We start from the raw sequence: 72,089 nt of genomic DNA, 5'->3' as shown, positions 1-72,089 counted from the left end.
CCTCTCACCAACTGACCTAGGTGAGGGTTGATAAAATACCTTAAATTAAGGAGCAATTGCATCAATAGGCGCATGGATAAGAACAGGAAACAGAGATGAAGCATGGGTCAAGGCGAAATCAGAGAGTTGGTGAGTAAATTTCGGATTTTCAAAACCTTAATTTCAAAATTAGGGTTCACAAAAATTGGGTATTTTGTATGCTATAAATAGAGAGTGTGTAGAGCAATTTCGGGGTGTTCTTGGGTTAGCCGAGATACCCCCTAATTGGGTTAATTTTAATTTCATGTTTAATTTCAATTTCAATTATACTGTCAGTACTTGTTCTTCACTGTTAAACTCTGTTCTGATGTTATGTTCATGTTCTTGTGTATGTTAATGTTCATGTAAATCACCATGTTTGTTATGTTCTAATTCACCACTAGGATGAGATGACAACTGAACTTTGATGGTTAGCCATTAGGATAGTTTTTGTTGAACTCAAAATAGCTTAGGTTAGTTAGATTCCTAAAAGCCCAACTGACTTGTGATTAGTGGTGCTGTAAGAAGACCACTAATGCTAGGGGTCAGTGGTGGCTCTAAGGGGTTAATTAGCTACATTAGTTAGTAATCCACTGCCTAGTTGACCTGTGATTGCCTGTGCCTTAAACAGACAGCCAATACTAGGGGTTAGCTAAGGCTGTAAGGTTAGTTAACTAGCCATATGACAAAAACCTGACCTAGGAAAACTAGCTAGGTGAAGGGAATTCTCATCCATCTCCATACACTTCATTCCCATCCACAATTTCTCTCCCATGTTCTGTTTTGGTTAAGTTTTTCTTTGTTCCTTTGGTTCTATACTTCACTGCCTTAGGCTCATTGCCTTTGTCTCTTAACTTCACTGCCTGTCACTAGCTCAGACTATCTAGGAAACTTCAACTCACTCACACCTTGTCTCTGTGGATCGACCCTGCTTGCCCTGTTCTATACACTAGACCCTGTGCACTTGCAGGTATAATGTTTGTGACTCTTTTAGAGAGCCACCAAGTTTTTGGCGCCGCTGCCGGGGACTTGGTTGTGTTGTGTTGAATTTTTCTTGGCTGTTTTTGCATGTTAGTTCATTTGCATCATTGCATCCTCTTTTGCATATTGTTTCATTCTAGCATACTCATCATGCATTGCATTCTTGCATTTTAGTGTAACTTGCTGTTTTAGTAGTTGCTGTGTAGTGCAGCTGAACTTCTTAGCTTCTAGCAAGAAACTAATCTTCTCCTTGAGCTATCCAGGTACCTTGCTGTGCTGTTGTTCAAAGGCTGCTGTGCTGTGCAACTCGCCTTGAGCTGTTGAGCTGTTGTGGCCCATGTTGCTGCCTGTTGCTGCTAACTGCTGCTGCCTTCTGCACCTGTTGCTCTGCTGTGGCCCTGTGAACCTGCAAAGCCTGCTGTTGTGCTGTTGCCGCTACTGCTGATCTGCTCCTGCTGCTAGGCCTGAAGTGGTGCTGCTGCTGTGGAGCTGGTGCTGCACTATTGTTGCTAGAACTTGTGCTGCTGTGGTGCTCCTGCTGGTGCCAGGCCAAGTCTGCTGCAACCCCTGCTGCCTGGTGCTAAACTGAGCCATTAAAGCCCAACTGGGCTGTAAGCTGCAGAGGATGATCCAAAGCCCAACTGGGCTTTTGCAACCAAACTGAGCAGCTGGGCTGTGCTTAAGCAAGTAAGCCTAAACCCATTAAGAGAACCCAACCTGTGGGCTTCCATTTTTAATTTGTGGGCTTGTAATAATTTTTTCCATTTTTCTGTTGGGTTTGTAATTAATTTCTTGTGGGCTTGTTTGTTTAATTTCTTGTGGGCTTGTGGTTTTAGATTGATTTGGGCCTGTTGTTTGAATTAAAGAAAACTAAACTTTTGGAAGCCCAGTTGGGCCTCATATTTTAGTTAGTAGCTAGCCAAAGCCCAACTAAATTTCTGGGACTGTGGGCTTAACATCCATTTGAAAACAAAACATTTACACTGTGGGCTTGACCCAAAAACAGAAAACGTTTTCAAAAGCCCAGTTGGGCCTCGACCTTTGGCTATTTAAGAGCCCAAATTTCAAATTGTTACCTGGGCTTGTTTCTGAACTGTGGGCCTGAACCAAAGTTCAAGTGGGCCAAAATTTCAAAATTCCAAAAACCAACAGTGAGCTTTACTCGCCAGCAGTGGGCCTGTTTTTCAAAAACGTAGCTGGGCTTCGCAAAACCCAACAGTGGGCTTGGTCTCCTTATCCCATTAAAAACCAAATGTTTTTTTCCCATAAAAACCAAAGTTTTCCAAATGTTTCCCTAAAAACCAAAATTTTTCTTTTTCCCATCAAAACCAAATGTCTCCCGACAAAACCAAATTTTTCCAAAAGTCCAATCCCATTAAAAACCAAATTTTCTTGTAGATAGTTTCTTAGTTAAATCTTTTGTTTCTTTTGTATATATAGTGCTAATCCAATATGATCTCGGCTAAAAAAATGTTGGATTTTTGCCTTGAATAATGGAGTTCTAATTTTGCTTTCGCCGAAATCGGGTATTCTCTTTCCTTTTTCTCTACTCAACATGATCCTCTTCATATGTTGTATTATAATTTTGTTCATATTTTGAAACATTGAGGACAATGTTTAGTTTAGGTTTGGGGGTGAAAAGTAGATACTTCTATAATATGCTATAATTGAAAACGAACTCCTTCTTTTGAAAAAAATCGAAAAAATTCAAAAAAATTAAAAAAATGAAAAATCATAAAAATGGAGCTCATTTACCTTGAAATGTTGACTCTTGTGCAAATTTGTATTTTTATTAGGAGTCTTAGTCTAGATATTTAGGCACCCTGATTCTAGCACAATTCACATTGTGATAAGAAATTTGCACGCGCACGATCTACCAATACATGTATGGCCTCGATCTTCAAGGTGTTTGATAGGAAGTTACGATTGACAATCACTTTAGAATACTGAACGAAACTTGACTAGCTTGTTCTTTGGTTGGTTGGGATAGAAGGTGGAGGTTACATTAAGAAAAACAACCATCGAATTTAACTGGGTGCATCAAAAAGGGCTACCTCTTGCAAAGTGTCATGTAATCTTTTGTTTCCTTTTGTATATGTATCAAAAGTGTTTCCTTGTTCTAAAAAAAAAAAAAAAAAAATCAAGTATTTATCAATTCCATTCTCTCTTGTTCCAGAAATAAAAGAGAGTAGTCAATGTAAATAAGAGTCATGTAAAGAGTCATTTTGTTGTTTCATTGTAATAAGCAAGGAAGGGTGTATGCCATTGATGTACAACGCGAGTAATTGTGAAATACCTCCAACTCATTCACAATTCTCGTAAAGTCCGGACAGCTAGCTAGATTTCGACCTTGGTTCTTAGCCTGAGAAACTATCTCTTGGTGATTAGTAGTCATAACATCCGATCTTTCTTTACACATGTGTAGATACACTTTACACTCTTATCACATGTCTTTAGTTGTTATCAGTGCTAGGATTGTGCCTTTGACAGCTAGATTGACATATTCCTTTGCTGTGAGCTTAAACTGTCTTGCACATGTCACGTTTCATGGAATCTGAGCTCATATTTTGACCTAGAACTTTGTAGGTACGTTCTAAGCAAACCTTCACGAGACTTCACTCGTCCACTAGGGACACTTAGTGGTTTAAAAGGCTTAGTGCATACGCTAAATGCATTCGAGAGACCAGCGACAATGGTATAGGTAGGATTTCCTTAGTTTTGTTTTACTTGAGGACAAGTAAAATTCAGGTTTGGGGGTATTTGATGAGTGCTAAAAAGTGCATATTTCTATATATTTTTCTTGGCATTTAACTCATTTTTGTGCGTTAATTCTACATTTTATCCCATATTCTGTATTTTCATTGTTTTCAAGAATAAATATTTTTCTTACTTAATTTTATATTTTTAGGTAATAAATAAAGTTTGGATGAATTGCGGAGCGAAAAGAGCAGAAAAGTAGTGAAAATCCGGAAGAAATTACGCAAGGAAGCCGCAAAGAATGGTGCGCATAAACCCAAAAGACTAGAAATGGGCTCAAGAAGGAAGATTTGTTCTTAAAGAAGATATGGGCTTGGCATACCCAAGGCCCAAAACCCTTACCCAAACCCATTTTCTATATCCATAACCGCCTCCATTCTCAGACGTTAGATGGGATTACATAGAAATCCTACGGTCGCTCCTTCATCATTCATCAAAATCTGAAGTCCTTGTCAAACACCATAGGGCTTAAATTCCAAGCCTTCAGATTAGATTGCATTTGAATCCTACGGTCGCTCCTATGCATGTGCATCAAATCTCGATACTTCCGTTTAACACTACATCACCTAACTCCATCTCGCACCGTTGATTTCGTTGTATCACACAATCCAACGGTCGCTACTAGCCTCATCATTTCTCGCCGTTGGATCATTCTATCAGCTTCATATCCACGGCTCAGAATCGCAAGACATCGAAACTTGATGATCCGCATCACACCGAATCTACCTAACCCTATTTCCCAAACAAAACCAAAAGAAAACCCAAATCGTTTTCTTCTCCAGCCGACCTTCATCTTCTTCACCCCCATACCCCGTCTGCAACTCCACCACCTCCATCAACTCCACCATCTCTCCCACCTCACCTCTGCAGTACTATCACATCTTCACCAAACCCGACACGACCCATCCCTCTAATTCAAAGTGCTTTAACCCCTCTCACCAACTGACCTAGGTGAGGGTTGATAAAACACCTCAAATTAGGGAGCAATTGCATCAATAGGCGCATGGATAAGAACAGGAAACAGAGATGAAGCATGGGTCAAGGCGAAATCAGAGAGTTGGTGAGTAAATTTCGGATTTTCAAAACCCTAATTTCAAAATTAGGGTTCACAAAAATTGGGTATTTTGTATGCTATAAATAGAGAGTGTGTAGAGCAATTTCGGGGTGTTCTTGGGTTAGCCGAGATACCCCCTAATTGGGTTAATTTTAATTTCATGTTTAATTTCAATTTCAATTATACTGTCAGTACTTGTTCTTCACTGTTAAACTCTGTTCTGATGTTATGTTCATGTTCTTGTGTATGTTAATGTTCATGTAAATCACCATGTTTTTTATGTTCTAATTCACCACTAAGATGAGATGACAACTGAACTTTGATGGTTAGCCATTAGGATAGTTTTTGTTGAACTCAAAATAGCTTAGGTTAGTTAGATTCCTAAAAGCCCAACTGACTTGTGATTAGTGGTGCTGTAAGAAGACCGCTAATGCTAGGGGTCAGTGGTGGCTCTAAGGGGTTAATTAGCTACATTAGTTAGTAATCCACTGCCTAGTTGACCTGTGATTGCCTGTGCCTTAAACAGACAGCCAATACTAGGGGTTAGCTAAGGCTGTAAGGTTAGTTAACTAGCCATATGACAAAAACCTGACCTAGGAAAACTAGCTAGGTGAAGGGAATTCTCATCCATCTCCATACACTTCATTCCCATCCACAATTTCTCTCCCATGTTCTGTTTTGGTTAAGATTTTCTTTGTTCCTTTGGTTCTATACTTCACTGCCTTAGGCTCATTGCCTTTGTCTCTTAACTTCACTGCCTGTCACTAGCTCAGACTATCTAGGAAACTTCAACTCACTCACACCTTGTCTCTGTGGATCGACCCTGCTTGCCCTGTTCTATACACTAGACCCTGTGCACTTGCAGGTATAATGTTTGTGACTCTTTTAGAGAGCCACCAAGTTTTTGGCGCCGCTGCCGGGGACTTGGTTGTGTTGTGTTGAATTTTTCTTGGCTGTTTTTGCATGTTAGTTCATTTGCATCATTGCATCCTCTTTTGCATATTGTTTCATTCTAGCATACTCATCATGCATTGCATTCTTGCATTTTAGTGTAACTTGCTGTTTTAGTAGCTGCTGTGTAGTGCAGCTGAACTTCTTAGCTTCTAGCAAGAAACTAATCTTCTCCTTGAGCTATCCAGGTACCTTGCTGTGCTGTTGTTCAAAGGCTGCGGTGCTGTACAACTCGCCTTGAGCTGTTGAGCTGTTGTGGCCCATGTTGCTGCCTGTTGCTGCTAACTGCTGCTGCCTTCTGCACCTGTTGCTCTGCTGTGGCCCTGTGAACCTGCAAAGCCTGCTGTTGTGCTGTTGCCGCTACTGCTGATCTGCTCCTGCTGCTAGGCCTGAAGTGGTGCTGCTGCTGTGGAGCTGGTGCTGCACTATTGTTGCTAGAACTTGTGCTGCTGTGGTGCTCCTGCTGGTGCCAGGCCAAGTCTGCTGCAACCCCTGCTGCCTGGTGCTAAACTGAGCCATTAAAGCCCAACTAGGCTGTAAGCTGCAGAGGATGATCCAAAGCCCAACTGGGCTTTTGCAACCAAACTGAGCAGCTGGGCTGTGCTTAAGCAAGTAAGCCTAAACCCATTAAGAGAACCCAACCTGTGGGCTTCCATTTTTAACTTGTGGGCTTGTAATAATTTTTTCCATTTTTCTGTTGGGTTTGTAATTAATTTCTTGTGGGCTTGTTTGTTTAATTTCTTGTGGGCTTGTGGTTTTAGATTGATTTGGTCCTGTTGTTTGAACTTTGAATCAAGAAAACTGAACTTTTGAAAGCCCAGTTGGGCCTCATATTTTAGTTAGTAGCTAGCCAAAGCCCAACTAAATTTCTGGGACTGTGGGCTTAACATCCATTTGAAAACTAAACATTTACACTGTGGGATTGACCCAAAAATAGAAAACGTTTTCAAAGCCCAGTTGGGCCTCGACCTTTGGCTATTTAAGAGCCCAAATTTCAATCTAATACCTGGGCTTGTTTCTGAACTGTGGGCCTGAACCAAAGTTCAAGTGGGCCAAAATTTCAAAATTCCAAAAAACAACAGTGAGCTTTACTCACCAGCAGTGGGCCTGTTTTTCAAAAACGTAGCTGGGCTTCGCAAAACCCAACAGTGGGCTTGGTCTCCTTATCCCATTAAAAACCAAATGTTTCCCTAAAAACCAAAATTTTTCTTTTTCCCATCAAAACCAAATGTCTCCCGACAAAACCAAATTTTTCCCAAAAGGTCCAATCCCATTAAAAACCAAATTTTCTTGTATAAAATCTAGTAGATAGTTTCTTAGTTAAATCTTTTGTTTCTTTTGTATATATAGTGCTAATCCAATATGATCTCGGCTAAAAAAAAATGTTGGATTTTTGCCTTGAATAACGGAGTTCTAATCTTGCTTTCGCCGAAATCGGGTATTCTCTTTCCTTTTTCTCTACTCAGCATGATCCTCTTCATATGTTGTATTATAATTCTTTACATCTTTTGAAACATTGTGGACAATGTTTAGTTTAGGTTTGGGGGTATAGAGTAGATACCACGATAATTTGCCATAATAGAAAACAAGAACTCCTTCTTTTTGACTTCTTTTTGAAAAAAATGAAAAATCAAAATTAAAAATTAAAAAATGAAAAAAATAAAAAATAAATGGAGCTCATTTACCTTGAAATGTTGACTCTTGTGCAAATATGTAATTTTTAGGAGTCTTAGTCTAGATATTTAGGCACCCTGATTCTAGCACAATTCACATAGTGATAAGAAACTTGCACGCGCACGATCTACCAATACATGTATAGCCTCGATCTTCAAGGTGTTTGATAGGAAGTCACGATTGCCAATCACTTTAGAATACTGAACGAAACTTGACTAGCTTGTTCTTTGGTTGGTTGGGATAGAAGGTGGAGGTTACATTAAGAAAGACAACCATCGAATTTAACTGGGTGCATCAAAAAGGGCTACCTCTTGCAAAGTATCATGTAATCTTTTGTTTCCTTTTGTATATGTATCAAAAGTGTTTCTTTATCAAAAAAAAAAAAAAAAAACGATGTATATATTCAGAAAAATACAAAAAAAATCAAGTATTTATCAATTCCATCATCTCTTGTTCCAAAAACAAAAGAGAGTAGTCAATGTAAAGAGTCATCTTTTGTGTTTTATTTCAATAAGCAAGGAAGGGTGTATGCCATTGATGTACAACGCGAGTAATTGTGAAATACCTCCAACTCATTCACAATTCTCGTAAAGTCCGGACAGCTAGCTAGATTTCGACCTTGGTTCTTAGCCTGAGAAACTATCTCTTGGTGATTAGTAGTCATAACATCCGATCTTTCTTTACACATGTGTAGATACACTTTACACTCTTATCACATGTCTTTATTTGTTATCAGTGCTAGGATTGTGCCTTTGATAGCTAGATTGACATCTCCATTTTGCTGTGAGCTTAAACTGTCTTGCACATGTCACATTTGATGGAATCTGAGCTTATATTTTGACCTAGAACTTTGTAGGTACGTTCTAATCAAACCTTCACGAGACTTCACTCGTCCACTAGGGACACTTAGTGGTTTAAAAGGCTTAGTGCATATGCTAAATGCATTCGAGAGACCAGCGACAGTGGTATAGGTAGGATTTCCTTAGTTTTGTTTTACTTGAGGACAAGTAAAATTCAGGTTTGGGGGTATTTGATGAGTGCTAAAAAATGCATATTTCTATATATTTTTCTTGGCATTTAACTCATCTTTTGTGCGTTAATTCTACATTTTATCCCATATTCTGTATTTTCATTGTTTTCAAGAATAAATATTTTTCTTACTTAATTTTATATTTTTAGGTAATAAATAAAGTTTGGATGAATTGCGGAGCGAAAAGAGCAGAAAAGTAGTGAAAAGCCGGAAGAAATTACGCAAGGAAGCCGCAAAGAATGGTGCGCATAAACCCAAAAGACTAGAAATGGGCTCAAGAAGGAAGATTTGTTCTTAAAGAAGATATGGGCTTGGCATACCCAAGGCCCAAAACCCTTACCCAAACCCATTTTCTATATCCATAACCGCCTCCATTCTCAGACGTTAGATGGGATTACATAGAAATCCTACGGTCGCTCCTTCATCATGCATCAAAATCTGAAGTCCTTGTCAAACACCATAGCGCTTAAATTCCAAGCCTTCAGATTAGATTGCATTTGAATCCTACGGTCGCTCCTATGCATGTGCATCAAATCTCGATACTTCCGTTTAACACTACATCACCTAACTCCATCTCGCACCGTTGATTTCGTTGTATCACACAATCCAACGGTCGCTACTAGCCTCATCATTTCTCGCCGTTGGATCATTCTATCAGCTTCATATCCACGGCTCAGAATCGCAAGACATCGAAACTTGATGATCCGCATCACACCGAATCTACCTAACCCTATTTCCTAAACAAAACCAAAAGAAAACCCAAATCGTTTTCTTCTCCAGCCGACCTTCATCTTCTTCACCCCCATACCCCGTCTGCAACTCCACCACCTCCATCAACTCCACCATCTCTCCCACCTCACCTCTGCAGTACTATCACATCTTCACCAAACCCGACACGACCCATCCCCCTAATTCGAAGTGCTTTAACCCCTCTCACCAACTGACCTAGGTGAGGGTTGATAAAACACCTCAAATTAGGGAGCAATTGCATCAATAGGCGCATGGATAAGAACAGGAAACAGAGATGAAGCATGGGTCAAGGCGAAATCAGAGAGTTGGTGAGTAAATTTCGGATTTTCAAAACCCTAATTTCAAAATTAGGGTTCACAAAAATTGGGTATTTCGTATGCTATAAATAGAGAGTGTGTAGAGCAATTTCGGGGTGTTCTTGGGTTAGCCGAGATACCCCCTAATTGGGTTAATTTTAATTTCATGTTTAATTTCAATTTCAATTATACTGTCAGTACTTGTTCTTCACTGTTAAACTCTGTTCTGATGTTATGTTCATGTTCTTGTGTATGTTAATGTTCATGTAAATCACCATGTTTTTTATGTTCTAATTCACCACTAGGATGAGATGACAACTGAACTTTGATGGTTAGCCATTAGGATAGTTTTTGTTGAACTCAAAATAGCTTAGGTTAGTTAGATTCCTAAAAGCCCAACTGACTTGTGATTAGTGGTGCTGTAAGAAGACCACTAATGCTAGGGGTCAGTGGTGGCTCTAAGGGGTTAATTAGCTACATTAGTTAGTAATCCACTGCCTAGTTGACCTGTGATTGCCTGTGCCTTAAAAAGACAGCCAATACTAGGGGTTAGCTAAGGCTGTAAGGTTAGTTAACTAGCCATATGACAAAAACCTGACCTAGGCAAACTAGCTAGGTGAAGGGAATTCTCATCCATCTCCATACACTTCATTCCCATCCACAATTTCTCTCCCATGTTCTGTTTTGGTTAAGTTTTTCTTTGTTCCTTTGGTTCTATACTTCACTGCCTTAGGCTCATTGCCTTTGTCTCTTAACTTCACTGCCTGTCACTAGCTCAGACTATCTAGGAAACTTCAACTCACTCACACCTTGTCTCTGTGGATCGACCCTGCTTTCCCTGTTCTATACACTAGACCCTGTGCACTTGCAGGTATAATGTTTGTGACTCTTTTAGAGAGCCACCAAGTTTTTGGCGCCGCTGCCGGGGACTTGGTTGTGTTGTGTTGAATTTTTCTTGGCTGTTTTTGCATGTTAGTTCATTTGCATCATTGCATCCTCTTTTGCATATTGTTTCATTCTAGCATACTCATCATGCATTGCATTCTTGCATTTTAGTGTAACTTGTTGTTTTAGTAGCTGCTGTGTAGTGCAGCTGAACTTCTTAGCTTCTAGCAAGAAACTAATCTTCTCCTTGAGCTGTCCAGGTACCTTGTTGTGCTGCTGTTCAAAGGCTGCTGTGCTGTGCAACTCGCCTTGAGCTGCTGAGCTGTTGTGGCCCATGTTGCTGCCTGTTGCTGCTAACTGCTGCTGCCTTTTGCACCTGTTGCTCTGCTGTGGCCCTGTGAACCTGCAAAGCCTGCTGTTGTGCTGTTGCCGCTACTGCTGATCTGCTCCTGCTGCTAGGCCTGAAGTGGTGCTGCTGCTGTGGAGCTGGTGCTGCACTATTGTTGCTAGAACTTGTGCTGCTGTGGTGCTCCTGCTGGTGCCAGGCCAAGTCTGTTGCAACCCCTGCTGCCTGGTGCTAAACTGAGCCATTAAAGCCCAACTGGGCTGTAAGCTGCAGAGGATGATCCAAAGCCCAACTGGGCTTTTGCAACCAAACTGAGCAGCTGGGCTGTGCTTAAGCAAGTAAGCCTAAACCCATTAAGAGAACCCAACCTGTGGGCTTCCATTTTTAATTTGTGGGCTTGTAATAATTTTTTCCATTTTTCTGTTGGGTTTGTAATTAATTTCTTGTGGGCTTGTTTGTTTAATTTCTTGTGGGCTTGTGGTTTTAGATTGATTTGGTCCTGTTGTTTGAACTTTGAATCAAGAAAACTGAACTTTTGAAAGCCCAGTTGGGCCTCATATTTTAGTTAGTAGCTAGCCAAAGCCCAACTAAATTTCTGGGACTGTGGGCTTAACATCCATTTGAAAACTAAACATTTACACTGTGGGCTTGACCCAAAAACAGAAAACGTTTTCAAAGCCCAGTTGGGCCTCGACCTTTGGCTATTTAAGAGCCCAAATTTCAATCTAATACCTGGGCTTGTTTCTGAACTGTGGGCCTGAACCAAAGTTCAAGTGGGCCAAAATTTCAAAATTCCAAAAAACAACAGTGAGCTTTACTCACCAGCAGTGGGCCTGTTTTTCAAAAACGTAGCTGGGCTTCGCAAAACCCAACAGTGGGCTTGGTCTCCTTATCCCATTAAAAACCAAATGTTTCCCTAAAAACCAAAATTTTTCTTTTTCCCATCAAAACCAAATGTCTCCCGACAAAACCAAATTTTTCCCAAAAGGTCCAATCCCATTAAAAACCAAATTTTCTTGTATAAAATCTAGTAGATAGTTTCTTAGTTAAATCTTTTGTTTCTTTTGTATATATAGTGCTAATCCAATATGATCTCGGCTAAAAAAAATGTTGGATTTTTGCCTTGAATAACGGAGTTCTAATCTTGCTTTCGCCGAAATCGGGTATTCTCTTTCCTTTTTCTCTACTCAGCATGATCCTCTTCATATGTTGTATTATAATTCTTTACATCTTTTGAAACATTGTGGACAATGTTTAGTTTAGGTTTGGGGGTATAGAGTAGATACCACGATAATTTGCCATAATAGAAAACAAGAACTCCTTCTTTTTGACTTCTTTTTGAAAAAAATGAAAAATCAAAATTAAAAATTAAAAAATGAAAAAAATAAAAAATAAATGGAGCTCATTTACCTTGAAATGTTGACTCTTGTGCAAATATGTAATTTTTAGGAGTCTTAGTCTAGATATTTAGGCACCCTGATTCTAGCACAATTCACATAGTGATAAGAAACTTGCACGCGCACGATCTACCAATACATGTATAGCCTCGATCTTCAAGGTGTTTGATAGGAAGTCACGATTGCCAATCACTTTAGAATACTGAACGAAACTTGACTAGCTTGTTCTTTGGTTGGTTGGGATAGAAGGTGGAGGTTACATTAAGAAAGACAACCATCGAATTTAACTGGGTGCATCAAAAAGGGCTACCTCTTGCAAAGTATCATGTAATCTTTTGTTTCCTTTTGTATATGTATCAAAAGTGTTTCTTTATCAAAAAAAAAAAAAAAAAACGATGTATATATTCAGAAAAATACAAAAAAAATCAAGTATTTATCAATTCCATCATCTCTTGTTCCAAAAACAAAAGAGAGTAGTCAATGTAAAGAGTCATCTTTTGTGTTTTATTTCAATAAGCAAGGAAGGGTGTATGCCATTGATGTACAACGCGAGTAATTGTGAAATACCTCCAACTCATTCACAATTCTCGTAAAGTCCGGACAGCTAGCTAGATTTCGACCTTGGTTCTTAGCCTGAGAAACTATCTCTTGGTGATTAGTAGTCATAACTTCAGATCTTTCTTTACACATGTGTAGATACACTTTACACTCTTATCACATGTCATTTTTTTGTTATCAGTGCTAGGATTGTGCCTTTGATAGCTAGATTGACATCTCCATTTTGCTGTGAGCTTAAACTGTTTTGCACATGTCACATTTGATGGAATCTGAGCTTATATTTTGACCTAGAACTTTGTAGGTACGTTCTAAGCAAACCTTCACGAGACTTCAACTCGTCCACTAGGGACACTTAGTGGTTTAAAAGGCTTAGTGCATACGCTAAATGCATTCGAGAGACCAGCGACAGTGGTATAGTTAGGATTTCCTTAGTTTTGTTTTACTTGAGGACAAGTAAAATTCAGGTTTGGGGGTATTTGATGAGTGCCAAATATTGTATATATTTGCACCCTTTTTATTGGCATTTAACTCATCTTTTGTGCATTAATTCTACATTTTATCCCATATTCTGTATTTTCATTGTTTTCGAGAATAAATATTTTTATTAATTAATTTTGTATTTTTAGGTAATAAATAAAGTTCGGATGAGTCGCGGAGCGAAAAAGAGCAGAAAAGTGGTGAAAAGCCGGGAGGAATTACGCAAGGAAGCCGCGAAGAATGCTGTGCACAAGACCAAAAGGGTAGAAATGGGCTTGAAGAGGAAGAATTGTTCTTAAAGAAGATATGGGCTTGACATACCCAAGGCCCAAAACCCTCACCCAAATCCATTTCCTATATCCATACCTGTTTCCCTTTCTAGCCGTTAGATTGGATCATCTCAGCATCCTACGGTCGCAGCATCGCCAATACATCGAAGTCTGAAGCTCATGTCTAACACTACAGCACCTAACTCCATCTCGAGCCATCAATTTCGTTGTACTTCCGCATCTAACGGTCGCTCCTCGCTTCCTTCCATCTCGCCGTTGGATCAATTCATCATCTTCGTATCCAACGCTCTCGCTTCGCAAATCATCGAACTTGATGAAACCGCCACACACTGGAGCACCAAACCCTATACCAGCTACCCAAACGCACCCTTCTCCCAAAACATCGATTTCACCTTCTCCTTCACAGGCTATGCATCAGAACCACCTCCACCACCTCTCCCTGCCACCTTCTGCCACCACCATACCATCACCATCACCACCCCATTCACTCGACAGCAACAAAGCCCGAAATCCCTATCCCCCTAACCTAGTTGTTTTGCCATCTCTCACCTTTCCTCACTAAAACCTAGGTGATGGCAGATAAAACACCTCGAGTTAGGGCATCAATAGAGTTGTTGGAGCAGGAGGAAGAATATGCATTCTTGAATGTTAAAAATGTTTAGGAGATAATCACTTTGGCATGTCTGCAAATTGCTCTCACAGTGGATGCCATGTATCCACTGTAGTTAGAATATCTCTATGTGGACATAGCCACCAATCATGCTAAACCAGACCATGTTGAGCCTTAGACTAGTTATACTTAGCCAGATAACTAGTGCTATGGAGCAATGTCTTATTGGGGATGATTTCTCTAGTGGAGAAACTTCTTAGACATAGGGAAGACCACATCTTAACCCATGTCATCACAAGAACAAGAATGTAGTCGTTGAATACATGGTGTAGGTTAGTGGTGGAATTAGTGATCCTAGCTCCCTTCATCTGCTTTGTTTGCTTTCACCACTGCTCACCCACTGCCTATGACCTTTGGTCACTGTCACTGTTTTTGTTACATTGCCTTGTTTCTTTCTGCTTTGCTCACTCATCATCTTCACTGCCCTGTTCACTGCCTCTTGGCTTTGCTTTTCTCTTTACTGCCTTCTCATTGTTCTCACTGCACTGTCACTGCCATTTAGCTTAGGAATCTTCATGAACACACCCAAGTCCCTGTGGATCGACCCGTACTTGTGCACTCACTACATCGAAACCGTGCACTTGCGGTATCACTGTAGGCCTTAACTTTCTCCATTTTTTATACACTGTCCCCGGCCTACCAAGTTTTTGGCGCCGCTGCCGGGGACTTGGTTGTGTTGTGTTGAATTTTTTCTGGGCTGTTTTTGCATGTTAGTTCATTTGCATCATTGCATACTCTTTTGCATATTGTTTCATTCTAGCATACTCATCATGCATTGCATTCTTGCATTTTAGTGTAACTTGTTGTTTTAGTAGCTGCTGTGTAGTGCAGCTGAACTTCTTAGCTTCTAGCAAGAAACTAATCTTCTCCTTGAGCTGTCCAGGTACCTTGTTGTGCTGCTGTTCAAAGGCTGCTGTGCTGTGCAACTCGCCTTGAGCTGCTGAGCTGTTGTGGCCCATGTTGCTGCCTGTTGCTGCTAACTGCTGCTGCCTTTTGCACCTGTTGCTCTGCTGTGGCCCTGTGAACCTGCAAAGCCTGCTGTTGTGCTGTTGCCGCTACTGCTGATCTGCTCCTGCTGCTAGGCCTGAAGTGGTGCTGCTGCTGTGGAGCTGGTGCTGCACTATTGTTGCTAGAACTTGTGCTGCTGTGGTGCTCCTGCTGGTGCCAGGCCAAGTCTGTTGCAACCCCTGCTGCCTGGTGCTAAACTGAGCCATTAAAGCCCAACTGGGCTGTAAGCTGCAGAGGATGATCCAAAGCCCAACTGGGCTTTTGCAACCAAACTGAGCAGCTGGGCTGTGCTTAAGCAAGTAAGCCTAAACCCATTAAGAGAACCCAACCTGTGGGCTTCCATTTTTAATTTGTGGGCTTGTAATAATTTTTTCCATTTTTCTGTTGGGTTTGTAATTAATTTCTTGTGGGCTTGTTTGTTTAATTTCTTGTGGGCTTGTGGTTTTAGATTGATTTGGTCCTGTTGTTTGAACTTTGAATCAAGAAAACTGAACTTTTGAAAGCCCAGTTGGGCCTCATATTTTAGTTAGTAGCTAGCCAAAGCCCAACTAAATTTCTGGGACTGTGGGCTTAACATCCATTTGAAAACTAAACATTTACACTGTGGGCTTGACCCAAAAATAGAAAACGTTTTCAAAGCCCAGTTGGGCCTCGACCTTTGGCTATTTAAGAGCCCAAATTTCAATCTAATACCTGGGCTTGTTTCTGAACTGTGGGCCTGAACCAAAGTTCAAGTGGGCCAAAATTTCAAAATTCCAAAAAACAACAGTGAGCTTTACTCACCAGCAGTGGGCCTGTTTTTCAAAAACGTAGCTGGGCTTCGCAAAACCCAACAGTGGGCTTGGTCTCCTTATCCCATTAAAAACCAAATGTTTCCCTAAAAACCAAAATTTTTCTTTTTCCCATCAAAACCAAATGTCTCCCGACAAAACCAAATTTTTCCCAAAAGGTCCAATCCCATTAAAAACCAAATTTTCTTGTATAAAATCTAGTAGATAGTTTCTTAGTTAAATCTTTTGTTTCTTTTGTATATATAGTGCTAATCCAATATGATCTCGGCTAAAAAAAAATGTTGGATTTTTGCCTTGAATAACGGAGTTCTAATCTTGCTTTCGCCGAAATCGGGTATTCTCTTTCCTTTTTCTCTACTCAGCATGATCCTCTTCATATGTTGTATTATAATTCTTTACATCTTTTGAAACATTGTGGACAATGTTTAGTTTAGGTTTGGGGGTATAGAGTAGATACCACGATAATTTGCCATAATAGAAAACAAGAACTCCTTCTTTTTGACTTCTTTTTGAAAAAAATGAAAAATCAAAATAAAAAATTAAAAAATGAAAAAAATAAAAAATAAATGGAGCTCATTTACCTTGAAATGTTGACTCTTGTGCAAATATGTAATTTTTAGGAGTCTTAGTCTAGATATTTAGGCACCCTGATTCTAGCACAATTCACATAGTGATAAGAAACTTGCACGCGCACGATCTACCAATACATGTATAGCCTCGATCTTCAAGGTGTTTGATAGGAAGTCACGATTTCCAATCACTTTAGAATACTGAACGAAACTTGACTAGCTTGTTCTTTGGTTGGTTGGGATAGAAGGTGGAGGTTACATTAAGAAAGACAACCATCGAATTTAACTGGGTGCATCAAAAAGGGCTACCTCTTGCAAAGTGTCATGTAATCTTTTGTTTCCTTTTGTATATGTATCAAAAGTGTTTCTTTATTCAAAAAAATAAATAAATAAATAAATAAAAAAATCAAGTATTTATCAATTCCATTCTCTCTTGTTCCAAAAATAAAAGAGAGTAGTCAATGTAAATAAGAGTCATGTAAAGAGTCATTTTGTTGTTTCATTGTAATAAGCAAGGAAGGGTGTATGCCATTGATGTACAACGCGAGTAATTGTGAAATTCCTCCAACTCATTCACAATTCTCGTAAAGTCCGGACAGCTAGCTAGATTTCGACCTTGGTTCTTAGCCTGAGAAACTATCTCTTGGTGATTAGTAGTCATAACTTCAGATCTTTCTTTACACATGTGTAGATACACTTTACACTCTTATCACATGTCTTTTTTTGTTATCAGTGCTAGGATTGTGCCTTAGATAGCTAGATTGACATCTCCATTTTGCTGTGAGCTTAAACTGTCTTGCACATGTCACATTTGATGGAATATGAGATTATATTTTGACCTAGAACTTTGTAGGTACGTTCTAAGCAAACCTTCACGAGACTTCACTCGTCCACTAGGGACACTTAGTGGTTTAAAAGGCTTAGTGCATATGCTAAATGCATTCGAGAGACCAGCGACAGTGGTATAGGTAGGATTTCCTTAGTTTTGTTTTACTTGAGGACAAGTAAAATTCAGGTTTGGGGGTATTTGATGAGTGCTAAAAAATGCATATTTCTATATATTTTTCTTGGCATTTAACTCATCTTTTGTGCGTTAATTCTACATTTTATCCCATATTCTGTATTTTCATTGTTTTCAAGAATAAATATTTTTCTTACTTAATTTTATATTTTTAGGTAATAAATAAAGTTTGGATGAATTGCGGAGCGAAAAGAGCAGAAAAGTAGTGAAAAGCCGGAAGAAATTACGCAAGGAAGCCGCAAAGAATGGTGCGCATAAACCCAAAAGACTAGAAATGGGCTCAAGAAGGAAGATTTGTTCTTAAAGAAGATATGGGCTTGGCATACCCAAGGCCCAAAACCCTTACCCAAACCCATTTTCTATATCCATAACCGCCTCCATTCTCAGACGTTAGATGGGATTACATAGAAATCCTATGGTCGCTCCTTCATCATGCATCAAAATCTGAAGTCCTTGTCAAACACCATAGCGCTTAAATTCCAAGCCTTCAGATTAGATTGCATTTGAATCCTACGGTCGCTCCTATGCATGTGCATCAAATCTCGATACTTCCGTTTAACACTACATCACCTAACTCCATCTCGCACCGTTGATTTCGTTGTATCACACAATCCAACGGTCGCTACTAGCCTCATCATTTCTCGCCGTTGGATCATTCTATCAGCTTCATATCCACGGCTCAGAATCGCAATACATCGAAACTTGATGATCCGCATCACACCGAATCTACCTAACCCTATTTCCTAAACAAAACCAAAAGAAAACCCAAATCGTTTTCTTCTCCATCCGACCTTCATCTTCTTCACCCCCATACCCCGTCTGCAACTCCACCACCTCCATCAACTCCACCATCTCTCCCACCTCACCTCTGCAGTACTTTCACATCTTCACCAAACCCGACACGACCCATCCCCCTAATTCGAAGTGCTTTAACCCCTCTCACCAACTGACCTAGGTGAGGGTTGATAAAACACCTCAAATTAGGGAGCAATTGCATCAATAGGCGCATGGATAAGAACAGGAAACAGAGATGAAGCATGGGTCAAGGCGAAATCAGAGAGTTGGTGAGTAAATTTCGGATTTTCAAAACCCTAATTTCAAAATTAGGGTTCACAAAAATTGGGTATTTTGTATGCTATAAATAGAGAGTGTGTAGAGCAATTTCGGGGTGTTCTTGGGTTAGCCGAGATACCCCCTAATTGGGTTAATTTTAATTTCATGTTTAATTTCAATTTCAATTATACTGTCAGTACTTGTTCTTCACTGTTAAACTCTGTTCTGATGTTATGTTCATGTTCTTGTGTATGTTAATGTTCATGTAAATCACCATGTTTGTTATGTTCTAATTCACCACTAGGATGAGATGACAACTGAACTTTGATGGTTAGCCATTAGGATAGTTTTTGTTGAACTCAAAATAGCTTAGGTTAGTTAGATTCCTAAAAGCCCAACTGACTTGTGATTAGTGGTGCTGTAAGAAGACCACTAATGCTAGGGGTCAGTGGTGGCTCTAAGGGGTTAATTAGCTACATTAGTTAGTAATCCACTGCCTAGTTGACCTGTGATTTCCTGTGCCTTAAACAGACAGCCAATACTAGGGGTTAGCTAAGGCTGTAAGGTTAGTTAACTAGCCATATGACAAAAACCTGACCTAGGAAAACTAGCTAGGTGAAGGGAATTCTCATCCATCTCCATACACTTCATTCCCATCCACAATTTCTCTCCCATGTTCTGTTTTGGTTAAGTTTTTCTTTGTTCCTTTGGTTCTATACTTCACTGCCTTAGGCTCATTGCCTTTGTCTCTTAACTTCACTGCCCGTCACTAGCTCAGACTATCTAGGAAACTTCAACTCACTCACACCTTGTCTCTGTGGATCGACCCTGCTTGCCCTGTTCTATACACTAGACCCTGTGCACTTGCAGGTATAATGTTTGTGACTCTTTTAGAGAGCCACCAACCAACCATTATGCGAGATGTTGGCCCAAGCCAACACTCGCAGAAAAAATGAACTTCCTAGCATGGAACTGTAAGGGTGTCCAAAACCCCTTGACAGTTTCAAAACTGCGTGAGTACACACGCAAATTTCAACCTAACTTGATGTTTTTATCTGAAATTTTAGCAAATGCATCCCATATGTATTTTCTGCAAACTAGTTTTGGTTTTCATAGCTTTTTTCAGTTCCTTGTAATGGACATAGAGGTGGCCTCTACATCATGTGGACATCCCACCTCAATGTCTCAGTTTTAATAGAAAATCAAAGTCTTTTACATGTGTATATATTCCACAACATCAGCAAGGAAAGACCTATGGTAAAATTTTAACAACTTTATTCTAACACCAAATTCACCTTGGCTGCTACCGGGAGACTTCAATGAAGTGATTGATCAATTGGAGGGGAAAAAAAGGAAGGCCGGTGACAAATAACCAGGTAAAATACTTCAATAACTTCATGAACTCAAATGCTCCGATTGATTTGGGTTTTGAAGGTGACCGGTTCACTTGGACAAATCGACAAGTGGATAAGTTCATCATGGAGAGATTGGACAAAGGACTAGCGAACCAAGACTGGCTAAACATCACCCTCAAGCACTCTTGAGACATCTACTGAGAATTATCTTTGACCATGCACCACTTCTTCTGCATGAGAAAGCAATTTCGAGAAGAGATACCAAAAATTTCCGCATCGAACATTTATGGTTCCTACACCCTGAAATGAAAGATGTAGTTATTAATGTTTGGCATCAACACGAGGCGATGAGTACATCTAGGAATTTGCAGCTCCAACTGAAAGAAACAGCGCATGCCCCACAACTGTGGCACAAACAAACTTTTGGGAATTTACAGCAACTAATTGAAGAAGCTGAATTCCAAATACAACTTGCACAGTTCAAATATGCAAGTAACAACGGAGATGAATTGCTATTCTGGCTACAACATGAAAGAGAAACACGTAATTCCCACCTGATGCTCCAACATGGCCATGATGCCTACTGGAAAAAGAAAAAGATCAATGATAGATTGGTTGAACAATGGTGATCTTAACACCAAATTCTTCCACATCAAATCAACAATAAATCGAAGAATAAACCACATCAGCCAACTCCAAGATGATAGTAACAAATTGGTGTACAACCAAAGGAAAATTTCATTAATGATGGTCAACCATTTTGAACAACATAACATTGCTGCACTGACCACAATTGACTTAAATCTGTTCCATAATTTCTCTCCAAGAATTTCAGCAAATAACTGTGCAAATCTAATGCGTCCACCTACAAATGAGGAAATTCATAAAACACCTATCATCATAGGTTCAGAGAAAGCTCCATGACCGGACGGATTCACAAGTAAGTTCTTCAAGGTCTTTTGGGAATTAACTAGCCCACAAATTATAGGAAGGGTCCAAAAATTCTTTGAACATATGGATTGGCCTGCACCTTTCAATAACACAAACATCACTCTTATTTCAAAGACTGATGCCGCTTCAAAACCAAATGAGTTTAGACCAATTTTCCTATGTAATGTGGTTTACAAAGTCATCTCAAAGCTTCTAGTGGATAGATTAATACCTTTGCTCCCATTCATGATTAGCCCTTTCCAGAGTGCCTTTGTCCCAAACAGATCCATTCATGATAACATTGCCATTGCAACAGAAATCTTCCACCAAATCAGACACTCTACTACTACAAAAAAAATATATTTGAAATTGGACATTGAAAAAACCTATGATAGTCTAGATTAGGGTTTTGTTAAGCAGTCACTGGTAGCTCTACGTTTTCTAAGAAAATTCATAGAATATGTAATGGTGTGTATCACTATAATTACATACTCAGTAAACGTCAATGGCACTCCTCAAGGAAACTTTCACCTAACTCGGGACTCAGGCAGGGAGACCCCCTTTCCCCTTATATCTTCATTATATGTGTAGAGATCCTCTCAACAAATATTGCAAGAATGGAGAATCAAGGAAATCTAAAAGGTTTGTGCATATCATCGAAAAAAAAAACATATCCATTTCATGTATGCAGACGACCTGCTCATTACTTGCACGACATATCAAACTTCGTGTGACCATCTCAACAGCATTCTACATTTCTACTCCACTTCGGAAGGCCTGATGATCAATACACAAAATTCAGTTTTGATTCACCACCCCAACTTAAATCCAAGCACCTTGAATTGGCTTAACAACACCTTCAACATACCAACTACTCCTAAACAACCTAAATACTTAGGAGTATGTTTTAAACAAGGAAGAAATTCTTCACTGATCTTTTCTCATCTTCTACAATGAATTGAAAAAAAGTCCAAAGTCTGGATAACAAAGTGTATTAATCAATCAGGTAGATGGATGCTCATCAATATTTTACTCATATCAACTGCAAACCACATGATGCAAACTCAACTACAGCCAGTCTATGTACACATAATGGACAAGATCGCAAGGAATTTTTTCCGGGGTCATGATAAGAATACAAGAAAGTTTCATGTCATAGGGAAAGACAAGCTCAATCTCCCTATCAGAAACGGTGGTTTAGGAATCAGGAATATGAGGAAACATAATTTTTCTCTACTGGGTAAAAGGGTGTGGCAGATCCGTGTTGAACCAAACACAATCTGCAACAACATGTTTCGAAACAAGTACATGCACCAACATCCAATCTTAAGAGATGCTACAAAACCACAAGTAACAGCTACCTCCTCTTGGAAACATATCAAAAAGTGACTTCTTCTGTGCAGGAAAACACAACCATCCAAATTGGCGACGACAACCCAACAACAATCAAGGAAAAATGGATTCACATGCACCCAAATATGGATACACCGACAACCGTCGGGGATAACTTAGTCAGTACGTTATTCAAACCTCATGTATTTAATTGGAACATACGTTTCTTACACCAGATTTTCCCACCGAAAATCACCAATACAGTTAGATGCATGTACATTCCAAACCCACCAGTTCCCGATAAACCAATTTGGCCGCATCCGAAGAATGGACACTACACAGTGAAGAGCGGCTATGAGGTGTTATCCAACCAACCTAAGAACCAAAAACCGACCATCAACAGCCCAACTTACATAAATCAAATGTCTAAACATACAACAAAATCTGGCAAGCCAAATTCCCTCATAAATCAGACTTTTCTTATGGAAAGTCAGCCATGAAGGTCTACCCACCTTTAAAGCTCTTCATACCCGTAATATCAGCAATACGGATACTTTCCCAATATGTAACCAACACCGGGAATCGACCTAGCACTGCCTATTTGAATGTGACAAAGCAAAAAAAAAATTAGAACCTCTTGGATGGCCACCGAATAGGGGAATGCTACTACTGACCCCTACAAAATCTAAATATTCCCCCGCATCCAATCCAAAATAACATTTTCCTACCACGAGTGAGCCAACAACAAATACATTCTCCCCAACAATAAAATCGTAGCAGAAAAATGGCAACAACGACGTCCACATCTTTTAGAGTCCCACAAAACTTTAATGAATTCATTAGTAACTCGGACACAAAAGAAGACTTCACACTTTGCTGTTACATCATTTGGAATATTTGGATCACAAGAAATGCAAAAGTCTACAACGATAACATTCAAACCCGACAATAAACTTTTCAAATAGTTCTTCTACTCACTCAAGAGTTTAATTAGGAAAGAAAACACAAGATACACGATATGGCAGAGACTAGGCAAAAACAAAGCAATAATACCATTAGAAGCCTAACTGTTATATGGGTAAGTTAGTTACCACCCCCACCAAATTGTTTGAAGATAAACACGGACAGATCAAGTAAAGGTGAACCAGGAGGCCCACCGGATCTAGCATGCGCATGATGGATATGCAGGAACTCCAAAGGAGCAAAGGAGGAGTGAAAATTGCTATGACGGCTCTTATCGGAATTGCGACGACTCTGATGGAAGAAACTTGGGTCTTCCTACTAGCCACCAGAATGATAATTTTCACAAGGATGGACCCAAATCCACTTTGAAACTGATTTCGTGACCCTGTTAACACAGCTACAAAAAGAAGGAGCACAACCATCGTGGATCATTCAGAGCATGCTAAAGGAAATACAACACCATCTACGTCAAATCGGACAATTCACTATCAACCACATTTATCGAGAAATGAACTAATTTGCAGGTGGATTGGCGAAGCATACAACCTAGCAACAACTACAAGCAGGAGAGAACATAAATACATGTATCTGAGACAACATATGATCGGACTTCCTAAATGTAATTGTAACGAATGATTCAGTGGGGCATTCTTACCCCAGAGGAGTTCAGTTTTAATAAATAATGATCTACTCTTTCAAAAAAAAAAACATTGTAAGAGTATGTAGGATTACACTAGTCCATTGTACGCAACTTCCTCCAAAATATGAATGGGACATTGTGCATCCATCATATCAAATTACATGACAATTCCTACAAGCAAAAATAAAAGACATAACAAGTAAGAAAATGATATGTTTTTCTTTTTGAAGCATGTAAAATAGGATAGTGTGACTATAATGAATCAAGAATATACAACAGAAAAAAAATTCAAGGATATTGTGTTTATATACATAATACCATATGCTTTATGATTTATTTACTTTTTTGTTGTTTTAGAAGGCATTTCAACTTATTCATATGGAGGATGAAGAAAAAACCATAAGATCTAAAAAAGGAAAACAAAACAAACAAACAAAAAAATAGAAAAAACTATAACTTATTCTTTTTTTTTTGTTTTTTCTTCTTTACTAAACTTTTCCTCCAACTTCAGCCACTTTCCCTTGACTCGGCAAGTGATGATTTTAAAGGAGCAGACTGTTCTCCTCATGTTTTTCTATCACTCAACTACTCAACAATCCTTTAACTTTCCAGTTTCTTTTCTATTTGGTTTCCATCCCATAGTGCACTTGCGATAGAATAACCATGAATGAATATATATTATGGAGAATGAAGAGGCATCATTAAGTGAGTCCCATCAATAATTGATATCAAGTGAAAAATATTTGAGGGATAAGTTAGATATGGTTAAGGAATCGTTTAAAAATATGAGGGAAGAAATTAATGCCACTTTATTATTTAAAAATGGAAACGAAAAATTATCCACAAACAATAACAAGTTATCCAAGAAACGGAAAGATGTGGTTCCAACTGATTTCATAGGGATTCTTAATGCCTATTCAAACTTACTAAAAAAAACGTACCTATGATGTTAGTATGTTCGGTTTTTTGACAACCCATAGATATAAATTTTCTTTTATGAATTTTTATTTCTTGAAATTGTTTCAAGTATATGATACTTCGTAAAATCTTTATTTTGGTTACATACTTGTTCTAAAAGACCACTTGAATTGATGAATTGGAATCGTTCTTAATGTACACTATACTATCTAGAAAGAATGCATATCATTGATAATTGGATGTCAAACAACACACACCCTCATGGTGATGTTGTAGTAAGAGCATATAAATTGTTGTTACTTTTGGTAGCAGTTACTCTCAAGATTATGGTTCAATTTCTATGGTTACATGCTCCACTATTATTCATGATAAGAAGGCATAAAATGAATGACTTAGGATGTCCCACTATTAATGACTCGATCATAAATGTTGTTCCTCATTCATGTATATTGTAATGCAAATGAACAAGAAAACATCGTGTAATTAGTTCCAAGCATATGAACTTGTCTCTCATATTATGCTTTTGATCTCTTCTCGAATTGGGTGACTAAAAAACTATTTGGCATGATTTTTGAACATATAAATAGGAAGTACAGATCTTTAAAAACGGTAATACAAAAAAATCATTAAGAAATTTTGATAAGTCCAAAGACTTTAGATATTTGGTTGTTATTCTTTGATCAAAATGGGATCTTTATAATTTTGTTGTTCGGAGAAGTGTTAATATGAGACATTCGAGGAAACTAAACATCCTATCAACAATCAATGTCAGGTAAAGAAATTTGAGAGATGAGTTAAAGATGGTTAAGTATTCGTCTATGAAGATGACGGAAAAGGTTGATGTAATTTTGTTATTTAATAAAGATCTAAAAAAATATCCATGAAATCCAATAAACTATCCAAGAAATTGAAAATATGGTGGTAATTATTTTTTAATGGATTCTCGATGCATGTTCAAACTCAAACTAAGAAGTATGCACGATGTTAGCGTATTTAGTTCTTTGATAACTCATATATGTATATTTAAATGGTTTTAACCATGTTATACTTTGTAAACTCTCCATTTTGATCGTGTACTTGCTCTGCACACCAATCAAATTGATGAATTTAATTATTCTTGACGTATTTTAATTAGATGAATTTGTTTGTGATTTATAATGATATATAGCATAAAGAACTACATGTCCAACAATACACATCCCACTGATGTTGTAGCCGGAAGGTATATTTTGTTTGAAAAAAACTTGGTAGTATTTTATTCTCGGGTTTATGTTTCAATTTATATGACGTGTCATCTATTTAACAACAGTTAAATTGAAATCTTAGACTTTTGATATAAGAATTGCGGTACTGGCAACTTGAGTTTCTTCCTTCTTGTATGGGGAATGAAACTAAATGCATTAGCAATTTACAACCCAACATAAGTGATCCATTAACCTATTCATGTTTTTGTCTTGGAATAAACTTTCAACATAATTTTGATCTTTCGAGTTACCTGAGATCTTTTTAAGCAGGGTTGTTTCTGACATGTCCTTATACGAAGAACGTCTAGAACACCTTTTGGACATATTTTTTTTCCTACACATATAACCTATATGTTTACTTACAATACTAAAATAAAAATAATTTATACTAATAAATTATAAAGTTATACTTGCATCCCCACGTAAACATTGAAGTTATCAACTTGCTAAAATCCGACTTCTGACAATTAAAAGAATTTTCAAAAGTGATTGCATCTGAAGGAATCAATTTTTGGAAATCATTTATTTATAAATTTGTAATTTTGACACAATGTAATCAATATAAAATAGAAAATTCATATAATAAAATAGAAAATATTTTAAAAATATAAGTTTAATGACTAAGATGTCCTTGTGTCTAAGATTTGAGGTTACATATACTTGGGAATATTTAGTATTTTTTCCTATAAAATTTGGGCTTAAAACTAGGTAATTACACACATACATGAACAAAATTTTCACTTCTTCTTTCCATTTATTTTATCTCTTTTTAATTTCATAACACGTTATCAGCATGTAGTTCTCATTTAACTTTTTTGACTCAGTATTTTGAAATTTGAAGAAAAAGGGAAATATAGAGAGAGAAAAAGCGTAGAAGAGAAGCCATCTTTTTCTAGAGTTTTTACGGTGATCAACAATGGCGGATAAGAAGATGAAAGGGTAGATGACAGAGAATGAAAAAAAGATGGTATTAATATTAGAAACTTATGAAGATCAGGTTATTGGTTTGGAAAGAAGAATAAGTCTTGGTATCAATTTTCCAAAACCTATTACAATCAAGATTATATCGAATGTGAATCAAAGAATTTTAACTAGCTAGTTAAAAGATTATCAGGAAAACCTCAACAATTCAATTGGTGTGGGTATTGCCGAAGCTAATGGTAATACCGATTTCTTACAATTCTTAATAGGTTCGAATTATCTTGTTTACCGTAATGATGATAAAATCCTTGACATTAAGGATAATCACTAAGAAATTTATTTCGTATGTTCAAATTATCTGATTGTTTTGTAATTTTTAGAATATAATTCATCGTTTTTTTTTGTTTTTTGTAAAAACTATTTTTTTTTCTAATTAGGTTTTAGTTTTTCTTATTCTTTATATATAAGTTTATATGAGCTAAATTTTTAGTTTGTCTTACAAATCATATAAAACCATGAAAAGGGGAACACTTTATTTCAACCGAACTGGGCAGCTAATGGGGGTGTCTGGAAACTATAACGAAAGAAGATTCCTCTGTTTAATACAGAGATAAAGAGAGAATCTGATTTGGATTTTGACGTGATAGAAGAGAGAAGAGGAATTATTATTAGATCTAAATTATGTTTCCCCTTATCAATTGTTTTAATGTTACATTCACTAACTATACACACTACGGAGAAACAAAGTGAAATTTAGGTTTAAGAAAGAGTGAGAAAGAAAAGAGATTTAGTTAAAAGAAAGAGCGAGAAAGAAAAAAATATTCAGAAGTTTTATTTTATTTATTTATTTATTTCAAAACGGAAAACTTATATACTTGTAACAGGTGTTATCTCACCTTGAGTGATCATGAGGGGATCAACATATCATTCATTAAATTATTTTATTTGCCGAGTAGAATTCGACACTTGTTTCAAAGCATCCTCATATAACTTGCATTGGTTATATGTTTCTTATAACATTTATTTCTACAACTCCAAAAATGTATCATCTTCAAGTATTAACTTTACTATTTCATCTTGTTGTATAGAAAAGTCAAACTCTAATTTTTGTGATTCTTTCACACCTTTAAAAGCACCGCTCATAGAATATGAGGTACTTCTTTTTTGATTTTTAACACCTTCTTCTTCGACATTTTTTAAAATACTTTCTTTATTTTTAACACCATTTTTTGTTGTTGCTTCGATGACATTTTCTTGCTGAGTACTCCTTTCTTGTCCAAGTTCCGTTCTCTTAGAAATTGGCTCATTATTCAAGTCATCATCAGATTTTATGTTTTCTTTAATCTTTTTCATTATACCCAAGGGACAATTAATTTATTTTATTTTTTGCATGAGCACCACTATTCAGATTTCCGGAAGATCCAAGATGCTTTTATAAGAACCCTATGCGTGCGATGATAATAACAACTAAGAGCTATTAGTGATTGGGAATTTTCTTGTAATGAAAAAAATGAGGGTTACAAATCGATACAATTTTATCACAGCATAATAACATAAACGTGGACGGAGGGAGAGGGTGCAAGTGAGGTCACTTGCACTTAGTAGATTTTCAGTTTTAGTAAGAAGGGGCTTGGGTTTCGTGTGATTCTAATATCTTGTGGGTCCAAATAGTTATTGTAAAATTAGTAAAGGGGTCAAAGTGTAAACCGAAGCTTGAAGTCTTAAATTTCTTTATTTTTCTCCCGAAAAACTCTTTCTGAAGAGGAAAACTAAGAAAAGCAGCAAGTGTGTATGTGTTGATGATCACTCGAAGCATATTATTGTGAATTCTTAGAAATTGTTGTTGATCATTTTAACTTTTGATTCTCGAACTGATATATTGTGTATATTAATTTGAATGGCTCTAGGATTTATTAATGAACTTAGTTAAGGGTTTATTTTAAATTTGTTAGGGTTTTCTAAAACTATTTTTTTTAATAAATTGAAATTGTTTGTTTTGATTTGCCTTTTGCAACACTAGGAATTATCCCTTTTGATAGATTGTTTGTCTTGACTTGAGAACCGGGTTGCATTAGGTTATTTTACCTTCAGATAGTTGTACATGGAAATATTATTTATAAGCTTTGTAAACTGACCAAACTGGTTACAGTTTGTAATCTTTTCTGATTAAGTTACAATCGCTAATGAGAAGACAATGGTATGGATATTCAGGTACCACGCCATCGTCTCCTAAGACCATGTAACATTCAAATATGTTAGGTCGAGTTGCACAAATGGTTGTTTTGCTTGTATGTGACTTGTTTTTTCAGGAAAAGCAATAATTTGGATGACATGATCTGTTCTAGCTATCCTGAAATACCATGTTGTTGTCCGTTCTTGACATCAACGTGCAGTTTTTTTTTGTCGAGATTGATATAATGGTGATATCGCGGAAGTGGTAAGATTTTATACGATGTGAGCTTTCATGTTACTTCAAATTGTAGCTTATAATTTATTTTTTTCTTGAATGTCGAAACAGTCTTTTTTTTACCCCATAGCGTATACATCTTGACTCCGTCCATGAACATGAACAAACGCAGTAAAAATAATTGAAGATAAGAAAAAACCGAGTTGAGTATTAGATATCTTATCCTTTTAGACGAAATTCTCCTTACTCTGGTGATTCCCAAATACTTATAGAGAGGTTTACATGGAAGACACTTCATGGAAAATCACATCTCTTAGAAAAGTCTCTTGATGAATAGTCTTATCTTTTCAAACAAGTAGATTTTCAAATTGAAAGAGTTTTATAGAAATTTAGAATGGGATACCCTAACCCTTCAGGTGGTAACATGGATTTCAAATGGTATCCGGATTTTAACGTTTAAAGTTTCCTAAATTGGTCGATGTATACGTTGACTTGACTCTGCGGGGGTAAAATTGGAAAGTCCTGGTAAAATAATAAAGATCTCTCTCTATATATAAGGATCAAACATTACATCCTCGATTTATTCATTGGAGAGGTCCAGAAAAGAAGAAGCGTAAAAAATCCCCAAATTGAGACGATTCTTCCAATCTTCAAAAACCCTAATCTGAGACCACCGATTCTGATCTTTCAAAATGGGGATGAAATTTTTGAACAAGAAGGGATGGCATACAGGAAGTATAAGAAACATAGAGACTGTATGGAAAGCCGAACAGAAACGTGCTGCTGAAGATCTGAAAATTGAAGAGCTCCGTAAACAAATCAAAGAAGAAAGAGAGAAAGCTGAATTCCGTCAGCTTCAAGTTGAAGCTGGTCTTGTTCCGTAAGTCTTTTTAACATTTTTTTTTAATTTATAAAACCCTAAATTTAACCTAATTTAATAATTAAAATTTGAATTTGTTTGTGTAGGAGGCAAGAGAGATTAGATTTTCTGTATGATTCTGGGTTGTCGGTTGGAAAGCCTAGTTCTGCTGATGGTTTTAAGGAGCTTGAAGCATTACCAACTGCTGCTCCAGTAGCCTCATCGTCGACGGCAAAGGTAATAGTAGTTCTCGTAATCTTCTAACTGGTAGTGTTAATCGATTGCACTACTTTATAGTGCTAGATGATGTGAACCAATAGAAGCAAACAATTATATTATGTAGGAACCTTGATAAGTGGTTTTGAAGTGATAATGTGAGCAAAACTGAGATCCTGTAACAAGCTTGTGCTTGATTGGGGAAATCTTGGGAGGTTTATGCAAGTGTGGGGAGTTGCCCCACTTGCCTTACTTGGCTCTGCTCCTGATAAATTCACCACATGACACACTAACAACTGTTTGCATATTCGGAGAGTAGCCTGAAATAGACTAAATTTGTGAATTTTAATGGAGAATGATAAGCTGATAATGTCTAAACTAGATTAGAGATGATGTGCACATGGTTAAGTGCCCAATAGAAGCATCTTGGAATGTTGAAAAACGCCATCCTATTATGATTCATTACAGCATTCCCTGTCTCATTCTTAATGATTCGACAGATACAATAGAGATAAAGTTTCACATTGAGGGACCTTTAGGGGACTATTGAAGGTTTTTGCTTGTGTCAATATCATGGTGTAGGTTTAATATGATTTCTCTTTGCGATTCTATCAATTTAGGACCTAATGATCTGTATCCACTAAAGGCTTTTCTGTAGAAGAATACAAGGTCTTGTCTGTTATTGGAATTCTTTTATTGATAACTTGCTAATATTCCTGTATATGTGTTCTGTTCAGCCAGAAGCATCTAATCCAGGAGCTTTATTCGAAGAGAAGCCTCAGTCTGCTAATGATGCATGGAGGAAACTTAATTCTGATCCTCTGCTCCTAATCCGGAAGCGGGAGCAGGAAGCGCTTGCTAGAATCAAGAATAACCCTATCCAGATGGCCATGATTAAAGAATCTGTAAGTGCACTTCTTAGCTTTAGCACCAAATTTTCGTTTAGTAGATTTGCTATGGACATAGACACACCCAATTAAACCAAACTGTGTTTTTAAGGCCAGCTTTGATTTCCATAACTGATATAGTTCCTGTACATCACTTGTGAACAATGCTTTGTTTTAGTAACTACAGAGCATAGTTTTTAGGCCCTATAGCGTATTTCTATTACTACGATGTAAACTTTTATGCAAGGTTTTGAATTCTCTTAGCCTCATGAAGTGTAACATGCACTTAATTTATTTTTATTTTTATTTTTGCTATCAACAAAGAAAAAGAAATAGTGGGTTACCTTGCTCAAAGTGTTTTGCAATTAGGGATCCTAGCTTCTCTAACTTTTGAATAATCTGTTCACCCTTTTTGGTTACTAAACTCGGGAATTTGCATTTTGTCTGGAGGAAGCACCTTCCTCGTCTAAGCCAACCACTCAACCTCCTTTGGGTATCTAATAGAAGTGTTACATTATTGTCGTACGCATTGGGAATTTAGTTACATTCATTATTCAGAACGGTTTCATAACATAAGTATATGAGAAATAGAGGGGAAGATTTGGTGGACTTAGCGTTTGGCCATCTTCTTCCTTCAGTTCTCCTTAACAAGCTAATTATTCAACCCTCATTTTACACTTGGAGCAACCAAAATAAGCGATTTGGCCAAAAATATTAGCAACAAAAGCGGCTTGGTTTTGATTTTTGATTTTCAGTGCTGCAAGTATCGTGTCAAGGTATTAGATAGCGTACTTCGTTCCTGCTGAGCACATAAATATATTAACTTGCGCTGTATTCTTGGATGTTAATCTTGTGTGACATCTTGATAGCCACTTTATAACACCAGATGACCAGAATACGTTCACTATCTTTCAGTTTCAGTAAATAATTATCAGTGACTTCTTTGCTAAACTCATTTGTATGTTGCTGACGTTGTTGTTGAATATGGCTGGTCATTATAGGTTGGCGGAAAGAAGAAGCATGATGATAAAGAACGCAAGAAGAAAAAGAAGAAATCAAAGCATTCCTCATCTAAAGGTTCAGTGGGTACGAAGGATGATGCCGCTACTAGCAAGGGTGAAGAAAGAAAAGAAAAGAGCCATAGGCATGACTCGGGGCATCCAGACAATCGTAGCTCAGACTCTGAAGCCGACATATATGAAAGGAAGGAGAGGAATAAGAAGAGTTATCATACATCAACACATAACAGATCAGATACAGAACTTGACTCAACTGAAAGGGATGAGAGGAATAAGAGGAGTTATCATAGGTCAACACGTAACAGATCAGATTCCGAACCTGGCTCACCTGAAAGAGGGGATAGGATGAGTTATCATAAAGCAACACATAACAGATCAGATTCAGAACCTGAGTCAACTGAAAGAGAGGAGCGGGATAGGAGAAGTTATCATAAATCAACTGAAAGAGAGGAGCGGGATAGGAGAAGTTATCATAAATCAACTGAAAGAGAGGAGCGGGATATGAGAAATTATCATAAATCAACACGTGACATATCAGATTCGGAACCTGACACAACTGATAGAGGGGAGAGGAATAGGAGGACTTATCACGGATCAACACATTCAGAGTCGGAGTGGAGTAGAAAGAGGTCTAGTCATGATTACAGTTCATTCGAAAACAATGAGAAGAAGTCTTACACTGAAACCATTCGCGCAACAAATGACAGACCAGACACAGAAGATGATTGGCGTAGTAAGTCACGTCCTAAGCATCGACAGACTGCGGTGAAGCTTACTGAAGAAGAGAAGGCTGCTAAATTGAGAGAGATGCAAATGGATGCTGAGGTGCATGAGGAACAGAGATGGAAGCGGCTGAAGAAAGCAGCAGAGGATGACGCCTTAGAGGAAAAACGATCAGCTATTCGGAAAGAAGCCACTTTCTTGGATGAGGCACGAAAGAGTGCCTATGGATCCGGGAAAGGTGGGAGCTCCACGATAGAAGAGAGTGTCCGTCGACGTAAATTTTTCATGCAGGGACAGGCTGCCGCTGGTGGCGAGACCAATGCATTTAGGCGTTAAACACTCCCCCAAACTCTTTGTTTGTATTGAATTCTCGCATAAGCAGAGAATGATCATCGTTTCTCTCTGGATAAATTTTTGTAATCATACTCTAGAAAATATGTAAACAGGCTTAGAGCATAAATGCAAGTCCTGAGACTTAAATTTAATTAAGAGATGGAATGTAAATTAACAAAATAAATTTATTTTCCCCTTTTATTTTTCTTTCTGATTTGATAAATTATGACACAAAGAAGTGGAATGAATCTCTGCTACCCTCTTTATTTGACAATTTGTTGGTTTCTGAGATATTGAACATCAGAAGATTATATAACTCTAACAATGGCAAGCTGAAAAAAGATAAATGAAATGGCGAATAATCTGTAAAATCTCTTTATGCTAAATTGCAAAATCTTTTGGGATCAGTATCTTCTGTAACTAAAAGATTTTGGAAAGGTCTATGGAGTATGGACACTTCACAGAGGATAGAACTGTTTACTTGGAAGTGTCTTCAAGACATTTTACCAACATAAAACTATTTACTTGGAAGTTGGAAGTGTCTTCAAGACATTTTACCAACAAGACACAAATTTGGTTCAATCCTGGATGTGGAAACTAGATGCATTTTCTGTCAGCAAGTTGTAGCATCAACTTACCATCTCTTTTTTGAATGTCACTATGCTAAGGCAGTCTGGAGCTTAGCCCCAATGGCATCACATGGAGTAACTTCTAACACTACAAATGTTTCTTTCCCGGATAAATATAATGAATGGTTGAAAGGAGACATCAATTCTATCTCCATGGCTTTGGCTGCAACCAAATGCTGGTTTTTCTGGATAGAAAGATGCCTTACAGAGTTACAGGTTTTGAAAAACAAGAAAGAAAACCTGAACAGTTGGCCGCAGATATTTTACATATTGGCACCCACAAAGTTCTAACACTAGGACTGAACAGAGCAGTAAAAAACCTTGCTGCATACCCAGTGGAAATTCCCACACAGAGATACTCTCAAACTTAATTGTGATGCTTCTTGGTTATCAAAAAACACTAACACAGGTTTTGGTTTTGTGCTACGCAATTAGTTAGGTACTGGCAAAGGAGCAGCAATGGGAGTTTTAAGGACATCCACAGCTGAAGAGGCAGAAGCACTAGCTCTTCTGCAAGCAACAAAATGGGCCAACCTGAACAACTTACAAAACCTGGTCACAATCAAGTAACTATCAACTATCTACAAGGAAAGGAAGTATCAGACCAATGACACAGTATAGCAATCTTAGAAGAAGTTAAAGCTAAAGCAGCAAAATTAGTCTCCTTTCTGGGTTTTCAGCACGTAGACAGGCGGGCTAACAAGTGGCAGACTTATTGGCAAAAAAAGGAAGGAAAGAAAGTGCTGCAGACTGCTGGTTAAACTATGTACCTGTGCTTATAATTCCCTCAATAGCTTATGACTCTATCAAAGCTCAAAATGTCTTGTAATAATCTAAAAACTCTTTTGTACTTGTTACAGATGATGTCAATCCTGCCGAGTCAGTTATCGGCGGGAAAACTCACTATGAATTAGTTCCAAAAGAGACTGAATCAAGGGATTAACTCTCTGTTTTGGTAATCTATTTTACTTTCAAAAAAAAAAAATGAGAGATAACAATAACCGAATACTCAAAACCTGTATGTGACTTATTTTTTTCACCATCTGATAACTTTGTTCCAGAATACCATTGATTTTGTTATCAAGCCCAACTGATTTTAACAGCTTTAAGGAACCAGTAGAAAGGTGAGCTCAAATTCTCCCTTTTTCATCACTACCAAAATTCAATATCCATGAAATGAAGTTTCGCCACCGGTCTGATTCTGATTCTGGCTACATTAATCACAAAAAGCTCGAAGTTGTCAGTTCTTCTCCAGTGCAGATGAAAGGCCGAGAGATTCTCGAGTAGCTGCAATTCTGTGTGAAACACAAAACCAAGGCAAATACATTAAGTGAAGGTTTGTTCTGCTTAGTTTTGAAATCTAAGGTAATTTGACAGCAAATATCTGAACATGTAGAAACCAAAAAACTAAAAAGGATAGCAAGTAAAGGAAATGTTTTATACTTGAATCATGTTGTAAAGAATACAGATTAAGATAAATTACCTGCAAGCAAGATCAATACATTCTTTATCTATGAGACCAACTGGGTACCCTTTATAGCCTTCAACATGTTTTATAACAACTGGAAGTTGATTTATACACAGTGTATCCATAACACTTTCCACAGAAAGGAGATTCATGTCTGGTGTGGCTGTCCATAAAACTCGACACTTTCCTTCTTTCAAGTTGCACATTTCAGACACTGTAAGATTTTGCACCTGAGAAAACCAACAGAGTCCAAATTACAACTAGACTTCATGTTATGCTCTCCACCTGTATAGACTACAACTACGAAACAAAGATGTCATACATATATGATGTTGAGTTTTTATGTACTGAGAAATGTTGTACTGTACCTCGTCTTGCCCACGTCTTGGTTTAGAGAATGTGCTGAACTCTTGAATGTCGTCAAGTGTCAAGAAACCAATCACGAAGTTCTCGTTATCGACTATCATGGCACAAGACTGCCTCTCTTCAAGCATGAGAGTAACAGCTTCCATCAGGAAAGTGCTCATTGAGACAGTAACATATCTTATCCGCATTGCTTGAGACACGGTAATCCTTTCCTCTATAGCTTTAAGTTCTGTCCCGGAGTCATCTAAACAAAGAGAACTCTCAAGCTCACAAAGTTCATCACCCTCGTTAGATGGTTTTCTGTCACTAGAAGAATTTGAAGATAGTTCAACCGAGTTGAAGGGAGATTGGCTTGTATTTTGCATGACATTTCTCTTTGACTCTAGAGAGACCCTTTTATTTCCAGTTTCCCTTTTAATTACCTGACCAGATGCAATCCATGAAGAACAACCTACAGCTCCTAGTAAAGGTAGTACTATCCGGTAGTCTTGTGTCAATTGAAAGAGAAGCAGAACTGCAGTCAGAGGTACTTGACATACCCCTGCTAAAGTAGCCGCCATGCCAACCTGGTGCAAAAGGAATACCGATTTTATATAGAAGACTATGTGGCAAGAAATGATATCTACTGCAGAGATGATAGAACCATACCAGTCCATACGCTTGAGGAGAAGCTACTTCCAGTATAGAAAGATGAAATATCGGATCAGAGAGGAAGACTGCTTGTTCCACCAATTTTCCATATGCCATGCCAGTTGCTGCACCAATGAAAAGAGACGGTGCATAATATCCTCCTACCAATCCAGAAGCCCGACAAAATGAAGTCGTTATTATCTTGACCCCAATTAGCTGAAGTAGGAGATCAGCTGGGAGTCCCTTAACATAAGGATTGGATTCCAACAATAAATCAACATTCTCGAAACCCCAGTAAAGAATCTCAGGATATGCTAATGCTATCACTCCGACAGACAAGCCACCAATTACAGGAAATACAACCTTTGGTATTCCTGTCACCTTTTGAGATTTCTCAACAGCTGTTATTGCGTAAGATGTGCACCTCGATAAGGTTAATGACACCAACCCGCAGAGAATACCCAGCAAAAGATATAGTGGAAGTTCTGAAAAGCAATGAAACGTCGGTAAGAATAAGGACACTTTGTTTTTATAGTGCAGCATACAGAGAGACTAACTACCTTGTTAACTGTATGACAGCTTGACAAGTACCTTGGTACACATAGTAACTGAATTCACTCCAAACTCCCTACAATGAACAGTTGAGGTTGGTGTTGTTAAAGCTCCATTATGGCCAACTCATCCTTATGCGCAGACAGCTGCCATACAATCAACAGGGTGGTTGGTCTCTCGGTGTATCGACTTAAGAAGGGTCTTATATGGATTATGCATGGTGTGCAAGCTTCCAAAACCAAAAAATATAAATGGAGTTTGATGTGGTACCACTTGGAGATCGAAAATCATATTCTGGGACCTTGAATGCAGGTTCAGAACCTAAACCCACTTCTGAAATTATAGCAGCAATTACAGCACTAAGGATCACCATTGATGTTGTATTTGTAAGTGAAGGCGAGGAATCTGCTGCTGGTGATGGCCATAACACTGACTCCACAGCAAAAAAACATCCAGCAATAGCAGCATTGAAACCTGTCAAAGTTAAAAGTGACAATCACTTTTAGCAGCAACCAAAATGAACAACTGAAGTTAAATGAATGTGCACAATATTCATGGCCACGCCACTTTGCAATTGCTTGAGTGTTTCTGGCAAGCGATGTTTAATGAGCTCAACAGAAAATTTGGCAACCTGATGCGATACCGGCCGCTGACCCAGCAGCAACAAGAGATGTCCTTCTCTGATTACTCATACCAAAAACACTACTGATACCCTTAGCAATAGATGCACCTATTTCCACACTAGGACCTTCAGGTCCTAAAGCATTTCCAGAGCCAAGTGTAATTGAAGCTGCAAATGCCTTCAAAACAGGTCTGCATGAAGCCTTAACATTAGAAAGAAGCCTTCCTTGTGATTTGGAAGGCACCCTGAGATAACTTCGAAGACTGTTCAATATGGCCACCAAAACACCCCCACCAGTTGGTACTAGAATCACTCTTACCCATCTATCTTCAATAGGCTGTTGTCTCAACCATGTTGCACCTCTGGAAGGGAATCCATCCCACAGGATATCCCGCAGTTCGTGTACCTACAGTCGCATAAGGGATGGTTAGCTGCGTATCGTGGGACCCGCAACGCGACTTTTGTGGGACCCACTAGAAATGACTACTACAAGTTTGTATACAGTGGAACTAAATGAAATGAAGCAGAAATCAATGGGGAAAATACCGTATAATTGAAGAGAACCACACCAACTCCAGTGCAAAGACCAATGATACATGCAGCTATGATATCTAGTCTCTCTTTATCTCTCTTCCCCTGTAAAGGATTTCCAACTTCTTCTTCCTCCTCTGCTATCCATTTCTTATCCACATTGAGTACTTGAGCAAAATTATCAGGTTCAGTAGAATCAGTACTTTTAACTTTGAGAGGTTTCAAAAATGTTATTGGCTTTTCTCGATGGTGAAATTTGAGTGAATTGAAGAATTTGTTAGTAAATTTATGATTTCTGCTGTATAAAAAATTTAACTGTGTGGAACTAACAGCATAATTGTTAGAATGATGTGCTCTTAACTTAGGGAGATTGCATAATTTGCAGCAAATGCAAGAAGAGGAAGTATCCATTGGAGCTCTGCCCAAGCCATAAGCCAATGTATGAATGAATGAAATATGTGAACAGATAAGGGAAGAATTTTGTATTGATTCTGAACCTTTCTTTTTTATTTATTATTCTTTGTAGAATGAGCTGGATATATCAACCCAAATACAACTGCAATCAGGTCAACTATTTTTATACCATTTTACAGAACAATCAACAGCAGATTCATCATCACTGTTAGCTGTTACAATCTTGGGAGAGGGAAAAAGAGCTCAAAAGTTCTTACAAAATGCCTCGGGTGCCAAGGGTGTGGAAATAGCAAATAAGCTCATGTGCATTTCAAATTGCAATTATTAGGCCAAGCACTATGGTGAGGCATCTATTGGCCACATGTGCATTACAATTATTAAGTCACATTACGGATACCCAGTTTACACATCTTTATCACTTTGTAGCCATGGGCTAGAAGCTACAATCTAGCCAAGACATGAACCATAGTGGCTGCCCTTGGCTAGAATGTAGCCAAAGCCGAGGGGAAAGGCCACCATAGTGCTTGGCCTTAGTCAATCCAATTTCAATCTTTGGCCAGAAACGTCATGTGCAGAGGTAAAGCTTACAACAGTGATAACTAAGAGGAACCTTAGTTATCACTGTAAGATGCTCGAACCAATCTCCCGCAGACCATCTTTGTCTTTGACTTGTTTGATCTGCCATGTAAAACTGACGGGCGTCCTTCCATGTAGGTATCTGCATTGTTCACCATCTCTACCGAAACAGATGCCTCCTGAGAGATATTCTTCTTTGCCACCAGTCGCAGAACAGCATTGTCCCTGCAACAGAAAATAGGTCTCCTGAAAATGATCATTTGCTCCTATATCCATGTTATTATATGGGGTTGGATTGTTTTGGTCTGCCCACTTTAGATTCCAGTTGTTCTAGTTTACCACAAGCTGTTACAAGTGGGACATTAAGATGCCACTAGTAAAACAGATCATAAAAAAGAAACATAAATAGCAAGACAGAATACGAATACAGCTTACTGTGGATCAGTAATAACAGCGACCTTCACGTGATGGCCTAAGTAATTTGCTTTTGTTTCAGTTGCAGTTCCAAAGCTTATTAAAGACATAAGATACCTCAAACAAGAAATGTCCACCCTCAAAAGAAATGTGGAGGAAATCTTGTATACCTACAAGCAACAGAAAAACAAGATGAATGGGGATAGTTCAGAATTAGTCATAGAGCCTGTAGTTGCAGGAAATCCTACACTACACCCCTCATATGATTTCATTGTTGATCAACTCATTTTTAGGTTTTTACACTCTTAATTTTATTGATTAATTTTTGAATGTTCTTACAAGAAAGATAAAGAAATCAAGAATGAACTTTGCTCTGGACTTTCTCTCTCCTATTTACTTGTCTCTTACTCAAAAAAGATCTCTCTCTCCTTTACAACTCGAATGACTATTTATAAGGAAATACATAGTGGATGACAGCTAATCTATTCTTTATTTTCGGATATGGTTTGCGACATTCTCGCAACCTTACAAATATTATCTTCGCAAGCTCTCTAATCTTCGCAAGACTATCACATCTTTCTTATGATCCTTGCTGACGTCGTTTCTGAAATTGTTCTGCGACGCTATTGTGCAATACCATTGATAATTTCGCTGAGATATAATTGTTGCGAGATTCTGATCCTACATCTTGCCTCTTCTCATATCTTCTCTGCAAAGTAGAGAATGATGTGAGAAATGCCGCAACTGCTTATCTTTTCATATTCCACATTTATCACACGTACTCTCTCTTCCATTTATTTCTTGACACGTCTTCTGTAACCGCCACCTTTCAATCGTTCACGTCTCTTCGTCTTAATGGTGTTTATTTCTTCGAGAAGTAAAAAAAATTTATATACTCTTCTCCCCCCTCTTTCCACTTTTCTTTTTTACTTTCTCTTCTATTTTTATTCTCTCATCTCTGCAACTCTGTCATTCTTCTGTAAATTCTGCTGCTGTAATTTTTTCTTCCTTCAATTCTTTTACTTTCCATACATTCCCATACTCTGTATTTAAACATGGATCCAAGTGGTCATAGATATGAGAAGAATCTACAAGATGTCCAAAAAGATCTTGCTAATAAAGGTCTTTCACTCTCCCCCATTCCTGGTGTGAATGCTAAATCAATTCTTTCTGTCAAGCTTTTCTCCAATCAAAATTGTGATGATCAATCAATCATAATTTTGCTAGGTAAACTTCTCGCAGGTCTCCCTATTCCTCTTTATAACCCAGACATTCCTTTATTTTATGAAATTCTGGCTCATCCGAAATTTTCGCGAGCCATTTTCCAATTAAGTGGGGACTGCATCCGTCTGATGCTAGAGTTCGCTAATCGTGGTGATGGTAGAGGATATCTTTACTCCACAGAACTTGGGAGATCCAAAATTCGCAGACCTAGAGATAGTTGCTAAGAAATATACAGCGGCGAATTTCTTTGAAAACTACGAACTTATCTCCATGAAGAAGGAGAATACTCGCCGGGGCATTCGATTAAGAAGAAAAGATAACATTGATGAAGCCAAAATTCTTATGCAAGATATTGACTGGAATTCTGGTAAAAATAAAACTCCTCGCCAGTCCAAAGATGACAAATGGTGTGTCTTTCCTTTAATGCTAAAGGGTCCCTACATTGCTGGATCAAACATTCTTCCTGCGAATCTCGCTGCATATCAACCTTGGGTCTTCTCTTGGCCCGAGAAAGAGAAAGAGGTATGTTTCTCTCCTTTAACTCATTTTATATTTCTTTATTGATTTTTACTATTCTGTTCGCTAACTCTTGCGACATTTCGCAGATCCAAAAACTAAAGGATAGTTATAACAGGACTGGGAAATCTAGTACTCTATTAGCTCTTCGCTCATACACAGATGAGGTAAGAAACTTTCTCTTATGACTTTAAATAGTACTGTTACTTCCATGCTTCCATTTCTTATTTCTATCTGTGTGTGAAGGTTATTGCTGAAGTAGAAGAGTCGGTTGATGCTGCGAAGATTGGTGATAAGGGTAAAGGTACTCTTCGCAGGGAAAAATCAAGTGGTCCTCCTCCAAAGAAAAGAAAAGTTCGTTCTCCTTCTCCTTCAAATGCTCTTCCCAACGAAAGTTCTGAAAATGATAAGGGTGATGAGGATAACGATGATCTTGCTGCACCTGAAGATTCTCCACCTGAATATTCTATGGCTAAGCTTTCTGGACTCTTTTCTGATTCTCTACAAGGGATGGGAGATAGCCAATTCGCAAATACCTGCAAAGCTCTCGCTACTATTTGTGATGTCCCTTTGCTGGATGGCGATAATTCTCTTCGCGGAGTTTCTAGATCCGTGACTCCCGACTTTTTGCATTCTCTCAATAGTCTGGTATACTTTTATCTTTTTACTTTTTCATTGTTGTAATTCAAAATCTCTTTCTATATTAATATTTTTTAATTCTTTTCGCAGGCTGGAAAATCTTCTTTTGCTGTTACCTCAGATCTGGAGAGAAGACGCGAAAATCTTGAAAAGAAAAATCTTCAATTTCGCAAAAAGAATGAAGAATTGGAAGCTGAAGTTAAAAGTCTTCGCGAGAAAAATAGACAATTAGAAAGTGATTCTTCCTCGTATAAGAATAAAATTTCTAGTCTTCAACAAGCTAATAATCAGCTTTATGGTATGTTACTTTTCTCTTTATTCATCCATCCTGTTGTTTTATCTTATTTAAATAATCCTTTTTGCAGACATCTATGGTCTTTCTGATGAAGCCACCCTTCTTCGCTCATTTCCTAATGCCTTGGATAATGATACCCTTCTTGAACGTCTTAACAATTCCTTAAATAGCTTTTCAAATGATAAAATTTCATCTCTTTCTCTAGATGAACTTAGATCGAAATTTCGCCTCTTAGAAATTGATCATAGATCTAGTTTAGGCTTAGCCAACAGATTTAAGCGTCTCCTTATTGATTCCAAAGAGAAAACCAATGAATTAAGAACCAAAATTAGCGGTCTCATAGATGATAAAGATCGTATCTCTGATCAAGGTGCCAAGGCTTTAGCGAAATTCCAAGAGGCTCTTCTTGAAGTTCAACTTGAGCGAGATGAAGCTAACCGCAAGAATATTGAACTCTGCGAAAGGTAAAATCAAATTCGTTCTCGTCTTCTCATAAGTAGTGAGGATGAATTTGTCTGGGCTGCGAAAATTTTAGATGATGCTAGAAAAGATTTAGGCGTAAATGTTAGTCTCCAAGTTGAATATACAGCCTTGATTAGGGACATGATTTCTGACAGAGAAGGTTGCTAATTTCTCTTCTTCACTAATCTTTTGCTTCTTATGGATTTTCATCAAGTTAATAATTGGTTGTCTTTTGTTTGCAGATTCTGAAAATAAATATCGTGAAAAGATTGAAGAACTTGAAGCTAAAAAGGAGGAACTCGCAAAGAATCTTTCTTCTCGCAACGACAAGTATTCTAGATTGAAGAATCAAATCAGAATCACCATTGAGAATTTTAAGAATGACGATATGCATTTTCGCAATCAAACCATCCAGATGGTTTGTGATGACCATAATATCCCACATTCTGATTACCCTTGTCTTTTAGAAGAAATCCCACAGAATACTCCCAGTTTGATTATCTCTGATAGTGAAGCTGACGATGAAGAATCTGATAGTGATAGAAGTTATGATGGTGATGAGGATTCTGACGCAGGTGAAGAAGGAAATAATTCTGATGAATATAATGAAGGATTAACCAAGAAATAATTTTTATTTCTTCTTTGATTCTTTGTAACACTTGTACATTTATTTCTTCTTTTTGTATACTTGTGTTTCTTTCATTTTGACCTGCGTAAATTAAAATAATTCTTCTTTGCAATACAGTTAATCAATATAATCATTAATTCTTGAATTTTTGAGTAAATCTCTCATATGGAGACAAATAACATTTTCTAATTTCATACATTCCCATACTTGCCTCTGTTATTTGAATCCAAATGAGAGATATCATAAACTTTTTCTTATTGTATAATTTCGCAACCTTTTGCGAAGTAAATTTTGTTTCTTTTCAAAATCTCATTCCTGTGTGGTCTTATTTTGCCTTCCTAATTAAAGGTCTTATTATGCCACCTCTTGTCATTGCGACAAAATCGCAGGACGTCCTTGCATTTTCATGCAATAACCCCTTGATCTTGCCTTAACTTTTTCTTCTGTATTATGGCCTCTTCAGGAATATTGCGACAATATGATAGGCCTAAGTATTCTTGCGAAAATAAAGCCACATGACATTGCCGTCTTGCGATGAAATCGCAGGACGTCTTCGCACTTTCATGCGGAAACCCATTGATCTCATCTTATCTTTTTCTTTTGTATTATTGCATCTTCAGGATTGTTGCACAAATATGACAAGCCTTAATTATCCTTGCGAATAATAAGTCTCATGACATTTGCGTCTTAAGACACTTATCAGCTCCCTAATGGAGGGTGCGCCCTTATCTTCCTCCTGGTTGCCCCTTCAAGGAGGCGTACTTCTACCATACAAGGTTAGTTCCTCCCATCCAGTCTTAACAACAACCAGTTATTTTCGCAGCCTTTTATCCCTTTTACCTATAGGGATTATGGTTACGAGACTGCACCCTATGTGGGGTTTTCTTCGGGGCGAGTGCAGTATAAGCCAAGACTTGTCAAGAATGCAAGGACGCTTCAAACGCCCTCGGCACTCTTGACTCAACCGTGTACCTCGGCGCCTTGATCAGATCTGCACTCCTTGGGAGAGTCCTTGTTACCTTAGTCTCCCAACCTAAGTCATATGCTTAAGTTGAAAATCCAAGGTGCCTCTCCCGGATGGGCTTTATTGACCCCAAATCTCCATGACTCAGGTTCCGGTGGCGGTGTAGCCTTTCCCTGAGCCATGTAACAGGTACCCCCTAATACGACGTACTTTAGGTCTTACATTTGCCTCTTGCAAAATTTTATTCGCGAACTAGGGTGTACACCATAAAGGTTCGCCTCTTTCTCTTTTGTCATTCTTTTCTGATTATTTTCTGTAAAATTCATTATCTCTGCGAGAGTCTCGCAATTCATAATATTGTATCTGAATTTCGCAATCTCAATTTTGTTGTTCAATCAAATTTATTTTTGAGAATTTTACTTATTGCGAGATTATCGCAACAACTGAATCATTCATACATTTCTTGCTTTTATTATTTTTGCCCTCCTCTGCTTCTTTATGATTTTCTGCTACTGCTTCCTTGGTAATGGTATGTTCATCCTTTTTATCCTGAGCTAGCATTGATTTTGTAACATCTCTTCTCCTTTATTTTCGATTGTATCCACCATCAACTTCTCACTTCTTTGTACATCCTTGATTTTGTGTCGCCAGTTTTCCTTCTTGTTTTCTCTTCCTTCGCAAGATTCTATCTCAGTTTCGTAACATTTCTTTCCTTCAACCCAATCTACCCTTATGATTCCTACACCATTGAGGTGAGGGAATTTGATGCATTGATGGAAAGTTGAAGCTACACCTAGAATCCCATGTAGCCAAGGTCGGCCAATTAATGCATTGTAGGGTGATTCTACATCAACTACACAGAATGAGATTTCAGAAGATATTCCCTTTAATGTAATTTTCATAGTAACCTCACCCTTAGGCTTGTTAGCAGTACCATTAAAACCATATATCTTATATGTTGAAGGTATAAGATCATCATCTCTTCCACCCATGGTTTTATAAGTATGATAAAATAAGATGTTCACATAGCTTCCAGTATCGACTAGTATTATATTGATTGCCCATGAATCTTCAGCTTCATCATCCTCATCTTCTTTTGGTTTTGGATTAATTTCTAATTTTATTACCAATGGATTGTCATGCACCTCTTCTCCTTCGGGAATTTCTTCTGCGGTAAAAGAAATGACCTGTTTCTGCCATTCCTCTAATTGCGAAATTTTCGCAATATTCATAACTTCTCTACCATTATTACCTCTTGCGAACACTCTACTTAAAACATCATCATGAAAATCTTCAATTGTCTTATATGAATGTACGGTAGAGTGACAGAATAGATTTTTTTGCTTTTGCACCAACTTCTATGAAGAATGTTTATTTCTTTTTCATCGTATTCGCTTTATGATGTTCTGGTGGTGGTGGTAATGGTTGAGATTGCGGATGCCCTACCAGAAAGTCGTTTAGTTTTCCTTGATCTATCATTCTCAAAATAATTCTCTTTACATTTCTGCAATCATTTGTGGTATGTCCATGAAAATGATGATAAGAACAAAATTCATGACTTCTGTGATTTGGGGGCGGTTCCGTTCCCATGTTCCATGGTGTTGGTATATTATCCATCAAGATTATAGCCTCCCATATCTTCTCCACACTTGCATTTAGAGGTGGCATCTTGATTTATTTCCATACTACCTTGTGACCTCCTTCTCCTCTATTAAAGTTTGGTCTTTGACCTCCATAAGTTTCTTGCGGTTGATCGAGTCTTTGAATCTTGTTATTTCCTCCACGATTGTAGAAATTTCTTTCTCTTTCATACTCTTCTTGATCTCGACTTCCCATAGCTACCAACTTCTGTTGATTATTACTTGTCACCTTTTCTTGTTGTACTGCAAAGTATTCTCCACTGTATTTATTAGCTTGGGTAATAAGCTTGCGTTCGCTGCTTGTGAGCTGGTTTTCGCAACTGGATATGATTCCATTTCATTTTGTCTTTCCTCTAAAGCAATGTATTCTTCTTGAAGTTCTCGCAATTCAGTCATTGTAATCGTATTCTTGACTCTGAAAATTTGAACATACAACAGGTTTGTTGCAAACATAGCATTGATGAATGATAATATGAGATATCTCTCATCTACACGGCCAGCCATTTCGCTACACATAGTTCTCCATCTTTTAGTCAAGTGTTTCAAACTTTCTCCAATCCTTTGTTTTAATCCAAACACATCTTCTATACCAGGTCGTGAGGAATTATTACTTATATATGCTCCCAAGAATGTGGTCTGCAAATGATTGAAGGAGGTTATTGTATTCTTTGGTAAACCTTCAAACCATTTTAACGCCTCTCCTGTTAAACTGGATGCGAAATATATTTACAATACCGCATCATGATTTTCCCATTGTAACATGCACCTCACATAAGCTTTAATGTGTTGAATTGCACAAGTTGTTCCATAGAAAATGTTGGTTAATGCGGGCAAATTTCATTTCGGTGGTATTCCTCCTAATTGTACTTCCCTTGTAAATGGAGTTTTCGCAGTTTCCTCTATTGCTTCATCCAATTGTCTTCTACCTACTTCTCCTCTGTTATTTAGCATTCCTCTCATTTCTTCTAATTCTTTCAAGATTTGTTTATTTACTCCTGAATATTGACCCATTGGTCTCTTTAATTTTGCTTCTCTTCTTCTGCGTTCACGTCTATCTTCTCTTGCGAAATTTTGTATCTCTTCTTCATTATCCTCATCTCGTCTTCTTCTGCGATTCTCTTCCTCATTCCTATCTTGAATTCGCAAATGATGATGTCGTTCATTTTCCCCTCCATAATTTTGTTCATTTCTTATCAACTCAATTCGCTGTCTTTCAACCATTCTCTTCACTCTATCATACTCCTCATTGAGATTATCATTATTCCGGTTTTGTATACGCCTTCTTTCTCGGTTGTTATGATTATTATGGAAAATTGTCTCATGAAGCTATTGCTCTTCCATTTCCGCTCTGAACCTTTCACGTTCGCAGATTAAACGTGCTTGTTCAGCATTATGCCTTTCAATTTCTTCTTCAATTGTCTGTTGATTTCTTTGATTTTCTCTCACATGTAAAATTCTTCTTCCCTCCTCTTGATTTCCTTCGCCATCTTGGTTATTTTGTCTCTGAATTTGCCCGTTCTCTTGATTTCCTCCAATTTGCCTATCATCAAAAGTTTCATTTTGTGGAATGTAACGATCATCAATTCTTTCTCTATTTTCGCGATATTCTTCATTAGGATTTGACATTTCTTCTTGAATATTGTTTCCAACATTGATCGTAGGTGAATTTTGCCTCATTTCTCTTCTGATTGATCTGGAATATGATTTTGTAATACTTCTCGATCTTCTATTCTGCAATCTAATATTCTCCATCCTTAATTCGTGATTTTGTCTTGTTAAATTTGCACGTTCTTCTGACTCAGCTCTTCTTTCTTCATGTATTCTTCGTCTCAATGTTTCTAACGCTCCAATTTCTTCACCTCCATGAATTATTCCTTCATCTGCTTCTTGATTTCTCTCTTCCTGTCTATAATTTCTATTTTGTTGCTCTTCTTCTATTTCTTCTGCTGAATTTGATCGCCAAGTGTGTACGCTCACTCTGTCATAATCTGTATTCCTCTCTTGAACTAATGTTTGTTGAATTGGCGATTGAATTAGATTTTCTCTATTATTTCTCATTCTAGTAGATTCTCCCATTTCACTTCTTTCTCTTCCAGCAATTCTTTTGCTTCTTCTAATAGTAGTCGGTTGTTCGGATGTATTTCTTCTTCTAGCCATTTCTTCAATGCTAACAATATTTCAAAAAATTATGAAAAATTCTTAATCAGTTACTTTAAAATTTCACAAATCTCAATATCAATCTTTAGCTTTTTCTAGAATAATCTTCTACTCGTCCCTGTTTCTAGCGCCATTATGTAGTTGCAGGAAATCCTACACTACACCCCTCATATGATTTCATTGTTGATCAACTCATTAGGTTTTTACACTCTTAATTTTATTGATTAATTTTTGAATGTTCTTACAAGAAAGATAAAGAAATCAAGAATGAACTTTGCTCTGGACTTTCTCTCTCCTATTTACTTGTCTCTTACTCAAAAAAGATCTCTCTCTCCTTTACAACTCGAATGACTATTTATAAGGAAATACATAGTGGATGACAGCTAATCTATCCTTTATTTTCGGATATGGTTTGCGACATTCTCGCAACCTTACAAATATTATCTTCGCAAGCTCTCTAATCTTCGCAAGACTATCACATCTTTCTTATGATCCTTGCTGACGTCGTTTCTGAAATTGTTCTGCGACGCTATTGTGCAATACCATTGATAATTTCGCTGAGATATAATTGTTGCGAGATTCTGATCCTACAGAGCCAGTGAATAATCTGAGTTCTATCGACACTACATCTAATCAAGTTAGCACACATGTATGCAATAGGTGTAGATTCCGCCCCAAACATCAGCTGCTACATTGGCCCGATCTTCGTCTAACTAAGGCTCTCTACATTACCTTTGTATTTCAACAATGAACATATGTATATAAGAACAGAAAAGTTAGAGTAGAATCAGTAAGAAGAAACTAAATGATATTGTAAAGTATAATGTGCTTCCTGGCATTAATCATGAAGACATTTTACAGCAATGATACGCCTTCGTAATGGCAGTTGGCATTTAGATAACAAAAACTTAACTAGAAAACACCAATTAGACAGGTAAGGCAAGATTACACAGCAACATCGCAGTCCGAGGTACACCATCCCCTACTAAATCTAACTCCACAAGCATTCCTACTTCATTTGAGGATATAACAAAGTAGTAGATACTAATTGATTGAAGCTTCGAGATAACACAGCAACTCAATCTGAATTTGTAAAGATATATCTCATTAGGAGTAGTTTTTTTTTAATTGAATCCCACTTTCGCAAACCAAAGGATACTAAACTTGGATTCATTCATACCGAATAAATCAACATACCAAAGATTATGCAATATATAGAAATTGAACTCAAGTTAAATGAAGCTATACATGAACAAATTGAACCCAGTTTATGGTTTTGTAAACTGCCCCTGCAATCTGTAATAGATTCAATAAGGGCAGATCGGGCATAGAAATAAAAACTAGTTTTGATTTCATTTACTCAAGTACTCAAGGTGGGTTAAATCCCAAATCAAGAGGAGAAACAAATCTACAACAACTGGAACACTAAAAAAACAATAAGATAAATTTAATGAAAAAGACCATCTAGAGCCGTTTTAATGTCATCCTTCCTTCCCAGCAGTTAAACAAGGAAGACCTTCATTAGCAAAAATGGATGAGTTCTGAATCTGAACACTTGTTATTGTTGGTGATGTTACCGATGCCGCTGCTAATTGGGCCAATTTCGATGCTGAGACTCCTCTAAATAAATTGTTAGCTCTTACGATTCTTGAATCTCTAATTTGGGCTAACGCTCCTGGTTTCAAGTATCTGTAATAACAACCCTCAGGTGAAGATGATGATTTGCTTCTGATGATTCTTCTATTCATATTGACTGATTTGATTTCTAGGGTTCTTTCAGTTGACTGATTTTCTAGGGTTTGTGCTTCTTTAGAACCCGTGAAACAAAGACTGGGAGAGAGAGAGGATTGGGAAAGATTAGACTGGGATGATGGGGATTTTAAGGACGGAAGGATAAAGAGGGGCGGGAAAATGAAAATTGGAATTTAATTTTGTGTGTTTTTTCGTTTTAATTTTCTTTGGACTAAATGAGAGTACAGGCGGGCGGGAGAAATATACCGGATCTCAGCGTTTTTTTCAAGGAATCCTAATATTTGCCCATTTGGGGTTTGGGGGCTTATAGAATTCTAGTGTCCTAAAAGTGGCTGGGGATACCTAATTAGCATCAAAAGTCAGGTTTATCTTTTTATTATTCTTATTACTTAAATCAAACTTAACCCAAAACCCAAAATCAGAATTAATCACGAGACCTCTTTCTCTCTTCTTCTTCTCAAAAACAAACAACAAAACAATACTTGTGATCAACTTTTCAGAATTTTTTATCAAATATTCATCGATTCTAAAAAATGTTTATAAAGATTGATTCTCAAGATGACGAGATCCGGGCGATTTGGATTGAATCCACCATCAAGTGGTTATGATTCTAATGTTCATGAAGGTGTGAAACCACAAATTGAAGATCTGATTAATGAATTTGTCCAAACATCAGCAAATCCACCCGAATGTTAAGAATCCGAAAACCCACCATCTATTTTACCTTTAAATTGGTTTAATAAGTAAGATTGATGAATTTAGGATTTAGAAAAACTGCTTCTGGGTTGATTATGACTAGGAGTTCTTTTCGACCTAGCCGTGAAAGGTTGGTTACAATTAGGACTCTAAGAACTCCCGGTCGTGAATCCCATTCCTAGCCGTTAGTTGTTATGTAATTGCAGAAAACTATATATTTTTCTTGTGCTACGGCTAGGAATTCCTACTCGTAACCGTATTTTCCAATTTGTCACACTAATCCTAGTCTTATGTTCTTTCTACAGTTAGGTTTTGAATTTTTCCAGCCGTATACATTTTTGGCGGTTGGGTATCCCAGCCATTTATGATTTTCACGGTTGGGTATATAGTCGTGAAAGAGTTACATGTGACTTTGGATGATGATTCCGTCACGAGTTCATCCTCACCCAGCCGTAATAAGAAATTACGGCTTCAAGTTCTTAGATTGTGAACCGTAAATATCCTTTATGGTTAGGAGTACAGATTTCTCGAACGGCCGGGACGACAAAATATTCCAGTCGTAACTGGTAAAAAATAAACCCGATTTATCTCGGTTTTTAACGGACTTGATTCAATTAAAATTGGTAATGAAGGTTGATTACAAGGTGTTCCCGACTATTTTCAAGGTAGCTTTAATCATTTTCTTGAGAAGTTTTCAAAAAAATTCATTAAAAATCCTCATTTTCCTTTTTAAATCAGGAAAAAAAAAAAAGAAAAAAAGTTTTGATTTTCCAAAGGTTAATTATTTGATTAATTCTAATCCCTTCACTAATTATAATTAGGTTAGGTGAGCATCATAGAACAACAACACTTCGAGATTTGATGGATATTCTGAAACATGTTGCCTTGGACTTCGAGATGTAACTTTGCCAATTAAGCCACTGGGAAACACCTGAAGCTCAAAATGATCTTAACATTGTTGCTCATTTTAATCGTTAAAATCTTGAATCAAACTTATACCGATGATTATCCGATGCACGCATATCAAGAAAATATGTGGTTATATGAATCTTATTAGTTATGACGACCATTCTAAGTTGTTATTTTATTAAATACCTCGTCAGGAAAATTCGAAGGGACAAAACTGAAATGTAGGAAAACATGTGTACTCTGAACAATAATAGGCCCATAGATGTTGTCTCGTTAAAACTTTGTTCGGAAAAACTAAATGGACAAAACCAAGATGAAGAAAAAATAGTATAATATATTGAACCGCGAATATCATTGGACTCGCTTACCTTGTCGTAACCTTGACAAGGAAAACACAGTGAAAAAAACATTGACTAAGGAAAAAGAGTACTCAATGTAAAAGTTCGTTATACAATATCCCATAGTCTTCCACGGTTTTACGCCCTCTGACGAGTAGCCTTTGCAGGTGAAAATAATGATTTGCTTCAATTTTTCTATTCACTTTTTATGCGTTTTTGGGTTTGTGCTTTTTTAGAACTCGTAGAACTAACACTCTGAGAGAGAAAAGTGGGATGAAAGATTAGACTAGGATGATGGGGATTTCAAGTACGGAAGGATAAGGAGGACGGGAAAATGAAAGTTGGATTCTAATTTCATGTATTTTTTTATTTTATTTTTTTGGACGAAAAGAGAGCATAAATGCAGAAGTCAATTCCAGAAGTCATAAGCAAAAACATTTTCTTAAAAAAAATAACTTTTCTACTTCTAACAAGTTGTTTTGTAATAATGTCACCAAACTGACTTCTTGTTTTTTGACTTATAGAAATCGAAAACCTACTTCTGGCTGTACATCCAAATAGGCCTTTCTAGCGTTTTACAAATAATTGAACCTAATATGAGGTCGTTCCTATACGGTGTAGCAAAAAACATTCACTTACAATGCCATGGCCTGGAAAACTATTTGCGCCACTATGCGACAAGTGTGAAGTGATAGATATGCTATCGAGCGATCTAAAAGCAACTATCGAGCGATCTAAAAGCAACTGCGAGTGATGGAGTCTTTATTGTTGGCGTTTTAAACCTTGTTGCTTGACACAATTTAGATTGCCAACGGTCGACTTTCTCCCACCTATAAATAAGCACGCCTTTTACCACTTATCTCCACACTTTATACTCTTTATCTTTCTCCAAATTCTTCCGAACAAAAATCTTTCTGATCCCTTGGTATTATTTTTTGACAATTTTTGGTTGTACCTAAATTTTTCTTCAGAATTGAAAAGCCAAGCAAAAAGCAATAGAAGTCAATGGATCAACCAACACCCAAATGAGTGGATTAAACTATGAGAAGAATAAAGAATATGAGTTCAAAATGTTAGACAACAAGTTGGTGTTGGTATATTCCTTGTGCATGTATCTAGTCAAATCAGAGCGAGTTAATGTTGTCAATCTAAAAGGTGGGTGATCTGAGTTCAGTACAATGTTAGAGTATCTTCTCCATTTTTCTAAAGATAGAGTCCGGGATATCCTTGGTGGGGTATATATTTTTATAAAACCTAAAAATCATAGGAATCGTATGGCTCAAGTAATATTAGAATGACGGCGGAAGACTACAAATACGTTATTTTACAAGGATTTAAAATGTGGTAAGTTTGTTTCTTCTTGTAATTTTTAGATTCGGTTTTTAGTTTTATATACATCCAATTTAGGTACATAGTGAAAACTATCATCATATACAAACTTTAATTAGTGAAATTATCGGTATAAACAAACTTAAATTATGAATATGTTGTTTATAAAAGTTACACAGTGAGATTTTTGCAAGTTGACCAGAAATAACTGTGAAGGAAATATACTTCCATTTAACAAGTTAAAGTGGGAGTCTGAAGGAAAATGGAAATACCGACTTCGATTACAGTCACTCAAAAGTCTATTTACTCTATCTCCTACTCTTGAGACAAAAGTCGTTTTGGTATAGACTTTCATTATACACATTTGCTATTTCGAGCTGAGTTTATCTCGTCTATCTATTTCTCGAAATGTGTGTTGGTCGCTTTAGCCAAATTCATCTTTGCCTAGTGATGAAAGTCATGTAATGTTTCAATCACTTTGGAAATTGCTCTGACGAAAAATGGTCTGTGAATAACGGCTATATAACGTTCTCTGAGAATGTTTCAAATGATTGAAATGAGAGTTTAGATTACATAATCATTGGTAGGATATAAGCATTGTTGTGGAAACACATATATGTATAAGTCCTTATTCCTTGAACCAAAGTTTGCGAACTTTGTTGATCAAGAGAAATGGAAGTGGCATGAGCCAAGTCCGCGAACTGGCGAAGTTCTCAAACTCGAGAATTTCTGCTGGAGTTTGTGTACTCCTTCCATGAGCTTAAGTCCGCGAACTTGAGTGGTTATATCTAAAACCTGTTGTTCTTGAACTTTTATTTATATAAACTAAGGAATGCTTTTGCAAACCGTGGCTATAAAGTTCATGAACTGGTTCGAGTGAATCAAACCGTTTTTGCTTCGATTGTGTCTTGTGTAGTTACATAAGATTTCCTTGCAATTGAACAACTCTCTAACTAGTTCATTTGAGTCATTTGAACTAGTTATGGTAAAGAAGAATATGGTTGATATGAAAGTGATCGTATGGATAACCTTTGGTTAACTATTGTTGAACCAACTAATGTTAATGTTTGGGTACGGTTCATAAACCCAAAATTGGACATTTCATTTGTGTGTAACAAGCTAAGTTTTCAATCCAACGGTTGAGAAATATTAGCTTGAATCTAATCAGGTTTTCATCTAATGGTGAATATTGAATTCTTTGTTACCAAGCTAACATTGATTGCAAACTCTGATTTGAAAGACTGTATAAGGGAAAACTCTAGCAACTAGGAAACCTAATCCCCACACCTTACGTGTGATACTAGTTATGTAATCTAGAGTCGATTCTCCTTTAACCTTTGGTTTATTCTTCTAAACCAGGTTAACTACTTAAAGACTTCATTGGGATTGTGAAGCCAGACCGATACTACTTTTATCATAGTTGTGTGATCTGATCTTGCTATTTCTATCGTTACGAGTACAATTGAAATAATTGGCTCGATATTTATATCTCCGATAGGAAGGATAGAAAAGAAGTCACAAACATCTTCGTCTCATCGTTTGTGATTCCGCAATAACTTTTTTCGCTGCGTCGATTAAGGTTATTGTGAGGTGACCAATAATACTAGGATGTTCTTCAGGAATATAAGTCCGGGTTATTGATTGGTTCATGTTCACCTTGATTTATCAAAAGACGGAACAAAAACTCGTAGGTATATTCGTGAGAGACGGATTTATCTATTACCTAGACTTTTCTGTGTGATACAAATTTGTTTATTAAAGTCTTCGACTTTGGGTCGTAACAACTCTTAGTTTTGGGTGAGATCAGGTAAGGGAATCAAGTACGTGGCATCCTGCTGGGATCATAGGCGTAGGAGCATAATTGTACCTTGGATCAGTGTGAGATTGATTGGGATTCAACTACAGTCCAGACCGAAATTAGTTTGGAGTAGGCTAGTGTTTGTAGCGGCTTAATTCAGTGTGTGTTCAATCTGGACTAGGTCCCGGGGTTTTTTGCATTTGCGGTTTCCTTGTTAACAAAATTTCGATGTCTGTGTTATTTCTATTCCGCATTATATTTGTTTATATAATTGAAATATGGGGTTTTTGAGTTTCCCCCCCTAAGCGAATGAGTAATGTAGCTTTCCCCCCTAAATTATTAATATTGGTAGCTTACCCCCCTAAACTATGATTTCTACCGAAAATATCCTTTAAGTGCGTGTGCGACTCATTTGTGTTGTATCCTTTTTACCCATCACGTGCGTAGACATCCCCTCACTTAGATAAAATAAACAATCATGTTAAAGGGGCGGGTGGTTCCATTAGAGGGGCGGCAAACCTAATAAGACAAAAAGGGTCATTAGGTGGTAATTTAAGTGCCCCTTATCAAAAAAAAAATGGAAATGACCAATTAACCCTTATTGTTAATAATCAAGATTAGTGATGATAATCAAGATTAGTGTTGATAATCAAAATTAGTGTTGATAATTATGTTCACTTATAATAACTCTAAAATCATATTTTTAGAGTTAAAAAAAAAAGTTGTGAGGAGAAGAAAAAAGAAACTTTTGTGATATTTTTGAAACCGTAGATTTTGATTCTCTCAACCAAAATGAGTGATTCCAGTGGCAAATTCGAGATGGGTGAATCTCTATACGATAGAGAAAACAAATACTACATACCTCTTGATGGAGATCCTGATATGGAGTATTTATTAGATGGTAGAGATGTTTTAACCCAAGATGATATGGAGTATTTATTAGATGTTTTAACCCAAGATGAAGGTCAATCTCAACTAATTGAAGAAATTACCCAACAAAGTGAAGAACCCAGCACTGAAAATCACCAGGTATACTTCTAAACTAGTTCCCAATAGCATTTTGTTGCTTAAAATTCTCTAAAGTACGTCAACAAATCAAATTTTTAAAAATTTCAGAAGAACATACGGTTGGAAATTAGCTAGTTATCAACTGTAACTGTATGTTACGGTCCGTAAAGTATCTAATACCAACCGTAACTGGTTCGATTTGGGGAAAAAACCAATCGTAATACCAGTTACGGTTGGTAGAATTTTTTCGAGACGAACCATAAGTCCAATACGATTGGATATGTCCTTCAATGATTACCAACCGTAACTCATTATGTGCATGGCAGTATTTACTACACTCTTTACGGTTTGTAATGTGTAAATCGAGACCAACCGTAACTTTGTTACGGTTTATCATCTGTGTTTTTTACCAACCGTATATTTGTCTGTATGTTTTCATTTTCATATCACCCTATTTACGGTTTGTTACTGGGGGACCATTATCAACCGTAGTTGAGTTACGGTTTCTAAATGATTGTAGTTTCCAACCGTATCTCTGTTACGATTTGTGTTTCCTGTGTCGTGTCCAACCGTCGCTTTATATATGTTTTCGTTTTGTTGCCTTGTTTAGACTAATGTGGGTATATTGTTGTCCAGATCGTGGATGTACCTCCCCTAATGGATGAACAACCTTTAGCAAATCAACTTCTACCGAAGATTCTAGTTCTGACTATTTAACCGAGAAGACATGGGAGGAAAAAGATGATGCAAAGCATTGGGCTAGAGAGCGAGGCAAGTTGATTATGTGTATCATAGTTTATAATGGTACCTTTCAAATGGTTTGCGAGTGTAGTGGACAACATAGAAGTCACGCAAAAAAGGGTATCTTGCAAGTAGTAAAGGAAAAGAGGAAGCAAACTACTTTCACTAAGAAGACCCGATGCCCCTCCAAGCTTCAATTTAAAAGGAACGCGGCAAAAAGGTGGTTTTTGGAGAAAGATGTATGTTGTAATCTCCAAATGGAAGATGAAACGTATCGGTTTCAAGCCAATATCATTCCCTGAAGGCAGAGAACACAACACTATCATACTCCGATTGGCAATGAAGAATTCCAGGCCCTAGTCCTGTACTAACCACTAGATTGCGAACCGAAGCACATTCTTCACTTAATGGCCAATGTTTAGCCCTTTGACGCTTCAGCAATTTTATGCATCTTGCGTGGTCCTAAGAAAACAAAGATACAAAAATATAAGCATATTATGGTGAATTGAAATAAACAAACAAAATGTATCAAAATAATGAATGTTTTAAGAAAAGTAACAAAAAGCATACCCTTGTCTGACAGACTTTTGCAGACCATGAACCGGTATAACCAAATAAGATTGAAGACTTATCTGGGGCCTCTCCCCAAGGTCTTTTATTCTTCTTCGGTGGTAACAATAATTCTTTGCATTTAGGAATATGCATCCCTTTCGGTGCGGGCTCCTTTCTCGGCTTCTTTTCTTTCTTTTGCCTTGGAGGTGCAGCTACAACTACTTATTTTCCCTTGGTATTTTCTCCCTCTTTATCATTTTCTTCCTCTTCATTTTATTCATCTTCCTCCTCTTCATCATTTGCTTCCTCTTCCTCCTCTTCATCATTTGATTCCTTTCCTCCTCTCCATCATCACCGGTTTCTTTAGATTCTTCTTCAACTTCATCATAATTAGTTTCTTCCTCTACAATTTCATTTTCATTGATTTCACGGTTAGTTTCGAATCCAACCTCTTCTTGATCATTATGTTCCACTCCTTCTAACTCAACTCCAGATTCAACCACAGGTTGTTCTCTCAACTTAATTTCAAACTTATTCTTCTTCTTCTCATTCTTGTGGATGTCTCTATTATCTACACCTAAATGCTTGTCACCGCGAGGGGTGGGCATATGATCAATCGGGGTTAAGTCATTTCCTCTCTTTTTCTTCCTACACAAGCATTACAATTGATTGATTTACTGAGGGTAAAACAAATAATATAGACAACAAAAAACAAAACAAAATTGTGAGCCTGCATAGTTACGATTTGTAACCAATGAACAAAGACCAACCATATCACTCATATGGTTGGTAAATAGTGAACCGAGATCAACCGTATCAACGATACGATTGGTAACGGATGTATCGAGATCAACCGTAACTAAACTACGATTGTATTTTATCTTAATTGTCAACCGTAAGTTTTATTTGGCCAAATACTAACATACATGATGTTCTACGGTTGGTAATGGATGTTGAGTTACAAGTCGTAACTCAAATACGGTTGATAACATTGATGGAATTACAAACCGTAGAAACCAAATGAAAGTTACAGAACAATGTACAGTTCGTAACTGAAGACACGAGACCAACCGTGAGCTACTTACGGTTGCAAAAAAAAACGTAACTGAACAATTTTTCATAAATTCAAGAACTTATGGTTGGTATTTCAGTTATTACGAACCATATCATCAACAAAATCCATAGTTACGGTTGAAATTGGAGTAATTATCAACCGTAACTCACATGCAACACACAAATTTCAGTTTCAATTTCGATCCAAAACCCTAATTTTTGATACAAAACTAACTAAATCAACACAATAAACTAAACCCTAACTGGATTTTTCGAAACATACCTCATAAAGGTCATTGTGCTTGATTTTGACAGTTGAGGAGTTTCAAATTGATGTTCTTGACCTAATGGAGGATTTGGTTCATTAGAACAGGTACAATCTTCGTCAACCTTCTTCTTCGGCATCTCTAATATAGTTTCAAATCAACGATTATCATTTTTTCAAATCGGCAATTAATCGAAGAGGACGATGAAAAATCAGTTTGAATGGTGGAGAGGAGGAGAAGAGAAGATGAAGTAAAGTTGAAAAAAAACTGTTTTGATTTTCAAATTCAATTGGGTTAATAATGGGAAAGGACAATTCAGTCTTTTCAACCAAAAAAGCAAGGGTAAATTAGTCTATTTGAGGTGAAAAGGGTAATCTAGTCAATTAACAACCCCTATAGGACACCCCCTAACCAATAATAGGGACATTGTTATCATCCTTATCGCCCCTCTAATGGAACCACCCGTCCTTTAACAGGATTGAAAATAAAACAAAATCTGACACGTTTGGATATTTATTTTCTTCATGAGCTCAGGATACTCAAGATGCCATTCGTTTTATGTTCTTCCATGAAATCTGCGACTGATCTGTCAACTTTTCAAATCAAAGCTTACACTCTAGCTTATGCAAACCCGGTTCATCAAATATCCAATTTCGATTTTCTAACAAAATCCCATATCAATAAATTCAATTTTCATAAAAAATTCTTTATAATCTAAACCTAAATTCCAATTTCAACAAAACCCAAATTAATCAAATAACTATTCACGCTGGTGGTAAGTTATAGATTAATGGTCCATACCGATTTCATTTCTTCCACAAATATTTAGATTCTAGTAGGATTCTTATCATTAGTATGCATAATCACTAAATACCAACTAGTTAAGCAAAATCCATGTTATATTTTCAGTTCTTTCATTTCATTTTCCTATTACAGAAAAACAAGATGGTGGTTCATTTGATTTTTTTTTTTTTGGTACAAATGATCGTGCACCTGTAATGGAACGGCCTAGGCGGCATTGGGTGACCTTTTTTTTCTTTTGATCAGAACAGCATTGGTGACTTAGGAAGGATTAAAGATGATGTTCATGGTAGTTTTCTCACAGTTCATATACGATTAATAAAATCTTAACCACTCGACTTTTGTTTTGTTTTCTTGGAACAAATTCAACCGTCCGTGTTCTGTTCGAGTTCAATTAACTAATGATGTCACACGTGATTGAACATTGTTGTATTGAGGGTAAAATGGGCATAATATTAAAAATACACACTAGCTCATCACACACATACTCTAAGCATATTTTTGGTAAAAATTATAATTTAGGGGGGTAAGCTATCAATATTAGTAATTTAGGGGGAAAGCTACATTACTAATTCGTTTAGGGGGGGAAATTCAAAAAAACCTTGAAATATCACAGGTTGTGCGTTGTTCAATTAATTAGAATATCCGACCTTTTGGTAGTTGATTTACATTGATTGATACTTGGATATTGGTCTTTGATACCATCCAAGTTATCTCTCTTTGATAAAGACTCGCAGATTTCTATTTGCTTGAGTAAAGATCAAATCGAGAGATTGAGATATAAACTCTTTGATATACTTTTCTCTAGATTGAGTTTGACTGACTAGTTGATTCTCTAGAAAGTATATTGGAGTTTGTCTATACATATTGCTAATCGAATTGTTGGGTGTGGTTGTTGTACCCCCCGCTTTTCACATAGACCTCCCCCACCAGATGAACTCGACGCCCTTGTCGATTCCTTTTGTTGTAGGTAAGCTTGAATTTGTTCTTCAAATTGCCACAATGTAGTATCCTTCTCTCAAGAAGCTGCATAGTCTGGCAACCGTTGCCACTTAATCAGAAAATAAGTTCTCCTATTCTTCTTGCTTTTCCCGTCAACTCGATCATCAAGTATAGCCACAACTTGCTTGTCGAATTGTGATCTGATTACTGGTAGTGCACGCTTCGCTTGTTGTCTCGAAGTGTTCAACAAATCAGAATGGCATTTCTTTAAGAAGCTGACATGAAAAGTGAGGTGCACTTTCAACCTTTTCGGCAACTCAAGTCTGTAAGCCACCTTACCAACTCTTTTTATCACTTCAAAGGGACCATCATATCTTGGAATTAAGTCTTTATGCACTGTCTGCTAGAAATCTTCTTCCAAATCTGGGGCGTTAGCTTTAGCAGCACCATATCTCCCACCTCAAATTCAACATCTCTGCGATGCAAATCTGCATACTTATTCATTCTTCTTTGCGCCTGGGATAAACTATCACGCGCCTGCTCAGTCATCTCCGTTTTTGACCTCGCATAACGATAAGCTGCTGGACAGAAACCTTGCTTCTTAGCCTTTGGCACCTCATGAGGGGTTAATGGTTGCTGGCCTGTTGCTAAATCGAAAAGACTCAACTCTGTTGATGAACTCTTGTGCAAATTGTAACAAAATTGGGTCGTATCCATGAACGTCACCCAATTTCCCTGGTTTGCCGTCACATAATGACGCAAGTACTCTTCTAGCAATGCATTTATCCGCTCCGTATGACCATCGGTTTGGGGGTGATTTCTAGTAGAAAACTTTAGTTCGGAACCAAGCATTCCAAACAAGGCGGTCCAAATCCTGCCTGTAAACCGTGAGTCTCTATCACTCACAATATCTCGAGGAAGTCCCCAATACTTCACTACATTCTTGAAGAACAGATCCGCTGCAAAGTCTGCATTACAAGAATGGGGACAGGGAATCAATGTAGCATACTTAGAAAAGCGATCAACGACGACCATTATCGAGCTAAAGCCTTGCACCTTTGGCATCCCGTTAACAAAGTCCATCGAAAAGCACTGTCATGGCTTGTCTGGAATCGACAAAGGTTGTAGCAATCCTGCTACGTTTCTCCTTTATGTCTTATCCAGTTGACACACTAAGCATGTCATCACATACAATTCAACATCTTCTTCTATCTTAGGCCAGTAATAGGAACGAGCTATCAAAGCATGCGTTTGTTTCATGCCTGGATGACCGACCCAAATGGAATCATGCGTCTCTCGCAAGAGTTCCCTTCTCATTCCACCTGAATTAGGTACATAAATTTTTCCTCCTATGGCATAAATGACCTCATCATCTAGCCAATATCGACGAACGATCCCATCACTGATGTGCTTCGTCAGGCGCACACATGCTTGATCATTCTTCGTCTCTTCTTTGATTCGAGGAAACAACTCTGCCTCAATCGAGGTCAGTGTTGTTAAAGCACTGCTCGGTCGAACTCGCATGCGTTGTTATCTCAAGCAAGTTTTTCAATATTAGTGATCAAAACTATATGTCTTGATTTCTAGTTTACTTATGACTAAGTCTCGGTCTAGGATAGTTAAGTGCAGTTGAGCTCCAGACTCCATGGCGATCATCTTACGAAGACGAAGAACTACTCGAGGAATAAGTGTAACTTCATCCGACAAAAAGGTATGTGGATACTTGAACTTATTTGTCACTCAAATGTCTATTATATCTCATACTCTTGAGCCAAAGTCGTATAAGTATGATAGTTTTCATACATACACATTTGCTATTTCGAGCCGAGTTTACTCGCCTATCTTTTTCTCGAAATATGTGTGAGCTTTTGATTTAACCATTTTTCATCTTTACCCGTGACGGAAGTCATGATGACGTTTCAGTCTTGAAAATAACTTTGATGACGATAGTCGTGAATAACGATTGTTATAACATTATAGAAGAATGTTTCAATGATTGAAATATAGAGTTGAGATAACCAACTATGGATATAAGCATATATAGTGTGTTCGCACATTAGTGTATAAATCCATGTGGCGGAAACCAAGTGCGTGCATATGTGTGCATGCGGTATTGGGGAAGGAGACAGGTTGAGTACGCATACCCGTACGCGTACCTGGGGAAGTTTTCGAACCGAAAATTTCTGCTGAGTTTGTAAGTTTGCAAACTAGTAAACCAGTCACCTTACGTTACCCGTACGCGTACCCATGGAAGTTTTTGAACTGAAAATTTCTGATGAGTTTGTAAACTCAAATCCATTAGCTAAGGTACGCATACCCGTATGCGTACCCAAGCTGGTTATTTCTCAAATCGGTAGTTCATGAGCTTAAAACAATAAATTATAAGGAATGCAATCTTTGCAAACCGTGGCTATATTGTTCATGAATTGATTCAAGTGAATCAAACCGATTTTGTTTCAATTGTGTCTATGAATAAAGACCTAAGCAACTGAACAACTCTTGAACTAGTTCTTATGAGTCATTTGAACTAGTTATGAAAAAGATGAATACGGTTAATATGAAAGTGCTCATATGGCTAACCATTGGTTAACTATTTGTGAACCAACTAAGTGTACACGTTTAGGTATGCTTACTCAAACCTAAATGAATACATTTCATTTGGGTGTGATGATGTGTTCTCAAAGTTGTTGTAGATAGTGATAAAAGGGTTGTTTTAAGACTTGTGAAGGCAATGAATTTTAGACTTAATAAAAATTTAAAAAAAAAAAAGAAAACTTATTACAAAATTGACTTCAAGATATTAGAAAACAACCAAGACACTGATTTCACTATTACACATGAATAAATTATGGTAAACAATCCAAAACTCCAATTATCTTTTAGGACTCTTATTTCTTAATTCACAAATAATCTGGAAAATTCTCAAAAATTAATTGTATCCCTAAGCATAAATTATCTAAACAAAGCATAACCTATCTAATTGAATCACAACAAATGAAGAAAATTTTCGCAAACAATTAAAAACTCTGCAAAAGCAGTGATTGAGTGAATTATAAATTATAAATTAGAGAGAATAAATAATTACCAATTATTCATGCATAAATAGCTTCCTCATTGTCTTGGTTGTGAGAGAATTAGCCGCTCATCATGTTGGAAAACATCTCAAAGAATTTCATTGATGCTCAAAAGTGGTTTACAAATGATGGGAATATGAGAAATACAATAAAACCGGGTTTGTAACAATTATATTTGTTACAAACCATAGAACTACGACCCTCGGTAAAATAAGACTGTTGTCGCTGTGTCGCAAAAACTGTAGTAAATAAGTCTGTTGCAGATATACGACCCTCAGCTGGGAGTCGTTATCACTGTTAATAAACGACTGTCCTGGTTGGTCTGTTCTTCGCGTTCTTCAGAAATGCAGTAGCAGAAAATGGCAGCTCTGGAACTTTGGTGTTTAAGCTCTGTGGTGTTCTAAAACCTCCGAAACTCTCCCTCCGGCCTCTTTGAGTCCCCATCACCCTATATATACTCCACGTGACCAAAATATCTCGCAGTAATGTCTCCAAATTTTCTCACAGCAAAGCCATTACTCGGCAATATATTATTTCCAAAATTATGGTTTTATATCCTTCTTTACTGCCTTCACGCGTCTATCGCAACTAAGAGTCCTCCATACATGTTCAGTACACGAATTAGAGTCCCAGCAGCACACCAAATTCATAGCAAATCCCGTGAAAAACTCTCCCACGAACGTGTAGCTCTGTTTGCTTCTCGCGGAATATCCAGCCAAATTGGATCGAACCAAAGGCCCATACCAAGCCTTTTCGGCTATATCATGTCCACCCATGAAGTTTCAGCGATTTAGTCTACCTCTAACCCATCCAAAATCCGATCGAGAAAACTGCCAGGAGTGAACTCTTCTTCCCGCCAAAAAATGAATTTGAAATGAAGAAGAAGGGTTGCCCCCTATCCGGTTATGGGGTGCGGTTAGCAGATGCCTAGAAATGGGGTGCCCTTAGTAATTAGGTTACCCCTTATCTAAAATGAGGGTCTGTATAGCAAATGTCCTCCAAGGGTGCCCCGGGCAACTTTTCGAGCCGAAATTTCCAAAAATATTTATTTCCAAAAAAATACCTACAAACACACAAAACACCATAATAAGGACGAAAACGAGTACTAACAATACGAAACATTGAGGACAAATTAGACACATAAATGCGTCTATCAAATACCCCCAAACTTATTATTTGCTAGTCCTCGAGAAAAACTAAAAAAATAAAACCGAGTTAATCTCGGGAGGGTTTACCAGAGGTGTACCCACAAAACCATTACTTCTAATTGTTCACAAGTATCCAAAGATCTATGAGGACATACATATTCTCAACCTATCTCCAAGTAACTAGAATGCCAGAGAAATTAAAGGTGTCAACTCTAAAGCTGACTGAAGAAAAGGAGAGACACATCCGCAACACTGCTAGATAAAGAGATATCCGCTACACATCTAGATAAACATTGTAAGATGCGTTCGCTGCTTTACAGCTGGATAAGATTAGGAGAGAGATAAAGATGAGAGGGACATCTGCTACACAGCTGGACTAATTACGTGTGATGAGTTAAACCAGTGTTAGAAAGATCTTGTGCCAGATTGAAAGCGGACTAACAAAGCAACCAAATGTATCTTTCTTCGACTCTCTCATAGTGCTCAGTAGAAACAACGTCTTCTTCGGTCTTTAGCTGTTGATGATAAACTATCGAACCTCATAGAACCTTGACAATTAACTCTTCTCTTCGATTTCTTGCTTGACTTATTAATTTAAACTTCCCTTTTGCCTTATTGAACAAAACGTAACGATGATTTTTTTTTTTTCAATTTTTTCAATTTTTTTTTTCATTTTTTTTTTAATAAAAACAAAAAAATTACAAGACAATAATTTACATGGCCATGAGAGAAGGACTTTCAAAACTTGGGTCTTCGCAACTTATGATGTATTGGTATCATGGATTCTAACAACTTATATCATTCGCTCTTATAACTTCAACTTTGATTTTTGAATCATTCTTTTCTATTGTTGCTTCTAAACCTAAAACGTCTTCAACTTTCTTCATAGATTTTTATGTCTCTCTGCTTGTTGATGATGAAAAGTTTCTACTGAGAGAGAGTCGCAATCCAGTAACTAAGACTACATTGTGAGGTTGCTTTTGTCTTTCTGGCATTTCCTGACCTACTTGCCTTTCCATCATGTATGGTTAGGTCCATCACGGTTACCCTCTAAAAGGAACAAGTTCTCTCCTGAATTTCAAGGATCTCAATGTCTTTTTCTCTAATGTCTCAAAAGGTTGTTATCCCTAGCATTCCAATTTCTATCTTTTCGGTGAGAAACAGTATGTAAACTTAGCTAACCGGATACCATGTGACGCTAGAAGTTTCAAAAGTGCAACTAAAAAGTTCTTCCCCACCCCCAAACTTAAATCTAACATTGTCCTCAATGTTTCTAATAAAAGAGCAATACCAAAAGTAAAATAACACGAGGAGAAGTTGGAAATATAGTACCTGGGTGAAGAAAATCAAAAACTAATATACAACATACAACTTCCTCGATGGTCAATCAAGGGTAAACAGGGTCCTCCAGAGGGACCTCCTCAACATCACCTGTAGGAAAGGGCTCTAAAAAGGGTTTCAATCTCTGGCCGTTAACCTTCGAAGAACTACTACCATCCGGTGTCTCAATTTCAACAGCTCCATGAGGAAAGACAGTGTGAACAATAAAAGGACCCGTCCACCGAGAACGTAACTTCCCAGGGAAGAGATGTAAACGGGTATCATACAGAAGAACTTTTTGACCTGGAGAAAATGACTTCCGTAAAATATTTCTTCATCAGAAGCCTAAAAGGTCCATTACAAAAGTGCGACCCTCCATCACTAATTATAGCTCGCGGTGTACCAAAACGTGTAAGTATATTATTTTTCAAGAACTCAATCACAACCCTATGGTCATTGGTTTTACACGCAACCGCCTCAATCCACTCAGAGACATAGTCTACGGAGACAAGGATGTATAGGTTACCAAAAGAATTAGGAAACGAACCCAAAAATTCAATACCCCACACATCAAAGACTTCAACAACTAAAATAGGGTTCAAGGGCATCATGTTCCTACGGGAAATGGTTCCTAATTTATGGCAACGCTCACAAGTAACACAGTAACTATGGGAGTCTTTAAACAACGAAGGCCAATAGAATCCACACTGCAATATCTTAGCAGCAGTCTTCTTAGTACTAAAGTGACCCCAACAAGCATGATCATGACAAAAGGAAATAATACTGGACTGGTCACTCTCAGTTATACATCTCCTAATAATTTGGTCTGGATAATACTTAAACAAATAAGGATCATCCCAAAAGAAGTGCTTAACCTCGGCTAAAACCTAGAACAATCTTGTTTACCCCAATGTTGGGGCATTCGACCAGTAACAAGATAATTCACTATATTTGCATACCAAGGTGTTTGGGTGTCAAAGAGAAGTTGTTCATCAGGAAAGCTATCCCTTATAGGAAGGGATTCATCATGGGAATCAACAACTAGCCTAGACAAGTGGTCTGCTACTACATTTTCGGCACCCTTTTTGTCTCTAATGTCTGGAGAAAACTCTTGCAAAAAAAGTATCCACCTAATCAATCTAGGTTTCGTATCCTTCTTAGACAAAAGATATTTCAAAGCAGCATGATCAGTATATATGACGATCTTAGAACCTAAGAGGTAGGGTCTAAACTTGTCTAAGGCAAACACAATGGCTAACAGTTCCTTCTCGGTAGTGGTATAGTTCAACTGGGCATCATTCATAGTTTTGCTAGCATAGTAAATCACATGAAGTAATTTGTTTTCTCGCTGACCTAGCACAACACCAATAGCATAATCTGAAGCATCACACATGATCTCAAAGGGTAAGTTCCAGTTGGGTGCCTGGACTATGGGGGCGGTAGTGAGTAAAGTCTTAAGCTTCTCAAAAGTCTCTAAACAAGCATTATCAAAGACAAACTTAACATCTTTTGCAATCAAGTTGCAAAGAGGTCTAGAAATCAAGCTAAAATCCTTAATGAATCGACGATGAAAACCTACATGCCCTAAGAATGACCTAATATCTCTTACGGTTTTTGGGACCTGTAAAGTCTTGATAAGGTCAACTTTGGCTTTATCTACCTCTATACCCTTAGAAGATACGATATTCCCTAAGACAATTCCTGACGAACCATGAAATGACATTTCTCCCAATTAAGCACTAGATTCTTTTCCTTACACCTAGTCAACACTAATGACAAATGATGCAAGCACTCATCGAAAGACGAACCAAACACTGAAAAGTCATCCATAAAGACCTCTAAAAACTTTTCTACCATATCGGAAAATATGCTCATCATGCAACGCTGAAAAGTCGCAGGGGCGTTACATAGCCCGAAAGGTATGCGTCTATACGCAAAGGTACCAAAGGGACAAGTAAAAGTAGTTTTTTCTTGGTCTTTTGGGGAAATAACGATCTGATTGTAGCCTGAGTAGCCATCTAAAAAACAGTAATGACTATGTCCAGCTAATCTCTCTAGTATTTGGTCGATAAAGGGAAGGGGAAAGTGGTCCTTCCTAGTGACCTTGTTCAATTTCCTATAGTCAATACAAACACGCCAACCCGTGGTCACTCGGGTCGGGATTAACTCATTGTTGTCATTCTGGACTACAGTAATACCGGATTTCTTGGGAACAACCTGAACGGGGCTGACCCACTTACTGTCTGAAATGGGGTAGATAATGCCTGCATCTAACAGCTTAAGAACCTCGGTTCGAACTACTTCTTTCATATTAGGGTTTAGTCTTCGTTGCATCTCCCTAGAAGGTTTGGTATCTTCCTCTAATTAGATCTGATGTATACAAACAGTAGGACTTATACCCTTAATGTCTGCTATGGTCCACCCTAAAGCTTCCTTATTGTTTTGAAGGACAGTCACTAGCCTACTTTCCTGATCACTATCCAAGTTGGAAGCAACAATCACAGGTAAAGTTTCAGACGGGCCTAAAAACACATACTTCAGGGTATCTGGCAATGGTTTTAGGTCCAACTTAGGAGGCTCTTCTAACGAAGAAAATAGGGTAGACTTAGAAACTGGTAGTGGTTCGAACTTAGGTTTCCATCTGTTACTAGTGTCTAACAAAGGGGTTGAATCTAACAAAGCATTCACCTCATTAATCACATTATCATCATCGAAATCAATCCCAAAGTGAGCTAGGCATTTCTCTAACGGATCTTCTAACAAAGTGTTTGGTAATGACTCCTCGACTAATGTTCCTATCATGTTTACCTCTTCTATGCTCGAGTAATCTAGTTCAGAGGGTAGCTTACTAATATGAAAGACGTTCAGCTCAATAGTCATATTACCAAAAGAAAAATTCATAATACCAGTTAGACAATTAATGATCGCATTGGATGTTGCTAAAAATGGGCGACCCAAAATCACTGGTATCTGGTTCTCTGGGTCAGGGACGGGTTGGGTATCTAGGATAACAAAATCCACTGGATAAATAAACTTGTCGACCTCAATAAGAACATCATCGATCACGCTACGAGGAATTTTAACGGACCTATCAGCTAACTGAAGTGTCATCTGGGTAGGTTTCATATCACCAAGTCCTAGCTTGAGGTACACATGGTATGGAAGTACATTCACACTGGCTCTTAAGTCAAGCAAAGCTTTCTCAACACGGTATTTACCTATTGTGCAAGAAATGGTAGGGGACCCTGGGTCTTTATACTTAGGAGTAGTGGTATTCTGAATAATGGAGCTCACGTGACTAGCTAGGAAGGCTTTCTTTTGGACACTAAGCTTACGCTTTCGTGTACACAAGTCCTTAAGAAACTTAGCATAAGCGGAAATCTGCATAATCGCATCCAACAATGGTAGGTTGATAGTAACCAGCTTAAAAACCTCCAATATATCATTAAAGTTTGACTCGCTCTTAGTTGGAACTAGCAGCTGGGGAAACGGGGCTCTGGGAATAAATTCGGGCTCAGCAGGACCCTCATTGGTCTTTTTAGAGACTCTATCAGTCTCCTTATTTTCTGGCTCAGAAGGGTGAACTACAGCATGTTCACTGTCAGGCATGGCAACCTTATTGTCAACTTTCTTTCCACTCCTAAGGGTTGTAATAGAGTTCACATGATTGTACGATTTCTCTGCTTTAGGATTGGGTTGAGTTTGACTAGGAAACTTACCTTTTTCCTTCAAAGATTCATTTATCTCACTAACCTGGTTTTTTAACTCAGAAATAGCTTGGGAGTTAGCATAACCTATATTTTTACTTTCTTCTATCCCTTGAGCAACCATTAGGTTGATCTTATCAGAGTTTTTAATAACTGAGGCTAGAGTGTCTTCTAAACTTGTGATCTTTTTATCCGAAGGGTTCTGAAACTGGGGTTGACCTGAAGAGTTCTTAGCATAACCAAAACCTGGGGGAGAATGAGAATTACTAGACTGACCTTGATTCTGGCCCTTAGACCAAGAAAAATTAGGATGGTTTCTCCAACCAGGGTTGTAGGTTTCTGAGTATGGGTCAAACTTCTGACGGTTCTCAAACCTAGCGTTGTTATAGACAGCATGGGCTTGTTCTTCACTAACATGACCTTCCAAAAACAATTTATTGGGCTCTACTCCACAACTAGAGACTTGAGCGGCTCTAATCCTATCATCTGGTTCAACAAGAGATCTATAATTAGGCTGATTCAATTCCAAAGCTTCTAACCTTCTAGACAAAGCAGCAAACTTAGCATCTGACTCTAAGCTTGTATATACTACATTGGTGCTACTTCTATTGACCAAGAGTATTTTAGGGGGTTCAACACAAGACTCTCACTGTTGGGATTTTTCAGCAATAGCTCCTAAGAAGGTAAAAGCATCATCAGCATTTTTACTGGTGAACTCACCAGCGCACATAGACTCGACCATGGCTTTGGTCGAATAGTCTAAACCATTATAAATAATCTCAACAAGTTTCATTTTATCAAATCCATGGTGAGGACACCGTGATAGGAGATCATTGAATCTCTCTAAAAACCTATAAAGAGACTCTCCCTCTTGTTTCACACTAGCACTAATTTTCTGCCTAACAGCTGCAGTTTTATGGTTAGGGTAGAATTTCATATAGAAAGCAGCAAAAATTTCTTGCAATGTTTCAATGGACTCAGGTGGTAGGTTGTTCAGTCAGGTCTTGGATTTATCTCTCAAGGAAAAGGGAAACATCTTAAGTTTCAAAACTTCATCAGTGAGGTCTTTTATTCTAACTGTCCCATAGATTTCCTCAAAGTCCCTAATATTAAAATAAGAGTTCTCATCATCTTTTCCTAAGAACATAGGGATCATCTGAAGAATACTAGGTTTTATCTCGAAATTAGCCGTACTGGCTGGCAATTTAATGCATGAAGCTCGGTTGGTCCTAGTTAGGAACATGTAATCTTTCAAAGTTGCCATCGCTGGCACAGCTGAAGTACTAGGGGTACTTTCCTCACGAAGAGACAGATTCTCAAAACTAAAGTTTCCAAAAACAGGGCTCTCAAAAGAAGAGTCTTCGAGCTCCCCGCTTTCACAAGAAGAACTTCTAGGCTCGTCACTAATCAAACGGCCAAAAGTATTTCTTTTCCAAGCCCTTTCGGGCATACACTAACAAAAGAAAAAAAAAAGTCCTAAAAGGAAGGGAAGTTTTATGCAAACACAAACAAGGCTGACTCCACCACAACAAACCTACTGATTTCTAGCAAACAAAAAGTATGATGGCTCCACTTAGATTGTTTCTAGACCAACTTCTAATCCTTCGAATGGGAATTCGTTACAATTTGAGCAAACCCCTCTGGAATCAATCCGAGTCAAAGTAAGTTGAATTGAGGCGAGGGAAGCTCAGTGGAGCTTTGATACCCAAGGCCTCACCGCTATCACAAGGCGGCGCAGTCACGCATTCAACTCATAGAAACCATCATGAACTTCGAAGTATGCTAAAAGAGTAACCAATATTTTTCGAACGACTTTCCTACTAAGCTCGTTACCCTATAGGTCCCGTTCTATTCCAAATTTTAAAGCTTAGGTTCGCGTTTGGTTTCGTTTTCCTAAGGCAGGCAAGAAGAGAATAGTGATGAAATCCGAACCCTTATCTTGTATGGCCAGTCCTTGCCCTTTACTAGGAATTTAAAACAACCGTTTTCAGTTCCTCAACATATATGCAAACGAAGGAATACAGTAACTCGCTGACAGGGGATTCGCGAGTGTTTCGACAGACTTGCCTCCCGTTCCAGACGGGGGATGAACTGTTGTCGTCGACTCGGGCCACAACTCCTATGTTGTGTACGAACCCGAGGGGCCGAGGTGATATCGTAATCACCGTCCTTCTCTGCAAACAGTTTAATATTTAATCTACCCTTCCGTAGGGTTTAAAAAAAATTAATGTCCAAATGTCCAAAGTCCAAAACAAAGGTCCAAAAAATAAAGTGCAAAAAGAAAAATAAAAATACAAAATAAAAAGAATTCCTAATACAATCTAATAAAATAACACTCTCTTTTTTATTTCTCTTTTTCTATAAAATAAAAAAAAAAATCTTCTTCTTTAGCTCCTTTCGCTTTGCCTTTTACTTCAAGTCTTTAAATATTCGCCAAAAGCTTTGGCAAAAAATTCTTTCGCTCCAAATTCCCAAAATCTGAAAGGAAAAGACAAAAACCAAAAAACGTAAAGAAGAACAAAAAAAAATAAAAAAAAATAAATCTAAAAACTCTATCCTAAAGACAAGTCCGCGTCGGCGGCGCCAAAAATTTGATGTGTTCTCA

At 37.6% G+C, this 72,089-nt stretch overlaps 2 protein-coding genes across 3 annotated transcripts; one reads left to right on the top strand and one right to left on the bottom strand.

Moving 5' to 3' along the window:
• Window positions 1–29,882: 29,882 nt before the first annotated feature.
• LOC113284405 (pre-mRNA-splicing factor CWC25 homolog) lies at window positions 29,883–33,529 on the top strand. Of its 2 annotated transcripts, XM_026533853.1 has the most exons (5): window positions 29,883–30,166; window positions 30,253–30,382; window positions 31,099–31,266; window positions 32,250–32,675; window positions 32,718–33,529. In XM_026533853.1, exons 1-5 carry the CDS (start codon window positions 29,979–29,981, stop codon window positions 33,324–33,326), a joined length of 1,521 nt encoding a protein of 506 aa, XP_026389638.1. In that variant the 5' UTR covers window positions 29,883–29,978; the 3' UTR covers window positions 33,327–33,529. The 2 variants fall into 2 exon arrangements, with proteins under 2 accessions (XP_026389638.1, XP_026389636.1); XM_026533851.1 differs by having other exon boundaries at window positions 32,250–33,529.
• Window positions 33,530–34,763: 1,234 nt separating this feature from the next.
• LOC113284404 (chloride channel protein CLC-e-like) lies at window positions 34,764–38,586 on the bottom strand. Its single transcript, XM_026533850.1, has 7 exons — window positions 38,137–38,586; window positions 37,600–37,996; window positions 37,239–37,442; window positions 36,435–36,901; window positions 35,789–36,352; window positions 35,436–35,650; window positions 34,764–35,247 (listed from the first exon to the last, which is right to left on the bottom strand). Exons 1-7 carry the CDS (start codon window positions 38,530–38,532, stop codon window positions 35,193–35,195), a joined length of 2,298 nt encoding a protein of 765 aa, XP_026389635.1. The 5' UTR covers window positions 38,533–38,586; the 3' UTR covers window positions 34,764–35,192.
• Window positions 38,587–72,089: the final 33,503 nt, after the last annotated feature.

Source organism: Papaver somniferum, chromosome 5, assembly GCF_003573695.1.
Source record: "Papaver somniferum cultivar HN1 chromosome 5, ASM357369v1, whole genome shotgun sequence".
NCBI classification, from domain to species: Eukaryota; Viridiplantae; Streptophyta; class Magnoliopsida; order Ranunculales; family Papaveraceae; genus Papaver; species Papaver somniferum.
This window is presented reverse-complemented; position numbering and strand designations above follow the sequence as displayed.

What these genes read in the sequence shown, in the direction of transcription:
- LOC113284405 (XM_026533851.1), top strand. Translation starts at nt 29,979, where the DNA reads ATGGGGATGAAATTTTTGAACAAGAAGGGATGGCATACAGGAAGTATA. An exon ending in CCTCATCGTCGACGGCAAAG is followed by an intron (nt 30,383 to 31,098) that starts GTAATAGTAGTT and finishes TGTTCTGTTCAG; the next exon opens with CCAGAAGCATCTAATCCAGG. An exon ending in TGGCCATGATTAAAGAATCT is followed by an intron (nt 31,267 to 32,249) that starts GTAAGTGCACTT and finishes TGGTCATTATAG; the next exon opens with GTTGGCGGAAAGAAGAAGCA.
- LOC113284404 (XM_026533850.1), bottom strand. Translation starts at nt 38,532, where the DNA reads ATGGATACTTCCTCTTCTTGCATTTGCTGCAAATTATGCAATCTCCCT. An exon ending in CAAGACGTGGGCAAGACGAG is followed by an intron (nt 35,651 to 35,788) that starts GTACAGTACAAC and finishes TGGTTTTCTCAG; the next exon opens with GTGCAAAATCTTACAGTGTC. An exon ending in TGTATTGATCTTGCTTGCAG is followed by an intron (nt 35,248 to 35,435) that starts GTAATTTATCTT and finishes TGTTTCACACAG; the next exon opens with AATTGCAGCTACTCGAGAAT.